The sequence below is a fragment of the Sciurus vulgaris genome (assembly GCF_902686455.1).
Source record: "Sciurus vulgaris genome assembly, chromosome: 3".
Lineage (NCBI taxonomy): Eukaryota > Metazoa > Chordata > Mammalia > Rodentia > Sciuridae > Sciurus > Sciurus vulgaris.
This window is the reverse complement of record NC_136463.1, coordinates 151,696,782-151,768,870: the sequence shown is the minus strand read 5'-3', so window position 1 is coordinate 151,768,870 and position 72,089 is coordinate 151,696,782.

Genomic DNA, 72,089 nt, shown 5'->3' with positions numbered 1-72,089 from the left:
CCTCTAGTTTTTATTATTTCTTTTCTCCTGTTTGCTTTAGGGTTAGCTTGTTCTTTGTTTCATGGTGTTTCATGTCAAAGATTAGGTTATTAATTTGAGACAATTTTCATTGATAATATAGGTATGTAAAGTAATAAATTTCTCTTTAAGAAATGCTTTAGCTGCATTCCATATATTTAGGTATGCTGTATTTTCACTCCCATGTGTTTCAAAATAGGTTTTGATTTCTTTGATTCATTAATTAGAAGGATGTTGTTTAATTTCCATATATTTATGAGCTCCCCAAAATTCCAATTTAATTGCATTGTAGTTGAAGAACAACTCTATTACTTTAATGCTTTTAAATATATTGAGGTTTGTTTTATGCTTTACCTAGTTCTGTGTGCACTTGAGTAGAATGTATATTCATTGATGGAGGGTAGACGGAATGTTAGGGCTAATTGCTTTATAGTGTTGTCCAAGTCTTTAATTTCCATGTTGAATTTCTGCCTAGCAGCTCTATCCATTATTGAGAGGTATTATAGTCTTCAAATAATTGTTTTTGCATTATATATTTCTCTCTTGATTTGCCAGCTTTTTATTCATTTATTTTGATACTGTGCTATTAGGCAAGTATATGTTTATGGCTATTATATATTCCTAATTAATATGCCCTTTGTCATTAGAAGATATCTATAATAAAACATTTTGTTTTATGTTATCTTTTATGACTAATCTGTAAAGCTAGTCAGGTTTCTTTTGGTTCTTGCTTGTATAGTATGTATTTTTCATAGGCTTACTTTCAATTTATTTGTATCATTGTTTCTAAATTGTGCTTCCCATATAATTAGATATGGTGTTAATTAGTCTGAAACTGTCTGCTCCTTGATTGGATTGTTTAATCTATTTTATTTAATGTACCATAGTTAATCTTTTTAATATTTATATCATGATATCTATGTAATTTATATCTTCCTTTTTTTTGTTTTTGTGTGCCTCATGTCTTTCTTGTTCCCTGTTCTTCCTTTGCAGTCTTCTTTTACATTAAGCGAATATTTGCTAATGTGGCATTTTAACGTGTTTAATAATTTTAACTATATGTTTGTTATATCTTTAGTGGTCACTATAAAGTTTTGCTATAAATATCCTAAATTATTAGAATTAACTTAATATTTGTGTTAATTCCAGAACTATAGAATAATTACTACTTCCTACCACTACTCCCTCTCCCCTCTCTTTTTGGTATTATTGTTATACATATTGCATCTATTAATGTTATAAACCCAGTAATACATTGTTATGATTATTTTAAATTTATTTTTAACTGACATAAAATTATTAATTTACATGATATGTCTTAAAGAAATGGAGAAAAAAGAGCAACTATATATTTAAAAGTTTTGCTATATTAACCTTCTTAACATTTATAGTTCTTTTCATTTGTTCTTGTGAATTAGAATTGCCATTTCAAGTCATTTCTTTAGGCAAATATAGCTTCACTTCCATTCTCCTCCTTTGTACTTTTATTGACAAATATAGTACGTTTCTATGTTTTACATACCCAATAAAACATAATGTACATATTTTTTATATAATTGCTTGTCAATCAGTTAACAGCAGAAGGGAAAATGTTATAAATGTTATGTAGGTATGTTCTCTTTTGTAATTGCATAATTATTTTCATCTGTGCTCTGTGTGTGTGTGTGTGTGTGTGTGTGTGTGTGTATTTGAATTATTTCTGAGTTTTCAGGCTAAAGAACTTCCTTGAGGATTTCTTATAAGGAAGGTCATCTAGCAAAAAATTCTCACTGTTCTTGTTTATCTGGGAATGTCACTTATAAAGATAGCTTTGCTTGGATATAGCATTGTAGTTGACGTTCAGTATGTTAGAGCATTGTATTCTAGACTCCATTGTTTCAGCTGAGAATTCAGCTATTAATTTTATTTGACTTCTCTTGTAGTAATTAATACGTAATTTATTCTTTCTTTCGGATTTCAAAATGTTTCTCCATGTCTTTGTCCTTTAATTTCCTATGATCTGTTTGTTGGTGAATCCTGCATTTATCCTACTTCAAGTTCATTGAGCTTCCTGGGTACAAATTATTGACTATGAATACATTTTGGGAAGTTTTCAGTTATTAATTTTGGGTTTTTTTTCTGTTTCTTTTCCTTTTAAGATTTATATTATGTGTATGCTTTTGTGCTTTATGGTATATCTCATTTCTCTTAGACTGTTTAATCTACATTTATTTTCACTTTGTTCTTCATTTTGTGTTTTCCCTACTGACAGATTTTCAAGTTTATTAAGTTTTTCTTCTGCCTGTTCAAATCTATTATTGGGACCCTCTAATGAATTTTTCATTTCAATTGTTATACTTTTCAATTCTAGACTTTCCATTGGTCCTTTTAAATTTCTATTTCCTTATTGATATTCTTAATTTTACATGACACTTTTGTCATATCTTTTTAAAAGAAATTTATTTAGTCATGTTTCCTTTAGTTCTTGAATAAGATTTAAAAAATTTGTGTTAAATTTGTTCTCTGGTTGATCTCACAAACAATTTCTTTTCCCAGTATATAGATAGTACTTCCTCTTTCTTTGCGTGTCTCATAATTTTTCATTGGAAAATAGACATTTTACATTAGATATTGTAACAGTTCTGAGTAGTGGTTTTTCTCCCCATCTTAAGCTTTTTGTTATTTGCTTATTTATTTGTTTGGTGAGTGGTTGGATCACTATAGTGCAATTTACTTCCCCAGTGTTAAGTCTCTGATGTTCCTTCGGAAGGTACAACCACATACATCTGGAATGATGATGATTTTAGCAGGGCTTTCTTCCCTGACTACATGTAACCATTAAGCTGTCAACTTCATTAATTGCCACCTTATTGCTATATTGGTTTTAACAATACTCTGGGTCCTAAATTACTCCATAGACTAGGTATTCTCAGTGGAATCAGATATAAGATAGAGGCCCTGCACCATCAGTGGAGACTGGGCAGAAAAGGGTAGCCCTCCTCTTTCAGAGGTATTTTCCTGGAGCTTAGACTCAGCAACAAATAACTCAGCAGGATGAGAAATGCTGGTATTCTGCCCCTTCTACGAGGATAGGATACTGACCGGTAGCAAAGGGCAAAGATAGTTCTAGACTGGGCCTCCCTCAGTTTGCAGTTTCCATTTCACCAAGTTGAGAATCTCTAGTTTTGAACCTCTACACATTCTGTTTCAAATGAATTCAGTTTCTCTGGGAAGTCATTAGGAGCTATCTACTTTAAAGCCTGCTTCTACCCTGATATGCTTTGAATATGGTTGAATTTGGGTGCTAAAGTTTCAAGTGCTAGAAGCTTTGTGTCTACAGTGTGGTAGTGTTGGGGTGGTGGAATATTTAGGAGGTGAAGCCTAGGGGAAGGTAATTAGATCATGGGCTCTATCTTTAGTATGGATCAAGAATGAGTTGATCTGGTAGGAGTCTATTAGTTCCCATGACAGCAAGTTGTTATAAAAGAGTAAATATGGCTCTTACTTCCAGCCTCATCATATGACCTCTGTCTCTTCCACACATGCCCATTGTGATATCTGCCATAAGACCCTCAGCAGAGCTAAGCAGAGGTCAATATTATACTCTTGAATATCCAGAACTTGAGCTAAAGAAACTCTTCTATTTTTGAAGTACCTAACTTCAGTTATTTACTATAGCAACACAAAATGGACTCACCACCAGGCAAAATATCTCAGCCAGGGCTCTGGAGTTGGGGGTAGGCAAAACAGCACCATTCTTTCCAAGAGATATCCTTTCTTTAAAAGCCAAACACTCAATGGAATGTGGGGTAGTAATCTCAAGTTTTTTGACTTGCCTATTCTGGTACAGAACCATCTTATAAGTTACTGGGGTCCCAGTATTTTCAGTGGGGCTGTGCTCTCCCTTCCAACATTGAAGATAAGGCAGGTGAAGAACCTCAATAACTTAGCTCCATTTACCTTGAACTTAGCCTTAGCTATAGGTACACTGAGAAGATAACCCTCTGTTACCAGAGCTGTGGGGAGAAGGAGCTGGTATTCTTATCCAGAGTCGATTTTCTGTATGGTTAAGTTGGGAAAAAATAAGGAGGGAGTGAGTCCTTATTCAAAGACCACAGATTTTTACCTTTCTTAAAGAGTTCCAGTAGAGTATCTTGAGTAAATGTTTAGTTTTTTTTTTTAATTGCTACATGACTTAGCACCATTTCCAGTGACTTTAAGTTGTTCCCTTTTATAATTTTCACCAGTTTTGCTGGGCAGTGTTTCCATATTGCTCCTTACAGATGTCTTTATGTTGTCATGCCAGAAATGGAACTCTGCACCATGGGGATGTTTTGTTTTGTTTTGTTTCATAATACAATTCTTTTTTGTTTTATACAAGTAATACAAAAATTTTAAAGTTTTTTTGTAGTAGAAACAAATGATGTCAGTTACTAATTGTGGAAGGCAGAACAATGACCTCTTCAATATCCATGTTCTGATCCCCAGAAGTTGTGAATATGTCACTTAAGATGGCAAGAGGGACTATGCAGATGTGAATAAGGGCAAAGACCTTGAGATTGGGAGATTATCCTAGATTATCTAGGTGAGCATAGTTGAATCATACAAGAACATCAAACTAGGGGATCTTCTTGGCTGGGTTAGAGAGAGATGTGATGACAAAAGAAGGGCTGGAGAGATCTGATTTTAATGGTTCAATGATGGAGAGGAGTGGTACAAGCCAAGAAAAGTGGGTGACCTCAAGAAATTGGACAAAGCAAGAAAATAAATTTTCTCCTAGAACCTCCAACTAGGAATGCAACCCTGCTTACCCCTTAATTATCGCCCAATGAGATCCATATAAAGTATCTGACTTACAGTATCATGATGTAATAAATTTGTGTGTTTTAAGTCATTGTTGTGATAATTTCTTAAAGCAGGAAGAGAAACTAATACAACATGTTTTTTAAATTACCATGCTGTAGTGCTATAATAAGAACAAAATAAATTATCTCCTATTTTTGCAAACAGTAAATAAAATGCATCTAATGTGCTGTCCTAAGATTTCAAGTGGTCTGGTGGGGTGACCAATGTGTAATCAGAATCCAATGCTCCTTAGCCCCTCTGAGATATTTCCTGCAAGGAATAAGTATGTTCTGAGTTAGTGCAATGATCCTGATGACAGTACTCCCTGTCTTCCACTTTCCCATTTATTATCCTGACTCCTTGCATCCTTATTTAAGCTCTGGTTCAGTATATGACATCAATTTATGGCTCCCAAGATTTTGACTGTTCACATGACCTAATCTCTTAGATTAATGCTTTTCAAAATGTGATCCCCATAGTACTAGTAGCAGTAACAACATCACCTGGGAACTTGTTAAAAGATAAAAACTTGAAAAAGTGGGATAGGTCCCAGCAATATGTTTTAAGAAGTCCTCTAGTTGATTCTCATGCATGTTGAAGTTGTATCATAAGTGAAACTTGAGACATCTTTTTTTCCTGAATACTTTTTTTTAACCCTTAATTTTAAGGCTTTCTAGTCCAGTGTCTCCCTGGACACCATTGAAAAATGAACACTGAACAAAAATATTTCAAATGTTAAATAATCTCAATAAGCAATAAGATATGACCACTGAAATATTTAAATCTAAATTAGGATTATTAAAAAAGTTACTTTGTATCCTGGGGCTAATGCCAGTGTTTCTCTATTAATGAGTATAGTTATTGTATTTTTTTCTTTTTTCTTTTTTTTACCTAGACTTCTTTGTGTTTAATAGTGTGTGTGTGTATGTGTGTGTGTGTGTGTGTGTGTGTGTGTGTGTGTGTGTGTACATGAAATTTTCTCCAAGTAAGAGAGAAATTGAGGGGGAAAAATTCATAAGAATTAGGAACCACATGTAGATCTTAAAGTTTATAGACTTAGGTACTAATTTCTATTCAGGAAGAGTGGTATAGGGCATACCTTGTCTACCAATATAAAGCCAGAATTAGGATTTTCTATCATTGAATGAGGGATTAGAAAATTCTATACTGTAACCCTAGTCTTTGGAAACTGAAATCCTAAACCAATTTTCAACAAAATCACAGTTCTGAGACAGAGGAACTACTCAAGATTTGATGAACATTTAAGCATTTTACAAAGGGGCATTCCTCCCCTTCATTCCCAAAGACACCTGTGAACAAACATTTGCAATGAAGCAACACATATGTCACTTGTGACATGTACCAGAGAGGCATCAAGGCATCTGCTCCCAAGTAAAGCCACACTCAGCTTTTATTTTGCCACAAGTGTCTGGGCTCTGTGAGTCATTTCAAAGAGCACAAGGCTGCTGAGTGGCATTCAGGAGGCTAAGACCTGGCAGTCGCTGGCAGATAGACCCTAGTGCTCCCTGGCTTGGCTGGCATCTCAGTGCATCTGATTTCCCAGCAGATGAGATGTCAGAATCTGTGGACACGCAGAGGGAGGAGCAGGTGTTGACCTCTGATCCACAGCCTTCTGGCACATTTCCTGTTTTTCTTCAATTGAAAAATCATTTATAGTAAATTGTTAACATTATTCTGGTTCCATTCTGTCCCTAATGCCACCTGCCATTAGCCAAGGCCTCACATGGTGCTGCAAAGACAGTTCTCTCCCAAGAGAAAAGCAGAAATGTTACCTTTGAAGTTTGTCGTATTTTCTCTCCTTGTATCTTAAGTTACAGCATGAAAACTTCCAGGCACATTTTTATACAAGAGAGAGCGCACGCACACACACAAACGCACTGCATGCCTTAATGTAGCCAAAAAACCCAGAATTCCAAACAGAAGAAACAAGTTTCCAATTAGGCTTGGAAACTGATAGACCTGAACTTGATCTGTAGTTGTGTGACTTCAGGCAAATTGCTAAACAGCCTTGGGCCTCACATGTTCTCTTATTTGTAAAGAGAAATAATAATATCTTCCTAATGTGTTTGGCTATTATTATATAATATATATCATACATAATATGTAAATGTAACAAACGTATTAAGTAATGCTTATTATCATGTTTTACGTAATTGTTTTTTAATTGTCTTCCTCCTTTCTCCTTTTCTTCATTTAAATGATCTTCACTGGTTCTGCAGCTGAATTTGGCATGCCCCTTCTTTTAAGTATTTTGTGTGATAGGCGTCTAGTGATCTTGAGATGGGGATGTGGGGATCTAGACCTCATTGTTTCTTCGTCTGTGTAGTTGAATCTGGGTTGAATTTCCTCCCAGTCCTTAGGAGAACTGAACATTCAATTACCTGTTGTAGCTATTGTCATCTTTTCCTGAGACAATTAATTTCTACTGTACCCAAACAAGGGTTGTTCCAGTTACTATATATAACAAACGACTCATACTTTGGTGTCTTAAAATAATGGCAACAGTTGTTTTGTTCATAAATCTGTAATTTGAGTAGATCTTGGTGGGAACAGCCCCTTCCTATACCATCTTGGGTCTGTCAGGGTGGCTTGAGAATAAGGGCTGGGATGATCTGCCGTCTTACACCTGGAAGGAAGCACTGAGAAAACAGCAACAGTTGAAATATGGAGCAGGCAGGGATCCTTATGCCACTCTACTTTTAATGGTCTCTCCACATAGTATCTTCAGCATGACAGTTTGTGAGTAGCTGGACATCTTATCTATGTTCTCTCATCTCCCGAGGCACAGGTTGAGGGAGCCAGAGAACGCCAGTTGTATACTATACTGCTTTTTTTTTTTTTTTTTTTCCTCTTTTTCATTTTTTTATTATGGAAGTATTCAAACATAATGACAGTAGACAATAACATAACCAACTCTATGTATCCCTCACCCGGCATCAGTCATTGTCAGTCGCATTTTCTACTGACCTCCAGAGCATTTTGAAGCAAAGTACAGACATTGGATTATTTATTTTGCAAAAGTTTCATTCTGTATCTTCAAAATAGAGAAATTCTTTAAAACTTAACCACAAATCATTATTACACCTAAAATAAGTGAATTTCAAATATCAAATTTTCCCAATATGGAAAACCTCTCCACAAAGGTAGAGAAAGAAAACACTTTGTTACTATACTGCTTTTTTAAGCTCAGAAAACATGAACCATCACCTCCACTACTTTCCCTAACTGGAAGTAAGCCACTAAGACTGACTCAAATTAGATGAGATGTCACTTAGTGGGATGAGTGTCAAAATTCTGGGAGAATTTTCTGGGACAAATATTACTGATGTGACCATTTTTGAAAAATGCAATCTGACACAGGATTTGTGCAGCTTTTCAATGGAAATAATTGGGTAATTGCTCCAAAGATTACTTACTTTATTCAATTTCCTTACTTCCTCATACTGAATGAAGTGGGAAGCAAATTGTCTAGATAAGCAGTTCTCAAATATTTGGCATTAAGTCCTCTTAAAATGCTTAAGAATTATTTAAAGATCCTTAAGATATTTGATTTATGTGGATAATACCTATAAATATTTACTACAGCAGATTAAGACTGAGATACTTAAAATATTTATTTTAAAATAATGTTCCTATTACATATTAACATTAATAACATTTTTAAATGAAACAGCTATTTTTTTTTCCAAACAAAATAAGCTCACTGTGTACATGTATGATTACATGAATGATGTGAATCTACATCGTGTACAACCACAGAAATGAAAAGTTGTATTACATTTGTGTACAATTAATCAAAATGCAATGTGTAAAAATAATAAAATAAAAAAATAAAAATAATAATAGTGGCACTGTTTTGCATTTTTGTAAATCTCTTTAATGTATGGCTTAAGAGAAGACAATTGTATTTTCATATCTGCTTTTGTCTTCAATTTATTGAAATTTTGTTTTGATTGAAGTATAGGGAGAAACTCTAGACTCACCCAGTTGGAAAAGTGTTTTCAGTAACTGCTATAGAATAAATGTTATTGTCTTCTTCCCCACAAATTCACATGTTGAAATCCTGACCCCAACCTAATTATATTAGAAGGTGGAGTCTTTGGGAAATGACTTGGTCAAGATAGCAGAACCTTAATGAATGGGATTAGTTTCTTGTCAAAGAGACCACAGAGAGCTCCTTCATCCCCTTCTACCATGTGAGGACACAGCAAAAAGTCCTTCATGAAGTTCAGGGACTGGGCCTTCACCATACCAAAAATGCTGGTTACTTGATCTTAGACTTCTCAGCCTCCAGAAATGTGAGAAGTAAATTCCATAATTTATAAGCTGCCCAGTCTATGAAATTCTGTTATGAAAGCCTGAACACACTAAAATAGAAGTCTTTTCAGATAACTGTGAATATTTAGCTTTGCTAATACACCATAACTCTACAAGCTTCCTAAAAGTTAGTTGCAATGTAGAATCTGAAAGTTTATCAATTGCAGAGAGCCCTAGATGGCAGCTGATGTTGGGCCAAGAGGTGGCACATAGTTAATGTTAACACGGCGTGATCTACTTTTGCCTGATTAGTTAATGTCTCCTCTGCACTAGTGGTCAACAGATGTTCCCCATTCTTTCTTGATTGGTACCGTGGCACATGCTCCAACCGTGCTACTTAATCCTAAGCTGATTGGCTGCCTTAGGGTACATAAGACATTCTCTTCGCCTGGGAGCAGATCGCAGAATGCAGATTGCAGTTCGCAGAACGCGGGGGTCGCAGGTTGCAGATCACAGAACGCAGGACTAAGAAGACACCTCTAGGTCGTAGGTTGTAGGATGCAGGCCGCATGCCGCATGCCGCATGCCGCACACCGCACACCGCAGGCAGCACCTCCAAGAAGCGACCCACCTTTAAGAAGCGTAGACCTTTGATAAGCGTAGATCTCTGAAAGAGTAGTACCTCTAAAATTAAGCAAAGTCTTTCTTCCTCTAAGCAAAGTCTCTCTTCCTCTAAGCAAAGTCTTTCTTCCTCTCAAAGCCTCTCTTCCTCTAAAATTAAAATAAGCAAAGCCTCTTTTCCTCTATAAACTAACGAGCAAGCAAACAAGCAAGGAAGTAGCCCAGATAAAGAAAATAGAAGTAGTTCAGTTCCAGTCCACCTCCGATAAATTACCGCGAGATTGTTGCTGTGGACAGCAAAAATGGTGGCCCGTTCAGCGAAGGGGAAATCGGCACGGTGGGGAAACTGAGGAGCCTCACAGGAATAGGGCAAGGGAAAATTCCCAGTCCACCTTTGGGAATCAGCACAGCGGGTAAACTGAGGAACCTCACAGGAATAGGGCAAGGGAAAATAGGAACCTCACAGGAGTCTCTGGATAGAATGGTTTAAGGGTGAGGGATAGTAGGAAGAACGGGTCGGTCAAAGACCCAAATAACTAAAGGTCAAAAAAGACACGACAGTGAAGGAAATCACTGCATGATCATATATTCAAACTCTAGCAGAAATAAGCCCAAGGTTTATAGAGGAAAGACTGCTCAATTTGCCACAAGGGGATCTTCATAAACAGGATCTAATAGCAACAGAAAAGAACTGTTAAAGAGAACAAAGTGAGGAAGAATTGAGTGGTAGTGAATTAGAAAACAATTACTCAGAAAACTTAAGAACAAGGGAAAAAGGTAGGAGAGAGCTGAATCTAATACAAAGAACTTCAAAATTCGTGGAACCTGCCCGTATGTGAGGACCAAAATAGAGATACCATCAACCATTAGAAAAACTTTAAAGAGGCAGTTAGGACTGATTGGGAACAGCTATGCAGAGCAGTGTTATCTAGAGGACAATATCTGAATTGGAGAGCTCAGTGGCAGGAAATAGCTGTTGAAACTGCTTGCAGAAACCCAGTAGCAAGGTTTCCTGGCAGAAATGTTGATATGCTAATAGGAGAAGGCCAATACGCTTCAATAGATACTCAAAATCAATATGATCCTGGAGTGTATGCACAGATATATACAGCAGCAAAGAGACAATGCCCTAATGAAAGATAAGTGATGACTACAGTAAAATCTGTTACACCTCATGCCCCAGGTCTTTGCCCAAAGTGCAGAAAAAGAAAACATTGGGCCAACGAGTGCAGATTAGTTACTGATGTTGAGGGCGAGATGTTACAAAATCATCTAAAAAATGGAGCACAGGGCCTGCAAATGTACGGAACTTTAGAGGAGAACAATGTCAAATCACGAATTCAGATGGTTCCTCGTCATCATCCTTTCTACTGGTAAAAAACAACTTATTCCTAAGGCCCTGAATGTTTCTAATGGTACTGCTGCAATAGTTACTCACCAAGATACAATCATTCAGATTACATCTCAAAAATCAGCTCAATTGGTAGAAACTGAAACAGCTGTCATAGCCCTTGTAGAGTTTAAGGAGCAACAAATGAATCACTTTGCTGATAATGATTGCATTACTCTGGCGATTCCCAGGTTGGAGTAGGCCGGACCTATGGCCCCTCATACTTCAGTATTCAAATTGTTTTTGTAGGTGCAGGGGCTTTTGTGGGAACGTAAAGAGCCCTTGTTCATTGGACATATTAGAGCTCACACCAACTTACCTGGTCCTTTACATGAGGGTAATCATAAAGCTGATTTGGCCACTCAGACGGTTTTCATCTTTTCCTCAGTAAAGTAAAGCAAGCTGCTTGTTTTCATCCTGTGTAACTCATTCTCTAGTCCCTCATGTTGGTAAAAGGCTTTTTGCCTAGTCACTTATGACAAATGGATGCTACACATGACCCCAGTTTTGGGAAACTTAGATTTATTCATGTGTCTGTTTATGTTAGCATTTTACTGCACATGCAAGATGCGCCTACGCCCACAAAGGGATAAGATTATTGTAAAAAACGCACTTGCTGCCTTAGAAGCCAGAACTGCTTGGTTGTCTCAAATGGGTGGCTGGTAGTCAAAGAAGGGAAAGTCTCATGTGGCTGACATATCAACCTAAGACAGGAGCCAAGACGATAATATCAAGCTTCTTGGTTATCTGATGGTGGGTAAGAATGTCAGTAGGACATGTGGACGCCTAAGACAGGCACAGTCGATCCAGATGTAGTGATAGCCATCACACATCCATTACTTTTCTTCACCTTTTTAAAACTAAAAAGGGGGATATGCAGAGAGCCCTAGGATGCTGGCTGGTGTTGGGCCAAGAGGTGGCGCATAGTTAGTGTGATCTACTTTTGCCTGATTAGTTAATGTCTCCTCTGCGCTAGTGGTCAACAGATGTTCCCCATTCTTTCTTGATTGGTACTGTGGCTCATGCTCCAACCGTGCTACTTAATCCTAAGCTGATTGGCTGCCTTAGGGTATATAAGACATTCTCTTCGCCTGGGAGCAGATCGCAGAACGCAGGACTAAGATGACACCTCCAGATCACAGGTCACAGGACGCACCACTAAGATGCACCTCTGATAGAAAGCACCTCTGATAGCACGCACCTCTAGCATGCACCTTTAGGACGCAGGATGCAGGACACACCTCTAAGAAGAAGCAGCAGATAATAATAGCCTCTCTGAAAGAGTAGCACCTCTAAAATTAAGCAAAGTCTCTCTTTCTCTAAGCAAATTCTCTCTTCCTCTAAGCAAAGTCTTTTTTCCTCTCAAAGCCTCTCTTCCTCTAAAACTAAAAGTAAGCAAAGCCTCTTTTCCTCTATAAACCAGCGAGCAAGCAAACAAGCAAGGAAGTAGCCCAGATAAAGAAAATAGAAGTAGTTTAGTTTCAGTCCACCTCTGATAAATTACTGCAAGATTGTTGCTGCAGGTGGCATCAATCAATGAGTCTGTATGCTTATGAGAGAGAGGGAAAAAACAAATAATATCTCAGTGTTATTATGAAAAAATTTTTGACTTTACAGTTTTCCCAAAAGGGCCCTTTCAGGTAGCCTGAATCACACTGAAGAGTCATAGGTGTTCTCCAACAGTTCTCCCCGAGGCCTCTAACAGATGTCCCACAGTAGTCCCCCTCCTTTTTTTGTCTGTTTTAATGACTCTCTTGAACAATTTTTGCATCGACCTGTTTTAGTTGTCTTCACACTGCTGTAACAGAATACCACAGACAAGGTAATTTATAGAGAAAAGAAAATTATTTCTAACATTTCTGGAGACTAGGAAGTTAGGTGTTAGCACATGGCAATGACCTTCTTGCTGTCACTCCAAGGTGGAAGGTGAAAAGTGAAAGGGTTACAGGAAGAAAGAGTGAGACAAGAATAGGAGACCAAACTCAGAACTCATCCTTTTATCAGAATGATTAGGACAACTAAGGTACTCTTTGATGACAGCATTACTCCATTCATGAAACCAGAGCCCTGTTAAAAGTCCCGTCTCGCAACACTGTTGTGCTGGGGATTGAATTCCCAGCATGTGAATTTTGAGGACATATTCAAAGTGGGAACCCAATCACACTACCCCTGTTTTTCTCCCCTGGCTTCCTGTCATTTCCTCACTGAATTCTTAGCTCCATCAGTGCATACGGGAGCCTTATCAATTTCATGACCCCAGCTGCCTCTTTCTACCCACTGCTGCTTCTGCATCAACAGAAGGGTTGGGTGGGCTAGAGCTGGGTACTTCATGTATGCTGGCTCAGCTGGGGAGAGCCTTGAATTCTGGCTCCCTAGGTAGGAAAGGATACGGTGGAAATGATGGGAATCTCTCATTGTAGACCATGGCCAATTTTCCTTTCCCAGTATTCATACTCAAACACATCTCTTTTCCCATTCTAGCATACTATGCCTATTTACTTTCTAACCTCTGAAGCTGTTTTATTATTTCTTTGAAATTATTTTGTTGACTTCAAGTAGCCCCCCCTCCTACATTTTCCACTATGTCTAATTAATGTCTAAATTATGAATCTATCTGTGGACTACTTCACTGATGAGGTCAGAGCCCTCATGGTTCAGACAATTCCCAAGAGCCCCACCTCTGCACATTGCTGCTTTGAAGACCAAGCCCTCCATACATGAGCTTTTCAGGGCATTGATGATCTAAGCCACGACACTCTGAGAAGATACAGGTCCTGGAGGATGTAAAACTATTAAGCCAAGTTATGTAACCATGGGTGTATGAAGCAGTGGAAAGAGAACCTGTGCACACTGATGCTTTTCAGATGAAAAGATAAGAACCAATACTAATGAGTGAAGTCCTAAGCGACTTAGTGAGATTCTTTCACTATATAAATAAATAAATAAATAAATAAATAAATAATAGGGGCTGGAGATATGGCTAGTGGTTAAAGACTCCTGGGTTCAATACCTGGCATAAAAATAAAACATAATACTAAAAGTTATCTTGATGTCAGTTACATTTTGTGTGATTTACACTATTTTAGACAAAAACTGAATTATAATTAATCCTCACTTTATTTGAAGTGTCTCATTTAATTATTATAAGAAGCCTATGAGGTAGGAATAACTAATATCTAGTTTTTTTTTTTTTTAATGATGGTGTCACTAAGATATACAAAGTAAAATATTTCATGAAAGGCTACATAGGCCAGAATGAAAATTCAGGTTGTTTCCCCCCCACACACATATCTATATTCTAAACTATTTTGGCATTTAAAAGTTTCTGAATTGTTTCCATTCTGTGCAGGTAAGTGGACTGATATCTATAAAGATTGGCATAGGTCCAGGAGAAAGAGGATATGAACAGGGGCCTACTTTCTCAGATGCAAATTCTATCACGTATGTGGGCCATAAATCCGAGGCGTATTATCCATGATTCTTCTTTCCTTTTCTTGGCCTGTTAGAAGAGACACATTCTTCACTTACCTTGAGGAGAGAACAGAATTAACATGTGGTATGCATTTCAGCAAATGTACATGGTTTCTTACCACAGCAAAATGTTTGAGAAATTGTGATGCTGTCATGAAACCTACAAAGTCACTTTGGGATTGAAAATGAAGGTGCATCTAATTATGAACACGATTGCTACTGTTAAGAACAAGGAAGAAGAGAATCAACTCAGGAATGGAAAGAAGCATCCTATGATAATGAAATGGTCACTTGTCAGCCATTAAGTCTAAGAAAAATGTGTTAACAAAGGGCATAAAGAAACAATCAATTTCTCCAAAGGTGCTGGCTAGGGAATGACTCTTCTTTACAGATAATTACAACTTGAATATTATTTTATTCCTTTCAATGCATGTGAAATGATTTTGCCGTTGGGATTTTTTTTTTTTTTTAATTGAAGGAAATACATTAACTCCATTCACTGCAGGTTTAGTTCTATTTTCACCTGGTTTTCAAAGGAGATTCTAGGTTATTTTATAAAAAGCAGTTGTTTTTCTCCAGAGAGACTATTGATACTTGTGGTCTTAGGTAAAACCTTATTGCTGTGGAAGCATGAATCTTTGTGCATCCTATGGTACAATGAAGTATTCTGGAAGGATCATTAATGTAAAGACCAGCAAATTCTTCTAAATGCAACTAATTTATTTCCAAATAACTGTGTGATTTGGTTAGTTTCTTGGTCTTAAGTTTCACTTTACATAGACTAATAGGAATATTCTGTAAGTAGTAAGTAAATTCCTAAATCTTAGATTTTATGGGTTCTTTTTATCAGTAACCACATTTATTACTCATCTATGTTTAAGCTTGGTGAGCTACAGGGACATGTATATTATTTTTGAACTCAGAGATGGATCAATTTTACTCAAGGAAAAAATTGTTCCACATAATAATGGAGTTGGTTCTTCTTCCAAGGGCTTCGGTTTCTTAACCAGTAAGCCAAGATTCTAGATAGCTACTCTGTTTGTGTCACAGAATGAAAGAGTAAAGAAAGTACTTTTAATCATACCTCCTTTACCTATTCACCTTAGATTTATGAGAACAGAGACCTATCTTTTTCCGTTCACTCTACTTCCTTGGCACCCAAGCAATCCATTATTAATATTTTCAAATGAAAGAATGAAAACCCTTTTTCTAGGCACAATTTCATAGAATCTTCTGTGACTTTCAGAAACAACCTTGGGATTACACATATGTAATAGAATATTTGAACATGTGTGGAGGTTAGATTTGTGCTATGGTACTCATGAACAGGCGATTCCTATTTAACCCTCAACACCCTCCTGATAACAAATACCTACTTGCTTTATAACTCATCAGTTTGTGAACTCTGGATTATTGGATTTTATATCATGAATCAGATGATGTAAGTAGCATAGATAAAATTGTTTTGCTGTGAATTTTAAAAAAATTTCTCCTAATTGAGTAAAGTTTCAGGAAAACAAATTTTAAATGCTAATGGTCAAATTTTGGGGTGTAGAATTGCTCATCCTTATTCGTGACTCCCATTTTATAACTCATCAGTTTGTGAACTCTGGATTATTGGATTTTATATCATGAATCAGATGATGTAAGTAGCATAGATAAAATTGTTTTGCTGTGAATTTTAAAAAAATTTCTCCTAATTGAGTAAAGTTTCAGGAAAACAAATTTTAAATGCTAATGGTCAAATTTTGGGGTGTAGAATTGCTCATCCTTATTCGTGACTCCCATTTTCACCTGTTGATGACTGTTGGAAAGTTTACTCTGCTTGCCAAAGTTTAGCCTATTTATATGGATGTATAATTATCAGAAGGACTTAATTTGTGCGGAATTAATAATGATGTGGAATTTGTTGACTAGGACAAATTGAGAATATTGCCTCAGTCTGTTTTTTTTTATTTATGTTTTAATTTTTTACAGACTGCTTTTTGATTCATTGTACACAAATGGGGTACAACTTGTTTCTCTGGTTGTACATGAAGCAGAGTCATACCATTTGTGTAATCATACATGCACATAGGGTAATGATGTTAGTCTCATTCTGTTATTTTTTCTTCCTCCCACCCCTCTTTTTCCTCTATACAATCCATCCTTCCTCCATTCTTGCCTCCCTCCCATCCCCTTCGTTATGTAGCATCATCCGCTTATCAGAGAGCATTTGTCCTTTGGTTTTTTGGGTTGGCTTATCTCACTTAGCATGATATCCTCCAACTTCATCCATTTGCCTGCAAATGCCATGAAAGAATGAAATATTCTTTATGGCTGAGTAATATTCCATTGTGTATATATACCACAGTTTCTTTATCCATTCATCTATTGAAGGGCATCGAGGTTGGTCACAATCTAGCTATTGTGAATTGAGCAGCTACAAGCATTGTAGTATGGATGCATCACTGTAGTATGCTGATTTTAAGTCCTTTGGGTATAGGCCAAGGAGTGGGATAACTGGGTCAAATGGTGGTTCCACAATTAGACAGACCAAAGAAATTAAAGGGATATGAATAGGAAAAGAAGAACTCAAACTATCCCTATTTGCTGATGACATGATTCCATATTTGGAGAAGCTGGAAAAATCTACCAGAAAACTTCTAGAACTCATAAATGAATTCAGTAAAGTAGCAGGATATAAAATTAATGCTCATAAATCGAATGCATTTTTATTCATAAGTGATGAATCCTCTGAAAGAGATTTTAGGAAAACTACCCCATTCACAATAACCTCAAAAAAAATAAAATACTTGGGAATCAATCTCACAAAAGAGGTGAAAGACCTCTACAATGAGAACTACAGAACACTAAAGAAAGAAATTAAAGAAAACCTTAGAAGATGGAAAGATCTCCCATGTTGTTGAATAGACAGAATTAATATTGTCAAAAATGGTCATACTACCAAAAATGCTATGCAAATTCAATGCAATTCCAGTTAAAATCCCAATGATGTACCTCACAGAAATAGAGCAAGCAATCATGAAATACATTTGGAAAAATAAGAGACCCAGAATAGCTAAAGTCTGGTTTGTGAACTCTTTAAAATTAACCATCTTTTTTAGGAAAGTTGAAATAGCTATCTGTAATCATAGCAATATGACAGCAAATATACTAGATTGAGAAATAAAAGGTCTGATAAAAGTTAAATAAAAAAATTTAAACATATATGATTTTCATTGAAAGAATTTGGTGATTATTTATGGCCAGGTCCTACACTTTGAAGGTTTGGATAGAGTTAAAAAACTTTAAGTTGAAGAAATAAATACACTGTGAAACCAGAGTTCAGCTAGTAAATGATTTATTTAATCAATTCATTTGAATACACCATCCATCCTCAACATTTCTGAGGGCTGTACATTATAACTACGTGGCAGAATATAATGCCTAATAATTTGCAAATTTCTTTGTTGGTCCTGACATATCTCTCCATTTATAATGAAGAGTCTCTTGTGAATAAGCATCGTAACCTTCACAAGCTCTTGAGAAGGCCAAGTTGTAGTAATGAACAAAGCCCTATAAACCACCCCACTATAAATTGGTTTTAATCTGAATGCTGTTACCTTAGAATATAAGAAATATTTTTTTTTTTTTTCTTGTCTGGGACCTCATGGAGCATTCCTCTTAGATCTGTAATGAAAGATTTTATTGGACTCTATTATTTGTTTAAGTGTTTTTATGGTCAAATAGTAAGGACTCGAAGGGGTTAGAGAGATTAATAATGCAAAGAATACATGTTGCTAACAGAATAGCAGCATTTTTTAATATTTCAAAGTTAATTAATAAAAGACGACATCATAATTTTAAAAGCGGTGGTGATGCCCATGACACAAGGACAAGGCGTCAGTTGGGTTTTGTGCATGTCTTCCACACAGTTCTCAGTGTCACTCTTCACGACAGTGCCCACAATTTACCCTGCTCAAGGTTACTTGATTTTGCATGTAGAAGTGTCTCTAATTGACCTTGGATAAGAGAATACAGAGGCAAAATTATAGTCTCTTTGTAGACAGTAAACTTGAAAAACTCCTTTCCTTTTAAAAGTGTGTTTTCAACGTTTTATGACATCAATATATATATGTATATATATATATATATATATATATCTTTTTTTTTTTTTTTTTTTTTTTTTTTTTTTTTTTTTTTTTGCGGTGCTGGGGATTGAACCTAGGGCCTTGTGCTTGTAAGGCAAGTACTCTATCAACTGAGCTATCTCCCCAGCCCCTATGACATCAGTATTTCTAAAACTGAAATATATGAACAACAATATTAGTATCTTTCCTAAACGTTTCTCTGAAAGTAAACAAGAGACTAGAATGTGGTTGTATTTAGTCACAGACCGCTTTGGGTAAAAGTTGGGAAACTTGGATTTTAGTCACTTTATATTAAGCATGAATATAGGTGTAGCTTAGTGGTAAAGTTCTTGCCTGGCACATGCGAGGTACTGGGTTCAATCCTCAGCACCACATAAAAGATCAGTTAAAAAGGGTATTGTGTTCATCTATGACTAAAAAAAAAAAATTTAAATGTGAACATAATCTTCACTGCCTCAGTTTCTTCACAGGGAAAATTTACATCACAAAAATGTTCAATTGTGAAGACAGCTATTGAAAAATTTATGTAAGGTGTTCGAGAGTAAAAATAGTTTAATTTACTTTATAAAAGTAGATGATTTGTGAAGGAAAGATTTCTATTGCCTTTATCATACAGTCCAAATTCATGTATAGGGCTCACAAGGTCTGCTATAATATCTGACCCTTCCTGCTTCTGTAGCCTCATGAATCATCATTGTCTCCTTGCTCCTTCATATTCAAACTGTTCTAAATTTTAGTTCAGTGCTCTCCAGTAGAACTTATTGCAATTATAGAAATATTTTGTATCTGTGCTCTCCAATATAGTAATCACTAGCCACATATGACTGTTAAGGACTCCAAATGTGACAGTTGTGACTAAGGAGTTGAATTTTTAAGCTTACTTAATTATAATTCATACATACCAAACTTGGTTACATGTAGTTAGAAGCTACTGTATTGGACAGCACAGCTTAGTTCCTCAAATGAGTTGCATTCTTTCTTCCTTTCAGTCCTTCAAACTTGTAAATGTGTTGTTCTTTCTGCCTAAAACACCCCTTCCTACTTAGTCAGCTAATTCTACTCCATAGTGTCCCTTCCTTGGGGAGGTTTTCCAATAGTCTTAAAACCAATATGAATATGCCTGTAACCATAATAAGAATAGGTAAAGCTAATATTTATTAAAAAAATCTTAAAATCCCACTGAATTTACCTCATTTAATCGATAAAGAAACTAAAAAAAGAAAACGATGATTACTATCCTCACTCTAAAGAGGGAGAAACTGAGTTTTGGATAGATGAAGCAGTTTATGAAAAGTGAGTTCCAGGATAACATCATGCTTAGTATTATGTTATATAATACCTTTATCTCCTTTTAGACTTTAAAGTTCATACTTTGCATCTCATTCAGGGATATATGCCTTGCCAGTTTCTTCAGCATATTGTGGATATCCAATTGCTGTTCTTGAAATGAATGAAAGTTATGAAATATGCTATTTATATATCAAAATATACAATTATAAAATTCAGCTCCTGTTCTCAGCTTAAATAGTTCTTCATTGAAAACATTTTGAAATTTCAAAGTATATACTGTTTCTCAATATACTATCCCACTTAACCATGTTTATATATTTAACATTATTTATAAATATTTATTAGTCTATGTGCCATATGTCCAGACAATTTTATATTGTTAAAGTTTGATATTTTATGAATATCAGATACAGAGTAATATCCTGGATTAGAAATAACGAGATACATGATTTGTCTTTTTTCCTTTTAAGTTAAGTGACCTTAGATAAGTGATTCCTCACTTCTAGAATTCAGTTACCTTTATCATAACTAGTGGGTGAGATTAGGTGATCTTTAAGATTATTTTGACTCATGTATTTCATGATCCTATGTAAAATAATATTAACTGCAGTATGTTGAAATCAAAATGTAGACATGGCATAATATAATAACATTAATAAATACCTTTATGAAATAATGTTATTAAAGAGCCAAGCACATGAATTTTTAAGACATTAATAGTAAAAGTAACAGATTTTTAATAGCAGAAGACTTTCAATAGTAACATTTCCATTAAATCTTACTCTATTTTTAAATTTTTTATAGCATAGTCATATTATTGACAAGCTTCCTAACTGCCTCATTCTTTTTCCTGCCTGGTATAGAGATGGCAAAGTGAGGCCTCTTCTGTCTATTGCGAGGATGTTCTATGGTCTAGACCAGTAGTGTAGGCAGTGAAAGGCTATCTTGGGAAGTAACCACTGCATTGCCATCCAAATGTTAAAAGGCACCATGAATTCAAGAATGGAAGCCATTCTCTAGTTTTGGCATTGTGATTTCCACCTGTGTGTTTGGGTTAATTTTCTGACAAAGAAGTCACTCATTTATTTATGCACTTATTGTACACTTATTGGTCACTGTGTTAATGCTGAAGATAGAGATAAACAGAGCCATGATCTCATGTTTGCTTTGAATATTTCTGCTGTTGAGTTTCAAATTTAAGCTAGTGGATTTGGGGTTTTGCCACAAAAGGCCATTCTAATACACAAATCACATTCACACTTTATGCCACATGTTTGTTTTTAAGTTACCACTCTGATTTACCAACCAAACGGTCCAAACATTTCAGTATGATCACCTTCACTTTTGTGTTATTAGTAACTTGTTTACTTAAGAATAGATCTATGAGGTGCAAGCAGAAATAAGTGCAAAATTCTTGCTTTATTGCTTCTCACCAATGACTTTCAAACCTGTAGAGAGAGACAGGAATTTCTGCTTCAACTCTTTACAACTTCTCAAGCAGACTGCAGAGTTTTTAGTGCTTTTTCTCAATGAACAGTTTCTAGTATGATAAAATACAATGCATCTGTTATCAAAGCTTAGTATCTCTTCCAATTAAAGCTTCATCTATACCACTTGGATTTTGTAGTTCTGTTTACTATTCTTATGTAAAAAAACACTTCCAATATTAGTGACTTTAAAACACAACAATAATTTATTTTTTCCTCAGTCTGAAATCTGGGCAAGGCTGGATGGGGTTAGCTCATTTCTGTTCCATATGTGTTAGTTGGGTTGAGTCAAATGCAAAGTCTACTTTCAAGAAAGGTCTTCTACGTGACTGGAAAGTAGGTTGGGGATTTAGCCAGGGCATGATTCTTGTCTGAATAGGACATTCTCCAGCTTCTTGGGTTTCCTCATAAAGTAGTAAATCTGTTCCAAAAACAAGTACACCAAGAGCACAAGGGTACAAGTATATCACACTCACTATGTTGCTTCTGGCACTGTGGGATTGAGTAAGGGGAGGGAAAAAGGGAGTTAGAAGTGAGAATATAGTTGGTAGGCTAGTATTGGTGTTCTCTGTTCTGGAAAGATGACCTCAAACTTGTTTATTCTCTTCTGAGGCAATTCTGTGGGTTTTTAGGACACCCATTTTTACTGGAGACTTGCTTTGTTCCTTGAAGCAGAAGATACCTCCTCATCTAGTCCCTTATATGTTCTTCCTTCAGCTCATTTTCTGGTTGTACAACTCACATGAATGATTGGGGGTAACCTAGTTCTAGCATTGAGAATTAATGTCTCAATGTGGATTGAGCCCAATCCAAGATGTGTCCACTGATAGAGGTGAAATTTTCTTACACTGTATCTGCTTTTTTCTTATGATGTTTTCAGAAATAACCTCGATGTTTTATTCTTTTCTAAGGAGAAATTAATTACCAGTATCCAAATCATGGAAGACTCATCTTAAACTTTCCCAGAGGTCCATAAAGCCCCACTTTCCCCCACAGAAGTCTAAGGTTGATGGCAAACAGGTTTTTAGAAAATCTTTAGGACAAGACAGGCAACAAAAATTATCCCAACAATTTGCACCTTAAGGATCCTCTCCACTAATTGAATCATCTTCAAATATCATATATTTTTTCTTTTACATAATCTAGAGGTAGGTGATATGCTAAGAGTGACAGACCCAATGTTTTTCTACCATAACAATAAGTTCTGCATAAATATTCTGGCACCACATAGAAGACGACCTTTATCAACCTAACATTTTTGTTTTCATTGTTAGGACCTCAATATCAGCTGAGATAATGTTGTTCCATTTTTACATCTTGTAACATATGTGTTTTAATTCTTCAAAATTTCTTGACCTTAGGTCACATATTTTGGAGACATACAGAGAAATGGTATGCCAACAGAAAATCAAAGACTTGAAGGACTGAAAAGACTTTTTTCTTTCCAACAATAATCTCAAACCAATTCACATCACTGAAGGTGTGTTCCCAGTTGGCAAAGTCTTGCACTGAAGTATTCAAGTTCTTATAATATCATTATGGTAGATACAGTTTTGTGGCACTGTGTGGAGTCTGGAATAAAATTAGCCATTGTTTCAATGCAGTCAATAAAATAATTTGGGCTCATTGTGTTCACAAAGCAGGCATGTGTAACTAGCACATCTGGCAGAGTCTGAAATGTAGGTGAATCCCCAAAGACAGAAATTCAATTTCCTTCTTACTTGAAAAGAGGTAAACTGTACCCATTACATTCCATAGACCAGAAAGAAACTTCAGAATTTTTAATTGAAAAAGGACCGTGATGGCTTGAGTCTTATAAGGTTTCAAACCAGAAATAACATGTAGTTTAAGCCTGATATTTGATATACAAAGTATTTATTGAGAAAATACTGTTTGGGCTCTCTGGTAGACAATGAAAAAAAGAATGGTTCCCCTGCTACCCTGATGGCTGCTCTCAATGAACTTACATTTTTGGTGGAAAGTTTACTCAGTGAGTTTGTTCTGAATATCAAATCAATGTTAAACAACATCTAGTACAGTGCATGGTCACTCAATGGGCATTCAATGGGTATTTGATAATTAAGTAACTAAGTGGTAAAGAGATTGAACTGAACTATCCCAGGCCCTAGAAAAGACCTCATGGGTTAATAGGATGGTTCTCTGTGTTTTATTTTACCTGTTAACTCCCCATCAATGTGACTACAATATGATGAATGAAATTGTTTTGCTTGGATAAGATAGATTTCACTCTTTCAATGACTTCAATAGGAGAGAGATTGAGCCATTGCCTTGGGACTGAAATAGATGGAGGAAAGGAAGGAATAAATCAGGTGAAGATGAAAACCCTCAGCTCGGGGCTGTCTTTATATTCAGTGTCAGAATCACTGCAGGATCTTTCCCACACTCTAATTTTCAGGTTAATCTACCAGCCACAGTTCATAAGTGGGAATGAAGGTAGAGTTTTGCTTTGTTTATTTTTAATGTTGGTTTTTTTTTAATCTATCAATTCACAGGTGGTAGATTTGGCCAGAAGCTGCAATTGAAACTGTTCTTTCTTTTAAGGTTTGAAAAGGAGCAGAATTGGCCTGACTTAAATTTATTGTGAGAAGTTTTTCCTAAATGAAATTCAGGCTCTGGCAAAGGTAATTGGAGCAAAAGAAAAGTGGGAAATAGAAAAGTAGAGGATGCTTGATTTAACCAGGACAGAGATCCACTTCTTTACTGGATGGATAGCTTGGATAGTCCAGAAATGAGACACAGTGTCTTATTTAAAATGAAAAATACTATGAAGAAGCACTTATTTTAGCTACATCATATAGTAAAAGTTATTTAAATTTTGACTAATTGATTTCCTTATGCACTGAACCTTATTTCTTATTTTCTTTCCTGAATGTCTATCCAAGTTTTTATATATACCAAATGGGTACAGGGTTTTTAAATGTCAAAACCTGAGAGAAAATCCTTGAATTGTTATGTGTGTATTTATGTGTGTGTGTGTGTGTGTGTGTGTGTGTGTGTGTGTGCATGTATGTGTGTGCACCTGTATGTATAGAGAGATAGATAAACGCACAGATCTTGTCTGGTGAAAATTCAATTGGAAGTTGTTTTTTTTTTTAAATTTTTGTATTATCTTAAAAGAAATATCTTCACTTTTAACAGAACCATTTTGCTGAATAATTAGATTGTGCAAACAGACCTTTGCCCCTGGCCTCTGAGAGCTTGTTTTCTTGGCATTGTGTATCTGTTAGAGAAATCTTGGTGTGTAAACTTGATTGGCAGGATCCCTTCTTCTTTCAGCAAAACTCTCCATACTTTCCACTCAGAAAGGTTCTGATTTGGGTTTAAATATTACTTTAATTTGTGTGTGTATGTTAAAAGCAGGTCTGTTCAACACAGGACTGAAAGTTTGCACTGTTCTTCTTATTCATGTGTTGATGTTTGTTTGCATTTGTGTATTTGAGTCCACATCTCTGTGGTATATTTTATGTTATAAGTTCTTAAAGAACAGGAATTGTTACTCTCTGATTAACTTTGTATATCTTCCAGCGTGGGCCCATGTATATACAAAAGCTTAATGCATTCAATCTGTTGAAAAATTACCGGGCCTGGGATTTTTCAAGGGTAAAATTGTATTCTGTGATATTTTCATTTAAACATGGAATTCATCCAGACTGATTCACCAAAGTGTCCTAATGTAAGGTTATATATGGAAGAGAATGAAAGCAAAATGCTCTCATTTCAAACACATGTAAGAGCTGAGGAGAGATAATTCACCTATAATGTGCATCTACTGTGTGACAAGTAATCTACCTGCACAGGTTACCTCAGTTACTGTTCATGAAACAAGCAGTACAAGACAACATGTGTCTGAAGGGCCATAGCACTTAGAATAGACTTACTTGGGTTTGAATTCCTATTCTGCTACATGGTGACTTATGTAATTGTGATGATTTAACTTCTCTGAAACTCTGTTTATCTGCAAAGCACCAATTATAATACCTGCCTCACAATATTATTCCAAGAATTGTACATAGATGTCATTTATCAAATTGATAAATGAAAAAAACTGAGGGTAGAAGCATTGCATGACTGACCAGGGGTCACTCTGCAAGTGCCTAGCAGGTTTCCTGATACCCAGTCCTATAAAAATTTAAAAGTCAAATAGTATTGGAGAGAATATAGTTAACTTGAGTTGCAGTTGTGGTGGACCTGCAGGGTGCCTCTCAACACTGAGTGAAAAGTCATCGTGGTATCTGTGAGTGGAAGCACAAGGGAGACACTAGACGCTCGCCTGGGACATATGCCATTTTGATTAGTGGTAGCAACATTTGGTTGAATAAAAGAAGACCCCAAACGACAATGGATTTAAAAAACTAGAAGTATGATTCTCCTTCATGTAGATGCAAGCAGTCTAGAGTTTCTGTGTTAGCTTCAAAATTATTGAGGATTTTGCCTAGTTCTGTCTTGAATTCTATCCCTTCACATGTAGCTTCTGCATCATGGTTCAAGGTAGCTACTCCCTACTCAGCCAGGCTACCTACTTTCTAAAAAGTAAAAGGGAAAAAGACAAAAGAAGCAAGTTTCCATCCCTTAAGAGGAATGTTTTTAGAAAGACCAGGTCACCATTTCTGCTTCCATGCCTTTGGCCAGATGTGGTACATGACCATGCTAGCTGAAGGAGTTGGGCAGCCCAGAGCTAAGTTGTGATTGAGGAAAAGAAGACCATGGGAACTGAAGGACAACCAGATGTCTCTGCCACCCATTTTGTTTGCAGTTTTTGCATCTGAAAAAGGAGTCTGAATACAATGCTTCCTTTGCTTTCAACCTGATATAAAAAAACGTTTATATTAAGGAGGGATTTAAATAGTTTCATTGTTGGAGTATGTGGGGTTTTTTAAAATTTATTTATTTTATTGTAAACAAATAGGATACATGTTGTTTCTCTGTTTGTACATGGCGTAAAGGCATACCATTTGTGTAATCATAAATTTACATAGAGTAATGTTGTTTGATTCATTGTTATTTTTCCCTTCCCCCCACCCCTCCCACCCCTGTTTTCCCTCTATACAGTCCTTCCTTCCTCCATACTTGCCCCGCTCCCTAACCCTAACTCTAACCCTAACACTAATCCTTCCCTCCCCCCATTATGTGTCATCATCCACTTATTAGCGATATCATTCGTCTTTTGGCTTTTTGAGATTGGCTTATCTCACTTAGCATGATATTCTCCAATTTCATCCATTTGCCTGCAAATGCCATAATTTTATCATTCTTTATGGCTGAGTAATATTCCATTGTATATATATATATACCACAGTTTCTTTATCCATTCATCAATTGAAGGACATCTAGGTTGGTTCCACAGTCTGGCTATTGTGAATTGAGCAGTTATGAACATTGATGTGGCTGTATCTCTGTAATATGCTGAATTTAAGTCCTTTGGGTATAGACCAAGGAGTGGGATAGCTGGGTCAAATGGTGGTTCCATTCCAAGTTTTCTAAGGAATCTCCACACTGCTTTCCAGAGTGACTGCACTAATTTGCAGCCCCACCAGCAATGTATGAGTGTACCTTTCTCTCTATCCCTGATTGAAATTTGTAGAAAATCAGAAATAGAAGAATATTTCTTCTATTCTTCTATTTCTGATTTTCTACAAATTTCAATCAGGGATAAATACTGAATTTTATTTATACTTCCCCTATTTATCAGTGCATTTCCTTTCACTCTTTATCCTTTCTAACACTTTTTAAAAATTTTTATTTATTTTTTAGCACATATCTTCTTTACTGTCTTTTTAACATCTTTTATTGCTTATTTTTATTAATTCATTTTTATTTGTTCACTTAATTTGAAATATATATTTTATGTCTCATTTTCTCAAAGAATCAGTCTTGAAATTTATTGATTACTTTTCCTGTTTTCGGATTATTAAATTTGATACCAGTACCTGTGTATTCTTTCTGAATCCATTAGTACTATTTTGTTTCTGATAAAAATAAAATGAGTTGTAAATATTAAAAATTTACTTACTTTTTACCCTTTATAGCTCAAGTATGAAAGCATTTAAAGCTAATTTATGTTCTTATAAATCCAACATCATAAAATTTAACATGTGGCATTTTATTTTGTTATAAAGTTTTAATTAGTATTTAATTATTATTTGGACTTAGAATGTAATAAAAGATTATATAGTAAAATGTTCACAAATTTTCATTGCTAATAAATGACAATTGTTGCTGTGACATATTTCAATGATTAGAAAAGGGAATACAATTAAAGGCAGTGCATGAGGTCTAAGATTAAGTAGACACATTTAGTGAGGAATAATAATAGCATAGTATATTAGTTATTAGAATGATGGTGTTTATAACAGGAGATAAACTGCTAGTCAGAAAAGATGGGAAATCCATAAAGGATTTTTTTTATTAGTCAGGGTTTGATCAAGAGACAGAATCACAGAGAACACTGATCAAGGAAAACTCAATACAAAGAATTATTGGTTGTCACTGGGATTAAAGACAGGTTTAATATGATCTAAATTGAATTCCAAAGTATATAGAAATATCACATCTAAGGAGCAATCACTAGTTCAATGATAAAGCACCTGATAAAGAAACTCACACAGGATCTCTGTCCCACATGAGCCTGAGAGCTAGACCTTGTTGGAGAGGGCTTTGTGATAGGCTCCCTGAATGGTAGAGAAGCAACCATGTTGCTACACTGGTGGAACGTTCTGGAAATCTTCCCCCTAAATTGGTAAAGGAAGTTCACTGAGTGATGCCTTGCTGGAAGCTTGTCAGTATGAAACTACCCAAGCAGAACACTAAAGGAAGTGGCTAGTCACTAATTTCTGACTTCTGTGCAAGATAAGAATTAGGTGCTAAACAAGCTACCCAGAGTGCAAAAGCAGGGAAAAGCAAGTACACTAGGAGAGAAAACTCCTCCATCCTACAATGTCTCTCCAGTGCCCTCTACTGACAAAGTTTAACATCATGCAGGATGGCAAAGGAAAACAAAGGGCCCAGTCCCATTTTCTCAGAGCAGACAATGAAGGCACTTTTGGAACTGAGTCAACAAACTGATAGAGGTTGTATTAGAACACAAATTTTCAAAAAACTTATAAATTTAGAACTAAATTTGGAAAACTGAGATGAGTCATAATCCTTTAAGCTCTTGTCTTTTTAGCATTTTTACTTAAGTGTTCACAAAGCAGTATCACCTACTACTTGGCCTCATGTATAAAATATAATCTGCATGTCTAAGATCCATATTTTGATTTCTGAAGCTATTTTGTCAGTTAGAGGAACTGGGACTCTGGAGAGAATAGCTCTGTGTGTTCTGTTAGAAGAAGTTTATAGTATCTAATATCACCAGAAAAAAAAATATTTTTGAAATGTTTGGAAAGACAGAGGAGCCAGTTAACTTGTTGTTCTCCAGCCAACTCAGCATAATTTCAGCCTTTAAAGTTTTCTGAATCTGTGTTATTCAAGTAACACATATAATGTGATTTATGCATAGAGAGATTGCTTTATTTATTTATTTTTTTATCTATTAGAACCCATGTGAACATTATACCTATTTCTGGTTAATAAAACCCAGACAATATAGGTTTAGTTGAAGTCCATACATGGGTATGGAATCCTATCAGTTGTAACTAGGTACTTATATAAAAGAAGTCATGATATAAGCTGTGAAAGAAGAGTAAAATTAAAAAGTTTAGGAGTATTTATGCCTTCAAGTATCAGGCTGCATGAAGATGGGTAGGTTTACAGGGGGGTTTCTGCCTAATAGGAGCAGCTCAGATATGATCAGTTCTAATTGTCAGTCTTGATGGGTTATTGAAATCTGTAACCTCTGCATTAGGAAAACTTCACTCTTTTAGCATTTTGTTATCATTTGGAATATACATTTTTAATTATACTAAATTTTCTTTTAAAATAAACACAAATGTTCAATAAATACTATCAGTAAAATACCAAGTAATATCTAATAACTTCTGCACTAATGTGATATTCCATCCCCTCTACCCAACTCCTTTCTAAGTTTTCTTTTGTTAATCTGTAAATTTTAGGTTACTTTCCTCTTAAATTACCTAAATAATCAGATTAAATGATAACTGAAAATCTTTTCACAATACGTTTTCCTCATTGTTTGGTTAACCATTTCAATAATCACTTTTAAAATACATTTTTTAAAGCAAATTATTCAGAAATGGTATAGCATGGTTTACTTATTTGAACTCTTGCACATACCATAATGCCTCTTTGTTATATTTAGGTATGCATCACAAAAGCATACCCAAGGATCTGAAGGCTTCATGCTGTTGTGTTGTAGGAGAAATTCCTCTTGAATTATATTAAAAACTGGCTCTAAAACCACAGTAGAGAAATACAAAATTTCAAAAGTGATATAATGTCAAGATTACAGTAATTATGAATGGATCAAATTCAACTTTTAGTATATATTTAGTTTGGGTAAAAAGAGAATACACACACACACACACACACACACACACACACACACACATCCAATTTGGAAGAGATACACCAAAAAAAATTACATTATATATCAACATATAATTTACTTAAAAGTAAAAAATTTTCAAATGATATATAAAGTTTGAAAACAAATGGAGGAATGCTAATGAAATAAAGTAGATGTAACCATGTAAATAAGACCATATATGATACAATCCACCAAGATGAGAGATGAAATAATTATTTTTATGCAGAAAATGATATAGTATTTGATTATATAGAAAGAAAAATATCAGAAATGCAGGGTTTCAAAAAGTAGGAGACTCTACCATAGTTCTCTGAGTATTCAAAAAGTCAAGTTCACAATTATAAGCAAGGATTTATAATTTTAAAAACTATAAGTAAGTAAACATGAATAAATCATGTGTACATATTTTTTTCAAATTGTATACAAAATACAAAAAAAATTATCTTCGAGTCCATGACATTTACAATGCGCCAGGTACCATTCTTAGCATAAGCTTGTCCTCTCAACCATTATGCTAAGCCACATAGAAATGTTAAATAAATTCTCCAAAGCAGAAGTAACACTGAGCATGGGTTCTGACCACAGTGCAATAAAATCAAGGATTAGGAACAAAGAGAAGTAAAAAATATCAATCAACTTAAATGTTTTAAAACACCCAATAAATAGTTATTGGGTTAGAAGAACATAAAAATTCAAATAAAGTATTTTGAAATGAATCATAATGAGAGTATTACAAATAAAAATCCCTGTGATCGGGCCAAAACTGTTGCTGAGGGAAGAAATTTATGACCTTTAATTCATTTATTAGGGAACAACAACAACAGAAAAGAGAAGCTGAATGAATCATGTATTCATCTTAAGGAGTTGGAAAAAGAATAAAAAGTAAACAAAATGAAAACAGGAGGAAGTTAATAAAGATAAAAGCAGAAATTAATAAAATAGAACACAAACTACTAGACTTAAAATAAAAGTAGAATTGATCAATAAGACTGAAAGCTGGTTCTCTGTAAAGAATAAAATAGACCAATCTTTGGGAAATTCAATTATGAAAAATAGACTTTGAAAACAATGTTATAATAAAGAAATAGAACAGGGCTACAAATACAGAATCAATTTTTAAATGAAATTTATTTCCCAAGAAAATAAAAATTACCAAAACATTCCAAAACACACAGAAATCTAGGTTAGATTAATAATCATAAAAGAAATTAAAAAGCTGTTGAGTTCTGTACCAGACAAGCACCATAGGAAAACTAACCAAGCCTTGCCTATCGTGTAAACCTAGTAGCTTTGGATACAAATGGAAAGTTTCTCAGTTCATTCTAAAAGCCAATATTATCATGATACTAAAATTAAATAAGGAATATGGGAAAATAGACCCATCTCACTTATGAATAGGGACAAGGTCTTAAGGAATAAAACTGAGCTACCTAGTAAGTAGGATTTCGAGTAGAGATGGTTTAAGTTCAGGAAATCAAAAGGTAATTGACCAATTTAATAGATTATAAGAGAAAAAAATTGTTCAACTTGAAAGACCCTGAATAGGTTATTCTTGAGATCAGACTATGAACAGAAAAAAAAAAAAAAAAAAAAAACCTTCTTAACTTGATAGAGAATATCTATTAGAAAGGAAGATTTCAATAATCTAATGAGAATTTGAAGTGTTCTAGTTACATAAAAACAAAAATAATAGTGACTTTGATGCTCACAGATGCACATGTTATTATTCTAAGAATTTTCTCTCATGTTGTCTAACTTTTCTTAATATTACTGTGGTAGGTATTATTATCAATATTATTGAAATGTTAATGTTTCAATACCAATATTATTGAAATGACAATATTAAAAATGAAACAAAAGCTAGTGAAGGCCTTTTACTTATTTGAATGTTAATAATGTACTCTGAACTAATGAACCAGAAAAATGTAATGGGAAAAATAAATTGAAAAACGTAACAAATTCTATAAAGCATAAAACACCTAAGGATAAGTAGAAAAAGAATTGTATAAAACTTAAATGATATAAGCTACAAAACTCCATAGAAGGGTACAGAAGTAGACATGATCAAGAGGCAGGGCACACCATGATTAGGCACGGGATTGCTCAATACTGAAGTGATCTCTCCAGATTAATTTATTAATTAGGTTCTGATTTTATCCAATGTCTATTAAAGTCTCAATGAGGAAAATTAGCTTAATCAGTATTAAAAAACCATAAAACTACAATGGTAGAAATAGTTAGACTACATGTTCATATATAGGCATAAACTAAATGCTTTAACTACAATGTGGAAAATTGTATTTGAGGAGTAGTATTGTGTAGTTTCAAGAACACTGGCTTTAGAGTCTGCACTGGTTGAAACTTCCTACTTCATCCATCACTAGATGAATAATACCCTTTGACATAATTTGTCATCATTTATAAAATAAAAATAAAAATCTTATTTTATGGTATTGTTTGGGGAATTACATAAATTTTTATATAAATTAGTTCTTGTAAAAGTATTGTGTAGCACATATTGGGCATGAAAAAGAGGCCTGATGAATTTTAACTATTATTATTCATTCATTGAATAAGTATTTATTGATACCACTCTATGCACTAGACTTGGAAACACGACTTTAAAAATAATTTTGCCTGGCATTTGGTAGAACATCAACTACAGACTTGGGAAAACATTTCTACTTCAATTTAAGTGAGACTTCTATTGCATTTGCACTGAACTCCTCAGGATTACCAGTTTACCCAGCTTAGGTTTCTCCCTCTGTTGCCCTCTCTCACTCCTTCCTTCATCTCTTTGCCATCATCTCCTTCGTTCTTGATGAACTACTCACCTTTTACTTCCAAATTCTGATTGAGTTCTCTGCAACATCAATTTTACTCTTTCTTATATTACAGATGTTAGTTGTACTATTTCACTTTTAATTGTCTTGAATTATTTGTTACACTTAGATAATTTTTCAAAGTTAGTATCGTTTGATCATAGCATTATTATAGAGGATCATGTCTTCTCGAAAGTTGTCAGGAACACAGATACTTTTGGAAATTTAGCTTTGTGTCTGTAGCTAAACTTTTCCTGAACATGCTTCTCTTCTGATTAATCACTGTTCTCCACCTTGTGTTTTAGGCTTGCTTCATGGGGTGTGTGGAGTCTTGGTGGTATTTTTTGTTGTTCTTTTGCTATTTCTTCACCCTTGAATGAAAAGAAAATGACTCTTGGCGTACTTCAGAGTCTCCTGGTTGGTAATGGACTCTCTGATTTGGAACCAGAGGAGAGTGTTCCATGCACATCCCCAGTCTGGTGCTTAGCCCTTATTTATCTGGCATGACTCTCCTTCCCTGCTGAGAAGACAAGATTCTCAGGATGATTCATTCCCAGGCGCTAGGGCACCCCGAAGCCTTCTCTGTCCAGTGCGTATGAGGGACTGTAGAACTAGAGTTCCACAGTGCTCTACTTTTCCCATCTTCTGTGTTTGCCCTTTTGGATGAAATGCTCCTTTACATGCTAGCTTTTCTCTTCAAAATGTGTATGGAAAGAAGTACTGAGGATGCAAGCTGAAACAGCTCTGAAACCTCAGCTAGTAAGAGGCGAGTTATGTTCTCTCTCCTTCTTTGGAGGCCCATGTTTGTGTGAAACCACACAGTTCTGCCTCAACACCTTCAGCTACCTGAAAGCAGGGCGAGTAGGAAGGGGATGCAGAGAGCTGAGCACTACTCACCACTTATCAGGCTGTGAAACTCTTCTACCTTTCCAGGCTTTCCAGTACTTCAATGGGAAGAAGAGAGTCGCCGAAGCAGAAGAGTAGTCCTCAAATTCAGTTATGTTTTGGGTTATGCCATCTTCCAAATGTAAAAGCAATTTGTGTTCATTATATATCACTTGAAAAATATAGAAAAGTACAATGATATCAGGAAGACACTTAAAATCCAGCCACTCAAAGAAAACTATAATGAATGTCTCCATTCATCTCCAATTTTTTCTATACCTAATTTTTCCTAGTGCTAATCATATCATATTAACATTTTTTATATTATATAACTTTTTTTTTTACTCACCCTTAACATGTTTTGCCTTGGTACAAATGATTCATCAACGTCATTGTGAATAAATTTTTTTTCCCCCTGCAGTCCTGGGGATCCAACCAGAACCTCACAGGTGCCAAGCAAGTGCTTTACCACTGAGCTACACCCCAGACTACATGAATGAAGAAAGTTTTATGGGTTAGATATGTTTGTAGCTGTATCTGAGACCAACATGATATCTGGCACATATAAGAGAATAAATATTTGTTGGGAAAAAATAATTCTTTTTTTTCTTAATAATTTAATCATCTACCAGATATTGAACATTTATATTATTTTATTTTTCCCTAGTATTAATTATTTTCTATTGAACTAGTTTGGGTCAATGAGTTTAGGAATGGTGCAAACATTGTTATGTCCCCTGATATAAGGGAAAAAAAAATTAAAACCTTTCATTTGGTACCATTAAGTTTTTCTTTTTCTCATTTTCTTCTTCATGATAAATCATTGTGACTTTTTATTAATATTGTGAATTATGATATTATCAAATATGTATAATTATTGCAAATGTTAAAGAAGTATAAACCTCATCTTAAAAAGTTTTCTGGTTTAGGACTGGGGTTGTGGCTCAGTGGTAGAGCGCTTGCCTAGCATGTGTGAGGCACTGGGTTCAATTATCAGCATCACATATAAATAAATGAATAAAACAAAGGTCATCAACAACTAAAAAAGTTAAAAAAAATGTTTTCTAGTTTATCTAAGCTTCTTTACTCATCCATTACAGTATTCAGAATTTGGTTCTCAAAACTGAAAGTATATAAATGGTAGATTCTTGGTTAAAAGAAGATAATGTTCAAAGATCCTTTCTTTAACACCACAAAATGTTTATTTCCACCACAACACTTTCTGACTGTAGCATAGAGGTCTGATAAAGTCTAACTGGGAATGTAGTTAATATCATTTTTAATATTCTTAACATAATAGATGAAACTAAAGGAAATACCTATAAAATATTATGGAAATAAATAAAAATTATTTTTTTACATTCTGAAATTATATTTTACTGTATGCTAGTGAATGCATAACTATGCAATTTGTATAAAGCTATGGTATTATTTTTCATCTGTGTGGACCAGAATTTCTGGACTTTCGGGGAAAGGAGGTTTGTTAGCATGAGGTCAAAATAATCATTTAAATCTGCAAGTCAATCAGTTCCATGAAAAAATAAAACCAAACCAGTCAATAGATCTGGGGAGAGATTTTCATGTTGCATTTGAAGATGATATTTATGTACTATCATTGGTATATCAGACATTTGGATTGTTTTTCTAGTATTAAGTGATAGATTTGTGGTCTTGCTCATTCACAAAACATCTGGGTAGAGTTAGGGGTTCAGTTTGTGACCACAGAACAGAAGGAATCTATGAGCCCTCAGATGTATTAAATCCAGCATTTTGCTGTCAATTAATGCAGTGTTCTGGCCAACAGAATACTTTAAAAAATCAATGACTTTTACATTTTTCAGACAGAAGCTTTGGTGTATTTACATTTTCAGACAGAGCTTTAAATTATAGTAGATATATTCCTTTGAAGTTTCTCTGTTAATGTATTTGCTGGGAGAGGACTACTTCCCATGACTTGATTCAGATTTTGGAATATGCTTCCACTTGCTAGGACATTAGATGCTATACAGTTTTCAAAAGATATAGTAAAATATCTCAGGGATTTCCCTCCCCCACTCCCATAGAGTACAAGTCCAGACAAGTTTCAAAGATTTATTTCCAAAGCCTAATAACTAAGTGAGGGCTGCTCTGGCTGAGCCAGGTTCTGAACTAGACAGGGCTGGGAGCCCCCCAAGAGTGATGAATTTCCTGTCTGAGATGTGGACTCTGAAGCCCTCCTAGGCAAGATGGACTCTTCTCAGGCCTTGTGGTTTGCAAAGCAGGAAGGTTTTGGCAGTACAGTTGCATCAGTCCTAGGAGCAGAGAGAAATACCAGTGCAATCCAGTCAAAGAAAAGGGCTTGGCAGTTTTGATTGGACAATCTGATTGGTTTTAGTTTTTTGCTGTGTGAATTAGTAAAACTCCATATAGGGGAAAGAGGTCATGAAAAATCTCTTAAAATAGTTTTTAACAGTTTTAGCTTTCTGACAAGTTGAAAGTTTTCAAAAATAATTTCAGCATTAGATTTATTTGTCTTTTATGAGATTTTCTAACTATATAACAAAGATGAGTTTTTCACTAAGTATTTCTGTTTGTCTTGATGGCTGCTTATGCTGTTGGACTCAATTGTATCATAGCTATGGCTGATGATACAGGGGCTGTATGGGGTTTGAATGATTATCACAGCATGACTTAGGTTTGTTGGCTCCCCATTTTTCATTTATAGAGACATTTAGGAAATACCAGATTATCTAAGTTCTGTGGAAACAAAAAAAATTATTAAAGTGAAGCCTCGAAAAAGAGTGGAAGAAAGGTTCTAAAATAACTGTGCTCTGAATAATTACATGGAAATGGCATGATGTATATATGATTTATATTTGAAAACATAAATGTTCTCTTCTGCGGTTTTAATTTATAATTCCATCATAATTTTAGTCATCTGCCTTTCTCATCTGTATTATTTATCTAATGCTACATAAGAAAATAAACACAAATTCAGTGCCTTCAAACAAACCCCTGTATTATCTGATAGTTCCTCTGGGCCAGGAGCCCAGGTGCATCTAGCTGGTTCCTTTGGCTCAAAAGGCTGTACTGAGGTGTGGCTTATAATCCACTAGCTTGCTTAGTCAGAGCAGCAAGTGAGGAAAACCAGAAAGATTGCTACTGAGAGTAAGTTAGTGACACCATCTGATGAATTCTTGATGCTCTAAACTGGATTTCATTCATCTTTCTAAAGAAGGCTCTCAGGGTCAGCTATAATATGGCATTGGGTCTTCTCATGTGTCCATAGCTTCAATTTAGATTTTAACTGTAGCATGCATGCTAAAATCTCAGGGGCAACGTATAAAACACTTGAAATATTAAACTTCAACCCTGGAAGACAGATACTGACTGACAGAATCGGGGTTTGAACTCATGTTTACTTGACACCATATCCTATTCTTATACCCTAGAGCCAGGTACAGAAAGCCCCAAACCAATCCGGTAATGTATATTGAAGATCTCTCAGGAAAATGAATGGCATAGCTAAATGACTAGTCATGATTGTCTTCAGAAAACTTATTGTAGGTGCATATAATAGTATTTTTAATTCATCCTATGGTTTATGTTTCAAGAGTACCACGAGTGGACTGCAGTGATCAAGTTAACATGTCTTACATACTGTGTCAGGCACGGGTATCTTGTACCGTCTTCACATGTATCTTATGAGGTAGATATTGTTTTATTTCATAAGTGAGGAAACTAAAGCTGTAGGTAGTTAAGAACTTGGCTAAGATTAAGAGCTCAAAAGTGTTGAAGATACAATTCAAAGTATAATTAAGCCACAACCAAGTCCCTGCCCCTTCTGCTATAATAAGCTCCTCTCCTGAAAGGTAAAAGAGAGGGAGGGACAAGAATCAATACTTTCTGAACACCTATCATATACCAGGTATTGTTCCAAGATCCTTATTCAGTGAATTTATCTCCAAAAGTCCTCATGAGGGACCTACATTATTCATACTTTAGAGAACAGATAACTATATCAATTTAGACCTTGTTTAGTATATCTAAATATTCTGGTAACACAAAATTTTAATAATATATCTACACTCAGTATACATTCCCATATATGTAATCAATGGATACATGGACAATAGTACACATTTTAAAAACTCAGAATTACCCATCATTTATTTATTTGTTTATTTATTTATTTGTACCAGGGATTGAACCAAGGGTCACTTAACCATTGAGCCGCATCCTCAGCCCTGTTGTATATTTTATTTAGACAGGGTCTCACTGAGTTGCTTAATGCCTTGCTTTTGCTGAGGGTGGCTTTGGATTCAGGATCCTTCTGCCTCAGCCTCCCAAGCGGTTGGGAGTACAGGCATGCACCACTGCACCCAGCTTATTTTTTTGAGGCAGGGTCTTGCTCTTGAGAGTGACAATCCTTCTGCCTCAAACTCTAGAGTCACTGGGATTATAGACATGTGCTACCATGCCAGGCTATTATCCTGCATTTTAAACTACTTAAGTGCCTTTTGAGTCATTAAGAAAATGTTCCTTTATTTAAATATTATTCAGATATTCTTTAAAAATGGATAATCCATGAATACTATATATGGTGACTTCTTGTTAAGTTAGAGTGCAGAATTGGAACAAACCCTTGTGGTTACTATGTTTGGCCTACAGTAAATGCTGAATAATCTGAACACCCCAAGCCTCAAAATAGTTGCAAAAAAATGAATCAGCCCGAGGCAAAATTATAAGTTAAACAAAAGTAAGGGACTTTTGTCTATATTTTTTTAGAAGATTCTCCTCTAACTCACATGAGGAAGCCAAGAAAATATATATTCTACATTACTATCCCTCAGACAATGCATACATACATTCTGAGAATGCGCTTTTATGCTATGAGTACCCATGTGTTATGTGCATCAGACAGAACTTCATATTTTCACACAACCGTGAACTGATTTCCTCAGCAGTCTAAATATGTAAAATCAACTATTTTTTTCACAGTCAAGTTATGGTCTCTATGACTCATTCTTTTTATAATCACAAGTAAGTTTGATGATTTGTTTATAATGGGTTTTTAATTAAAAGATACAATTTTATGATTCTGTTATATTGACATACTAAATATATTAGTATGTAAGTAAAGCATGGAATATTTCTCAAGATAGTAAGTTAACTATTATATATCAGATGTGAAAAAATGATCACAACATTATTTTTTAGAGGTTTCATGTTATTTTTGTTATTTATTTGGTTGGTTGATTATTTTTAGCATGAGAAAAAATTGACTATTTCCTTTCCTTAAAATATTAAACTGTGTTTTTTTTTTTTTTTTTTTTTTTCCAAAGTAGCTTTTGTCTTTGTTAGGGTTTCATGAATTTTCCTGAGGGGTGTGTTTTCTTTTCAGAATTAATTCACTATTATTTTCCCCTTCCTGCTCCAGTTAACTGAGTCATTTATAATTTTGTCAGATTTATTTATCTATCCAAGGCACCAAATTTATCCTCAAGTCATTCTTTTAAACAGCAAAAGAGACCAAAAAAGAAAACATTAAAGGACTCCAGTGCTCGTACAAAGAAACTGCCAGTTCAGTCAACAAAATTTAAACTTCCAATAAAAACAGAAAATTCTCTGAGGTGTAGACCCCAATGGCTTAGAAAAGCCACAAGTTCAAGTTGACCTCGCCAAAAGCATTTATACTTTTAGCCAAACTTATTAAAAACAAAATTCATTTGAAAAGGAGAAAAAACATGCTACTGGCTTTCATAACATGAAGATGACAGGCTACAAAAGGATTTTATTTTTAATAATCTTGCCTACTAAACATGACTCTAAATCTGTTTTTCTTTCAAGTTCCTCTGCTTCCCACTTTTCCAGCCACTCCTAGAATAGGCAGTCCACCCTTAGGACTAGAAAATAAAATACTGAATTCAACAGGATTTCATTTTCATGAAGCATTTCTTGTTCATATTATAAAAGACTTGCCCACCCTGTCCTGGGATGAAAGATAACCTAACATTAGATCAAATGCTTTAAAAGGACAATAGCTGACCAAAGTTCTTTGTCTTTATGAAAATCTAAAATAGTTCAAGGGTAGAGTCCAAACTAAGGTTTCTCTCAGAAATGGGTTTCTGTTGTTCAGTGTCTGGGAAGAAAGGCTATTATAAAGTAGTTTGCAATTAAGAGGCTATGGTTGGCAGCTGGAGGAAGCTACGTTTCTATTGGTGAAAAGGAAAAGTATTTGACAGGACCCATGATGTTGGCAGTCAGCACTGATGGCTTTGAGGTAGAATCTTCTAAAAGCAAAGCTGAGATACTCATTACTACTTCAGTGGTCCTGTAGATGGAGATGTACCTGGTGTTGACTTCCTTTTTTCTGACCTGTACTTTCCAATCAGTAGCCAGTCTTTAGATGACAATGCCAAATAAAAGGAATGGGTGGAAGTTGGGTTTTAATGGCGCTGGATGGTGATTCAGAAGATATCCTCAGATCTTGAGACTTGATTTGAGCAGGAGGCTCCAACTAGATTAAGAAGAGTCTTTACTGTCAGGCTAAGATGTCATCTTATTATATAGAAAATTGAATGACACATCCACTTGTATGTCTCAGAGAATAAACAGCTGAGACCCACCTTCTGGGAAACACAGTTAAAGAATGATATGCCAGGCAATGGGTGGCCTTCTCCTACCAGAAGGCAACTTTAGATCTTCTGTCTTAGCAACACAGAAACAGGAGAAATCATTAAGAACATGATTCTGCCCATGTGCTGGAGTTGAGGGAAGGGACCTGGAAAGGTGAATTACTGGTAACAAGAAGGTCTTAAGCATGAGAGCAGTTAAACAGTGGAATTGCTGAGGAATACTGGAGAACTTTATTATTAAAAATGAAGAAGATAATGAGACTAGCAAATGTTAAGGAATCACCTATGTAAAGGCCTGGGGTAGTTGTTGATAAAGATTTGTGTTTATATGTAAATATTTCTATTTCTACAATTTTAGAGATCATGCCTTCTCTCAAGATATTGAAACCATAACATTTGCATCTTGGATTCCTCTACGGTCAATGAGAAAGCGGTTTTGAATTTGTAGGGGCGGTTGTCACAATCCACATTCGCTATATTGAGATTTTCTGAATATATATCTTTAAAATTAAATGTGGAAGATAAATTTAATGTGACCATGGTGGTTCCAAGAAACACTATATGATCTAAGCATAAATTAGAACCGTTCTTTTGATTGGCATAGAGTTACAGAAATGATTTTTAAATGGCTTAGAAAAGAAACTTGAGCTTGTAAACTATTACTATGTGGTAGAAAGATACATATATTAACATTTATTTAAAGGAAGTATATTAGTTAAACATTATTCAAAAATCCACTCTGCATTTCCCTCTTTCTTTCTCTCCCTTATTTACACCAAATTATCCTTGCATCTTATGGGGCAGTAGATGCTAAAAGAGGAACGTTCTATGGCTTGCTTTTTTATGGTGTGGCTGTTAGGTGTGAATTATTTCAACGGCAGGATTCATAGGATCTTGGATCGCATATAATACCTCTCTAATTCTATTTAGAGATGCAGGAAAAAGTTGGGGGAAAATATATCTAAGAGTGAGAAAGAAAAATGTATATACCTGATCATGGTTCCAGAATCTCAGCACACTTCTGAAGGCACCTGCTGCTATTGTAGCCAACTCAATAAATTGTGGACTCTGCAATAGATCTCTTCTTCATTGATTGTTCTCTTCTAAATTGATTATTGATTATTGATTATTTATGAATGTTAATATCTGACCTCTGTAAAAATGAGCATATTTTAAGAATACAACAATAGTTATTATTCCCTGGTGTATATCAAGCACCTGAGTACAGCTATTGACACATGAGATAGTCAATGTTTGTTGAAAAAGAGCAAAAATAAACAAAAGAGGATCTGTAATGTATCCCATGAAATTTTCTAACTCAAATAATGGTTTTTACTTTTAAAAAAAATTTTAGGTTTTTCATAGTCTGATTTACTTAAAAGAGGTTATAATTATGATAAAAGCATTGGGTGTTTTTTCCTCCTTATTTTCTGGTTTTGATAAAAATCTCCTCAAAATTAGGAAGTAAGCAATTGGAAAGAATTTTTGAAGGTTGTGTGTGTCAATATTAATCTGCTTATCTCCAACGTCACCTTCTCTGCTGTTTTGACTCCAGGTCAGGGACCCTGCAAATAACAGACAGGTTTTACCTGCTGATTCTCTTAGGCTCAGCCCATGGGAGATACTGGGTGGAGAGTAGAAGGCTTACATCCTGATGCTGTCAATGAGCCTGGCCTTAGGGACTCTGGTCTGCTCGCTATTCCTCTGTCACCACGGTAGCACTTCTCCCACCCCACAGTGCCTTCCAATGGTCACATGTGAATCCACTTCTCAATTTCTCCAGCACACAGAGGACCAGCCTTATCGGACACCCAGAGACACCAGGACCAATCAAGCAGGGTTCCTCCTCAGAGTTCAAAGTTACTTCAAGGTTTAAACATTGTCAACCTTTTGACTTTATTCCTTCAGCCCAACATATGATAACTTCTTTGTGTGATTGCTGCTACTACTACAACTCAGTGGTCCCTTTTTTACCCTTTCACTTGTTTAGTTAACAACTTCATAACTAGTTAACCATTCTTTATGTCAAATTCTCTGTCTAAATGACTGGTGTGATTTGTCTCCTAACCAGACCCTGACTTACACAAGATGATTTTATTACATCTCTTTCCTCTTTTCTTTTGCTTTCAATATATTTTTTAGTTGTACGTGGGCATAATACCTTTATTTTATCTATTTTTATGTGGTGCTGAGGATGGAACCCAGGGCCTCACACATGCTAGGCAGGAGCTCTACCACTGAGCTACAACCCCAGCCCCTCTTTCCTGTTTTCTTTAGTTCGCACATGCTACCTGATTAAATGAAAACCTAAGAGCCTTTTTTTTTTTTTTTTTCCCAAGGTCAAAAGAGTTGATATAAGCAAAATGCTAAATAGGAGTCATCTCTTCAGTACTCCGTCATCTTCCCGGGTCCTTGGTTCTTTGCCTCGTCCTCTTTTTTCCTTTCCCCTCCTCCTTTCTTCATGCTCTTCTGTCTGTTGTTTCCCTCCAACCTTCCTCCTTATATTTTGAAAATTCTTTTGCCTGCTCCTCACTAATCCAGTCCTTTCCTCATCTTTTCTACTCTTCAAGAGATACTGAGCTCAGTTCTTTTACTTTTCAAGCACACTAAATACAAGGGATAGAGAGAGGCCACAATTTCTAAACATCGAAACAAGAGGAAAGAGAAATTGAAGTCTGTCTCCAGGAGAGGAGAGGTTTAATTTCATCAGAGTGCTGTGAGGTGTCTTTCCAGGAAACATTGTCAGGGGCTGCCTGATTGCTTACACCTAGGGACCTACCCACCTCGTCCCCAAGGAGCTGCTCCCTTCCTATTTTCTCCTATATTTGGTGGCAGATAGTACAAGAAAATAACATCCCACCCTGCCAAAGAGCTGAATAAACTGGAGAGATGAGCCCCTAACTAGGAAACACAGCTCACGAATACTAGATTCATGTTTGCTCAGTTTTACTGCCAGAATCGCACTCTGATCTTAGGTTTTTGGTTCCCATCAAGCCTTCATATTGCTTGGTGAGCACCTGGGTTCCCATTCCTCATCACCACCCCTGAATGGAAAATTTCTTCCATATTCCAGCTCTTCAGGGTTTTACTCACAGCCAGGTTTCACATAGGAAGACACCTACATGTTGGTGTCTGAGGGATTGTTTTCTGTACCTCTGCCAATACCAAAATCCGTGGATGCCCAGTCCTTCGTCTAAAGTAGAAAATAATTGCATATGACCTATACACATTCTCAATATACATTTAATCATCTCTAGATTATTTATAATAAAAAATAAAATAAAAATTACATGTGAATAGTTGTTGCATTGCTTTGCTTAGGGAATTACGACAAGGAAAAAAGTTTGTAATATGTTCAATATAGATGCAATTTGGGGTAGGAGATACTTTTGATCCTCAGTTGAAAGAATCAATGGATGTGGAACCTACAAATACAGATTTGTTTTTATAATCTGTTCTAAGTTGTTATCAGTTTTATATGCTAACTTTTGCAAGGGTTTTCGTATTCTAACAGTATGTCCAGAAACATTCTGTGTTAACCCAAAGGTTAAGGAGTCGTAAGAGGCGAATGTTGGCCATAAACAGGGGCTGGCTGGGGACAGTCTTCAGAGAAGATATTTCTTAATTCTCTAATCAGTCAACCTAAGAGGGAGGCCAGTCTAGACTAGACTTGTGCTTCTGGAATGCAGAGTTATGAGTTAGAAAGTTTAAACATCCTATAACTATATAAATAAAGATAAAATAATGTGTTTTGCCTCTTACTGAGGAGATATATTTTTAAAGAGAATGCAATATAAGAAAAATAATCTGTTGCCCTATTATGGTAGAGTGTAAATCACTGTAAGGTGAATTTATTTTTATTATGCTAATTGCCAAGAATTCATTGTCTCAGCCAAGAAGTGGTTTGTTTTTCATTTGCTTTCTGACAAAATTTGACAAATAAAGGTTTGGTTGTGGATCAAAAAAGGCTGGAAATAAAACAGCAATGACTATTATAAAATGCTTTTAGGGAAGATTTTACCATGACTATTACTTACTAATATGTGCTATTTTTTAATTTTGAAAAAATAACATCAAATTTCTGGACATTCAAAGATCAGATTGCAAATTTATTATGAAAATTGTCCTTACATATATTTTCTAATCAGTCATGTAGACTCACAAGAGTGTCTCAATGGTGTGTCGCTCCCCACTACTAGAATTTTTATTTGAACTGTGCTTTGGTTTCATTTCTGAGAAACATTCTCTTTCTCCTGATGTTTGTGGTATCAGATAAACTTAAGTCCTTTTAGAGAACTTACACTTGAAAAATCACAAAAGGAAAAGATATGGATTGACCTATTCTAAGCAATTTTAGCCCAGCACCACAGAACATGTCTGTAATTCCAGCTACTCGGCAGATTAAGGAAGAAGGATCACAAGTCAGGGCAAACCTCAGCAACTCAGTGAGACCCTGTCTCAAAATTAAAAAAAAAAAAAAATTAAAAAGCTGAGGATGCAGCCTAGTGCTATTACTCCCCTGAGTTCAACCCCCAGTACTGTTAAAAAAAACAAAACTAAAGATGATTTTGTGTGTGTGCGTGTGTGTCTCTGTGTGTGTATGCATGTGTGTGTGTTCTACTAGGAACCCAGAGGTGCTTTACCACTTGGAGCTACACTCCAAGTTCTTTTTTTATTTTCTATTTTTAGACAGGGTCTCACTATGTTCCTTAGGGCCTCACAAAGTTGCTTAGGCTGCTCTTGAACTTGCAATCCTCCTGCCTCAGCCTCCCAAACTGCTGGGATTACAGTGTCCCCATGCTCAGCTGTCACCAATTTCTAATTTTTATCTAGTTGTCAAAGTCCTTTGACTTCTCCAGTACAAATGTGGAAAAATTAGTTACCTTAAAACTTCTTTGAGTTTTCATAGATAGTTGCCCCGAAGTTTTACTTAGTATTTTCTAGGAACTCTTTCTAAACTCTAGTGGGAGAAAGCCAGTTCCTTTTCTTTCAGAAAGACTTCTGAAATCCATATAAAAGAAGATATAAAATGCAAAGTGTTGAAATGTAGGCACTGTGGATAATAAATGAAGGTCGATGACAGCATAAGAAGGCACACACTTTCTGATGAGAAATCTCTGCTCTTCAGGGGAATGGCTTTGGCGTATAAATACACACACATACATTCGAAATTCCAGAAAGGAAGCTGAACATCTGGTCACTTCATTCTAGTATTTGTTAATTTATAAGGATATGAAAATTTGAACATCTCATATCAGAAAGTTGTCAATTCATGAGAAGCTTCTCATTTCTTTGAACAGTTTTCTTGTGAACCTGGCATGGGATTCTTGTACTATAGCAGTTGCATTTGTGACTCATTAGAAAAACATGTCTCTGAACTGAAAATGTAGTTCAATAATGGCATTAAGTCTAGCTTTCAGGTCACAAAATCCATTGCTGTTGCTGTATCTTAATTAAAGATTCTATGACATATGTATTTTATATGGCCTAAAAAGTTTTCCCAAAAGTAGAAAATGCAAATTTTGAAGAGTTTTCAGGATCTTTGCTAACTTTTGTGATTTCAGCATTCTAAACACATCTTCCTTGAGTTAACTTTGGTTCTTTCTTTTTTTAATAGAAAGAAGTTGATACGCATGGTAGATAAACTGTGTAGGAAGTACAATATAAGTGAATACACCTCTCCATCAACTCACAAGCATCTAAATTAGCTCTTTCCTTGTGTATATTTTACTCATGTTCAGGCAGTGTGGTAGCAGAGTCCTGAGAGTAAGAAGACTGATTCATTGAGCCTAACCAAGACATTTCATTTCTCTGGCCCTGAAGTTCATTTCCTTCTAGTTTTAAGTATTAAGATTATATCTGAAGCATTTAAAGAGAATAAATATCCAAAAAAATATGTTGAAGTATTAAAAGCAACACTTTAAATTACACTTTTATAAGAAAGCACAACTTACATGTCCCAGATTTCTCCTCTGTAGAATTGAATTCATAACTTTCTATACATAGGAGTATACTACTTAATATATACTCTCAAGTCTTCTTTTTTACTATTTATATACATATATATATTTATATATTTAAGGTGTAAAACATTTTGATATAATGAAATGTTTCAAACTTTTGTAGACCTAAAATGTATCAAAAACTTTTCATATAAATTCATATATATGTATATCATGCTTTTAAAGGAATACAGATAATTTCATGATATAGAAATTCTAAATTATAATTCTTTTTGGTAGATAATATTGGCTTTTCTCAGTTTTCCTTACTATAGACCTCACTATAATGACTTGTATTGTGCTTATATTTTTCTGTATATGTGAGCATGATTGATTACTCTTTTAGAATAAATACCTAAAGAAGAAATCTCTGGGTCAAAGGATATAAACAATTTTGACATATATTACCAAATTACCTATCCTAGAGCTTAATAAATCAAAATTCCTACCAGCATTGTATTAGCATGTTTTCTTCATCCATACTAGTGATCAGTATTTTGCTGATATTTAAGAACAAAAGTGTTAATTCATTGAGCTGGGTGCAGTGGTGCACATCTGTAACCCCAGCAACAGAAGACTGAGTCAGGAGGATCACCAGCCTCAGTAATTTAGCCAGACCCTGTCTCAAAATAGAAAATAAAAAAGTATAAAGCAACCCTGGGTTCAATTCCCAGTAAGCCCCACTCAAAAGGTGATAATTCATTGTTCTGTACTTGTGTTTGTTGCTAGTAAAGGTGAAAAATCTCGTATGTTTTGATCCCTCATTTCTTTATCACTTGTGCATTTGCTTAGCCCTTTGTGTTCTCCTGTGGGTATGTTGATCTTTATTCATAGTGATCTGTAAGAGTCCTTGTAGTAGTTGATATTTGTTTTTGATAAATCTATTACCTGTATGTCCCCAAGATTTTCACTAATCTTTTAAAAGTGTCTTTTATTCTTGGATTTTATTTTGTTGTTTGGATGCAAGTACTTAGTTTTTATTCCATATAAATCATCCATTGTAAATAGAATTCGTGCCCCGAGTCAAGACAATAATGAAGCGTGATTTGCTCTAAGCATCTTCCTTACAACCTATACTCCTTTGGATGATGGCAGTGATATGTAAAAAGTCCACCAGGACTTAAGAATTTGGGAATCAAATTGGGTTCCTGGCCATTTGAGATGCCCAGTGAGGAGAAAAGAATTCCCCAAAATAATCATGACTCGCTTCACCCACTTGCCTGGACACTATTCACTGTTCAATTTTTCTCATGTATGATTTAGTTCTCAACTGAAAAGTTCAGATTGAATAGCATTCAGTGGTTTAAAAAAATGAACATATGTCTCAAAGGATGAGGGGTTAGTAGATCTTTATTGTTTACAATTGCAAATAACCATCTGGTAAGAATTTTGATTCTTGAAAACAAATTATTTATTCCCTAAAACAAAATAGACTAGTCAACCTTATATAAACTAGATATTAGAGATGCTCCTGACCACATTTTTAAAATATAATATAGCTTTACAAAATAGTTCTTTGTTTTAATATATACATAAATACCTATGTTATCTGAGAGGCAGTGGAGTGTAGCAGAAATAGAATTGAATTGAGATCTGGCTCATACTTCCAATTTTGCCAATGACATGCTGTAATTTTGGAAAAGGGCCAAATTTTCTATATTGGTCAATCTGTCCACTTTTTTTCTTCTCTTTTCTTCATTTTTTTTTCCTTCTCTCTCTGAAGACCTTGTCATTTCATGCCATCCAGATTGTCCTAAAGTCCCTTGGGAATTTATAAGAGCCAAATAATCAGTATGGTATTAGATCAGGAAGATAACCTCATAAGCAGTTAGGTTTATGCAGATGATCCATGGAAGGAGGATTTTCATCCTTTGCGTTTCAGCTGCAACAGACTTTGTTTCTCCTCCAGCCTTCAACACTTCCCTCCCTACTCCTTTCCTCAGCTGGTGAGCTCACCTTGTTCTTAAAATAAAAAGATCAAGGATATCCTTCATTAATTCGTATCTTCACTGCACCCTCTTTTCTTCTGCAGACATCTCTTCACATGTTCCTGGTTTCAGAAGAGCCTGGGAAGTGCTAATCCCTCCTCTGATACACGGGGTTGCAGTATTTGTCTCCCACTTGTTTCTTTTATCTCCATTTCGTTTCCTACTCCCCTAGCTTCAATTGTAAGCATCTCCCCATCTCGAGGAGAGCCATTGCTTGACTTGAATTTCCTTCTAGTCCACTTCTACCTACTTTATGTTTATGACAAACCTCTACCTAGGTCGCACCTCCTCAGCACTTTTGTCCCTACCTCTGAAGCATACTTTTCATCCCCCTTCCTTCCCCCTCTGAAAAACCCACCATCTTTGTGTTGTCCTACACAAAGGCAAATCCAGTCTCCTTTACCTTTTTGCAGTTTTTGACATGTTACTGTATTTCCTTCCTGAAACTCTCCACTTCTTATCTTTAGTGAAATGGCTAATTCTTTTCATATGCCTACTTCTGCCCTTTCCTTTATTCTATTATTATTATTATTTTTTATTGTAAACAAATGGGATACATGTTGTTTCTCTGTTTGTACATGGCGTAAAGGCATACCATTTGTGTAATCATAAATTTACATAGGGTGACGTTGTTTGATTCATTCTGTTATTTTTTTCCCTTCCCCCCACCCCTCCCACCCCTCTTTTCCCTCTATAGAGTCCTTCCTTCCTCCATTCGTGCCCCCCTCCCTAACCCTAACTCTAACCCTAACACTAACCCACCCCTCTGACCCCCCAATATGTGTCATCATCCACTTATTAGTGATATCATTCGTCCTTTGTTTTTTTGAGATTGGCTTATCTCACTTAGCATGATATTCTCCAATTTCATCCATTTGCCTGCAAATGCCATGATTTTATCATTCTTTATGGCTCAGTAATATTCAATTATATATATATATATACCACAGTTTCTTTATCCATTCATCAATTGAAGGACATCTAGGTTGGTTCCACAGTCTGGCTATTGTGAATTGAGCAGCTATGAACATTGATGTGGCTGTATCTCTGTAGTATGCTGATTTTAAGTCCTTTGGGTATAGGCCAAGGAGTGGGATACCTGGGTCAAAAGGTGGTTCCATTCTAAGTTTTCTGAGGAATCTGCACACTGCTTTCCAGAGTGGCTGCACTAATTTGCAACCCCACCAGCAATGTATGAGTGTACCTTTCTCCCCACATCCTTGCCAACACCTGTTGTTGCTTGTATTCTTGATAATCGCCATTCTAATTGGGATGAGATGGAATCTTAGGGTGGTTTTGATTTGCATTTCTCTTATTACTAGAGATGTTGAACATTTTTCCATATGTTTGTTGATTGCTTGTACATCTTCTTCTTTGAAGTGTCTATTCATTTCCTTAGCCCATTGTCGATTGGATTATTTGCATTCTTGGTGTAGAGTTTTTTAGTTCTTTATAGATTCTGGAGATTAGTGCTTTATCTGAAGTATGATTGGCAAAGATTTTCTCCCACTCTGTAGGCTCTTTCTTCGCATTACTGATAGTTTCCTTTGCTGAGAGAAAGCTTTTTAGTTTGAATCTATCCCAGTTATTGATTCTTGCTTTTATTTCTTGTGCTATGGGAGTCCTGTTGAGGAAGTCTGGTCCTAAGTCAATATGTTGAAGATCGGGACCTACTTTTTCTTCTATAAGATGCAGGGTCTCTGGTCTGATTCCAAGGTCCTTAATCCATTTTGAGTTTAGTTTCGTGCATGGTGAGAGATATGGGTTTAGTTTCATTCTGTTGCATATGGATTTCCAATTCTCCCAGCACCATTTGTTGAAGAGGCTATCTTTTCTCCATTGCATATTTTTGGCACCTTTGTCTAGTATGAGAAAATTGTATTTATTTGGGTTTGTGTCCATGTCCTCTATTCTGTACCATTGATCTACCTTTCTATTTTGGTACCAATACCATGCCACTTTTGTTACTATGGCTTTGTAGTAGAGTTGAAGATCTGGTATTGCCATACCCCTGCTTTACTCTTTCTGCTAAGGATTGCTTTAGCTATTCTGGGTTTCTTATTCTTCCAGATGAATTTCATAATTGCTTGCTCTATTTCTGTAAGGTACGTCATTGGGATTTTAATTGGAATTGCATTGAATCTGTATAGCACTTTAGGTAGTATGGCCATTTTGACAATATTAATTCTGCCTATCCAAGAACATGGGAGATCTTTCCATCTTCTAAGGTTTTCTTTAATTTCTTTTTTTAGTGTTCTGTAGTTCTCATTGTAGAGGTCTCTCACCTCTTTTGTGAGATTGATTCCCAAGTATTTTTTTTTTTTTTGAGGCTATTGTGAATGGGGTAGTTTTCCTAATTATTCTTTCCAAAGATTCATCACTTATGTATAAAAATGCATTAGATTTATGTGCATTGATCTCATATCCCGCTACTTTACTGAACTCACTTATGAGTTCTAAAAGTTTTCTGGTGGATTTTCCTGGTTCCTCTAAGTATATAATCATGTCATCAGGAAATAGGGATAGTTTGAGTTCTTCTTTTCCTATTCGTATCCCTTTTATTTCTTTGGTCTGTCTAATTGCTCTGGCTAGAGTTTCAAGGACGATATTGAATAGAATTGGTGAAAGAGGGCATCCCTGCCTTGTTTCAGTTTTTAGGGAGAATGCTTTCAGTTTTTCACCATTTAGAATGATATTAGCCATGGGCTTAGCATAGATGGCCTTCACAATGTTAAGGAATGTTCCCACTATCCCTATTTTTTCTAGTGTTTTGAGCATGAAGGGGTGCTGTATTTTATCAAATGCTTTTTCTGCATCTATTGAAGTAATCATGTGATTCTTGACTTTAAGTCTATTGATATGGTGAATTACATTTATTGATTTCCTGATGTTGAACCAACCTTGCTGGTAGAGTGCTTGCCTCACAAGTACAAGGCCCTGAGTTCCATCCCCAGTACCACCAGAAAAAAAAAAGTTCCTTTCCTTTATTGGATCATTTTTAATTCATTTCTTTTTTTTTTTTTTTTTTCTTTTCTACAACAGTTACCACAAAGTATTGTGATGGAAACAGGTTTCAAAACCATTCATACCATTGGTCAGTGGCCTCATTTTGGGAACATATTTTATTTGTGTGTATTTTTTCTTTCATATGGGAAGGTAAAATGTCTAACTTGAGAAGACACAATGGGGATTAAATGAGAATCTATATGAGGGCATCTACCATGGTGCCTGCACAGAGCTAATGCTCACCTATGTAAGTCATCCTTTTTTTTAAAATCTCCCTGACATCTTCCTTGCTAATTCTGACCCTAAAACTCTTATTGTCTGGAAGAGAAGTTTAGGAAAGCATATACCCACAGTTTAGTATTTAGTCATATACTATCTTCTTTTATTAGTATTTAATATTTCATGTTAGCTGTATGTTTCTAATTACAAAGCAGGCCTTATTCCCAGCCATTCCATTGTAAGCCTCTTGGCACTTAACAGCTTTCAATAGATGACTGATATATGTAAATTAAATGACAGTAGACCACCACCCCCCTTGCCCTGCCATACTTATAAGTGGTTCAGAAAACTGTGAACATGAATGAACTTTAATATCAACTTCTTAGTCATCTCTCTGGTTTCCCTGGGCTTCCATAAATGTGATTACATTTTAAAATAAAGATAATAAGCATTGATGCTGGTTTGTTAAAATGTTACCCTCATTCTTTTAATTCCTGGGGTCAGATAATACTCAATTTCTTCCATTATTTCAACAAATTCCTTTGGAATGCAATAAGGTCCCGACACTGACATAATGGGAAATAAAAGGAAGATGCTTTCCTTAAAGACCTCATGGTATAGTAGAGGAGACAAATAGGCAAACAATTCCACCAGATGTGATAAATAATAGCACATAGGAAGAACTGGGCATTGTACAAGTACACAAAAAGAGCACTTAAATCTCTCTTTGGCAGGAGTGGTTGCCTGAAAAGGCTTATGGAGGAAATAACTTCTAAGATGAAATCTGATAATTCATTTCACACAATAAGTATAGGATTAATATTGTTTATGTAATTGCTTTTAAAAAATTATACATGGTTTGTTTTATATAAAAATTTTTAAATGTCTTCACTTTTCCATTCCCCACCCTTTAATTTTTGAAACTATTGCCAGGTTCTGGATTTGTAAAGCCCTAAAGTAGGTTTCTAGTTAAGAGATTTTGAAAATAATAATTTAATTTTAGCAACCAAATGCAAGAAAATATGAAAAAAATTGAGCAATTAAAATTTACTTTTCCTTTCTAACTTAGAAGATTGGAAAGTTTCAAACTTACTATTTGATTTAGAAGCTAAGCAACTCAATTTTAAAAGTGGCATATAATGTACAGAAAAATACCAAGATGAAAATTCAAATGATACAATATCAAAATTAATATTCAAAGATAGTTAAGGATCTGAAGTTACAAATTGTGTACTCATGATTAGTGTAATTGGGAAAGATCACACCAAAGAGGTCACATCCTACCTTGGTTGTGTGTAGAAAAGATTTACAGTTATTTTCTTTTTTTCACAAATGACTTTATTCAAAATGAAGATAACATTCTACCTCTGAAAGAATGGAATAGGAAACAAAGACATCTTGAAAAAATGTCATTTTATATTATTAATAACAAAGTGACTTTAAAAAGGTAAATATCTAAATCAGTGAACTTTGGGTTGTGCCTGATTTTCTGTTTAGAGGAAGGGAGAATATTTCTTTTCCATGTCCCTTGTTATTCCATGATAAAATTAAGACAAATAAAAAAGAGAATTTGGTTTATACAGATTCACCATTGGAGAACCAATGACTTCCATTTTACACACTCTTTGTAATTAGCTTTAGGGTCTCTTCTCTCACCTATTTTTTCCTTTTGAATTAATTCAAGTCTGTTTGAATGTGACAAACATTTCCAAATCCCCTGTAATCCAGCAGGAAGAGCTTTCTTCCCCCTTTTTTCATTCCTTTTTTTCTTCTCCTTCATACCTACAGAAGCTCCAAGCTCTGAAGATATTACCACAATGCTGCAAGGTTGTTTACCTTCGCTCCTTCACAAAAGATAATCCAACAAATTACATTAATTATAAACCAATATGTTCTATTCAATTCCCATATGAGCCAAACCTGGGGATGAGCATCTGCTCTTATTTTCTGAGCTTGGTTTTGAGGACAAGATTCACAACAATGCTCAATCCATAATTAACAGAAAAATTAAAGATGCAACATCCCGACATGCTGCTTTTTGAGGCAGTGTGCTTAAAAATACACATGCCTACTCCTGGCAGGCTCTTTCTCTCCCCAATTCAGAAATAGTTTATTGTTATCCCTGGCATATTTTTGTTTGTTTAAAATATTTACATTTATGTTGGGTTTAGCATAAACACACAAATATTTTTTACAAAAACAATGAATAATAATTCCCCATTGTGACAATTTGAGAATTTGGGGTTCTTTCTTTCTCTAGAAAATGTCCTCTCCTTCTCCTTTAAAAATGATATTTATTGTGTGTTGAGCATATTGTTTCATGCTACAGGAAATAGAAATGGACAAAATTTAGTTAAGAATTTTTTTTCTGTTTGGTACATAAAAAGAAATAATAGTAAATTGAACCAAATACTGATATACAACTATATATATATTTAGCATATACATCTTTTATTCTATTCATGGAAATCCTAGTTAAACATTTGGTGGTAAACAAATATTTAAAATATCTGTATTATAGATACCTAATTCATATATAGCGTCCATATGTGATTGAATATAAATAGGCATACTGTTTGAGTACACCCACACACCACACACAAAGTGAGTGGAGAGCCTTCAGTGAATGAGCTTCTCCTTATCTCGTTCACATATGTAATACCTAAGCATAATGCAAACATCAGCATTATTTACATCATTGTCCTGGGGTCCTGAGAAGAAAGAAGTCACAAAATGAGTGGAATTCTATACACTTCTGAAGTGATTTACCAGTTATCTTTATTGCATATTCAATCATGAAGAAGTTACTCTGCTTCCATTGAACTTCTTCTGCTTATCTTTAAATTATTCTCAACACCACCTTGGTGCACTTAGAGATTCTTGCCATAATGGGATTGACTTTTGTCATTGAATTCTTGCTGTTGTTGAAGAGAGGCAGATGTGGTATAAGAGTCCTGGTTCTTTAAGTGACAGGTAGGTCAGATGCTCCTTGTGGTGGTTTCTTGGAGCACTATTTAACAGAACACTAGCCTGGAGTCCAGATCCTGAGGACTCCAGGCCTGGTCAGTATGGAAAAGAAACCTTATTGGCAGTGGGGGAAAGGAGAGGGAAGGTTCAGGTTTCATATTCACAAAGACCTACAGTTAACATGTTGCTCTCTCTGAAGACAAAAACAGGAAAGAGTAGGCAAGATGCTTCTAACTAAAAGAATGAAATACTTAAGTTATGCTTCCTAAAGCTTTAGAAAAAGTTACTTTTTAAATAATAGTTGCAAGCTGATACTTTCTGTGGGTTAATCGAGTTGTTACGGACAGACCTAGGCTTTCCCATCTTTTTCTGTGCCATCACTAATGTCTGTGTTATTCTCAGTTTTGTCACTTCATTATTTCAATAGGTGGCCTCACCTCCAGACATCCCCACATGGTATGATCTAAACCTTTCCCTCCTAGGAGCCCTCCATATTTAGGAAGTAAAGTATTACCCGAAAGCCCTTTTTCATTTCCCTTAAGGTCTCTTTGGCCAGAATTGTGTCACATGACAAGGGAGTGTACAATTGTTAGAAGAAAAAAAATCATTTCTATTATTTTCCAGGACTGGAAACATTAGGGCTGCTGGAGAAAATACTGTCACACAGTAAATAAGAATTAACTCTCCACCAGATGTCTATCACAGAACTTCATATATGTGACCATTACCAGTACATACCATCTAGAGAACACCATAATACACACACTCACTGCACGTGCACAAGCACATTCTTATATTTTATAATGCCACAAATTATTTTCACATTGAATGTCTTGTATTAATAATGCTTTTTCATTAAATAAAAAATATTTTAAAACTATTACATGATATTTGCTATTCTGTTTTGGCATTTCTTCTTACACTTCTTTAAAAAGTGTGGAGTATCCTGGGCATGGAGACACATACCTGTAATCCCAGAGGCTCAGGAGAGGATCAAAAGTTCAAAGCCACCCTCAGCAATTTATCAAGCCCCTTTTCCAAAATAAAAATAAGTAAAAAACAAACTGGGGATGTGACTCAGTGGTTAAGCATCCCTGAGTTCAATCCCTGGCACCTAAATAAATAAATAAATAATATGGAGAAGCATAATTCTCTCTCAATCTCTGAGAAATGCTGGTGGCAGAATTTACCAGCTGTGTGACCTAAAAATATGGTATGTAATTTTTCTGTAGTTCAATTTTTACATGGATGAAATTGGGATAGAATTCCTGGGCTGCCTAATTGGATCCTGCTCCATGGATAGGATTCATTGCATAAATTACATAAAACTGCCTTGGGACCAACAACACTTAGTAGTCTGTATTTCATCCTCTTAGTATTTCATACTGAGCCAAAGGGCAAAAATGGGTGGGGATGCTTGCAGTGAATCCCAGGCCCCAGCGCTGATCCCCACACACAGTTTTCAGTGAAGGAGCAGGAGGCCCACTGATTGCTCTTACCCTCTGTGCCTGCCTACCCAACCACAAGAGACCTCAAAAGGCAAAACATCCAACCCTGGTCCCATTGTCTTCTCAGGGTATCCCGACCCTGTCACAACACACTTTCCAAACATCACATTATTCAATGTATTATTGTATGATGTTTTTAAGGATTGAGTTGACCCTGTAGAGTCTGAAATTAAAGCTTTGTAAATCCCAGGTCCCTGAGGTTTTATCTACTCTGCCAACTCTCCAGTGAGGCTTACTGACCATGAATTTTGAACTGACCACACTCAATTCCACAGATGCTAGGAAAACTCCATTTGGAATTTTCATTTTCATTTCAGTAAATGAGCTTCTTGCACATCTTTTGGTCCTGATATGTTCACACGCAAGATGTGCCCAGGCTTAAACTTCTAATGTGATATTTAAAAGAACAGACATATATAACCACACATTTAAGAAGTTCAAAATCAAGGTAAGACAAAACACACAGATGTAAGGTATACTTAGATATTATTTATATAGCACTTAAGCACTTATTGTACTGTTACAATTATTTTGTCCCCTGCCCCAAGTACCTATAAGTTTTTTTTAAGGAGAGAGATATGTGTTTTGTTTCTCTGTGAATCCCTAGTCCATTAAGGATGCACTGCCATATGCAGCAGCTGCTCAATACAGATTTACTACATAAGTGAAATTGCCATGGACAGAGAGTTAAGTCAAATATGTAAAACAATGGGCAAGTTCAGGTGAAAAGATTATAAGGGATTCCCAGAAGGATGAGGAGGTGGCCAGGAGGGAAGTTGAAATCCAATTTGGACACGTGGATAAAAATAAGAGTGGGCTAGAAATGAGGGGATGAAAAGAGGAATGGGGCAGTATTTTAAGAAGCAGAAATGACACTTAGATGCAGAAGTAAGAAGCAGTATATTAGAAACACTACAGAGACTCTATTGAAGGGAATTTTTTTTTTCAAAAACATAAGCTCGTGCATGTGTGTGTTACTTGGAACTGAACCCAGAGCCTCACACATGCTAGGCAGGTGCTCTACCATGGAGCTACACCCCAACCCTGTTTATTTGCTTTTACTGTGTCAAATGAGAGGCAAGCAAACATGCAGATCTTACAAGCTTAGATCATGTACAGAGCTTTCCCTCCAATCTTTATAAAGGGATGTGCAAAGGTATAGAGACTCAGAAATCAGAAGCCTCAAGAAGATTTCCTTCCTCTGTTGGACATTGTGAAGTTCTGATGTGGAGAGGAGATTGTAAGAGGTCTTTAAAGTTAAAGAATTTTTTTTTTCTTCTCTAAAATGACTTCCTAGGGAAAAAAAAATGTATTTCCTCTGTGCCTCATAGGTTTCCTGGCATGTATTTAGGAATCCCAGTTATCCAAGTCATATTTTCAGACATGACAACTTTTGGAGTTTTCTGCTTAGAGAATTGCATTCTCCTAGAGCTCTATTGTACTCTTTTAAAAATACTCCTGGGGTCCAGGAGGTAATAGTGAGTCAACAGCTCTTGGCATTCCAGGCCCTTTTCCAATTCACCAGATCTTAGGGCTCTCAGCAAAAACACTGCCCGGTGATAAGTATCTCCTGGGAAGGGCAAGCCCACGTGACTATAAGAGGGGAGCATTCTAAAAAGCACTTCTGATCAGCTCTTATTATTAGTAAGTCTTACTACTCACATGGTAGTGAGGAACACCCCATCCTAACATCTTCCCTTTCCTTCCCTTCCTTCCCTTTTTTCTTTACTTTTTCCTTTCAATTCTTTTCTTCCTTGAACACCTCCCCTAAGCTCATCTAAACAATAAAATAACAGAAAAACATTGTAGCCAAACATTTTTATTTGGTTCTGTAAAGTTTTCACTGAGTCTTAGATACACCAAATTGAATAGTTCTATAGACCCCATGCTGATTACATGAAAGTCTCCTTAAAATTGTTGTCTACATGCCCTTCAGTTCTTGTTCTACTTAATAAATAATACTTTCATAAAATGAAGGACTAGTTGTCAAAAAAAAAAGAATAATTTTCAAGTTGGGGTAGGGGAATGTGAAGATGATATTGCATGAGAACATTCACTCAAAAACTAAGCATGTGTTTACAAAGAGTACTTCATCTATCATCAAAATAACAATTCAATTTTTTTTAAAAAGCCTGACTTTCACCTACATCTTTAGACATGCTGGGGAAAACATAAATAAGGAGGCATTTATTTTTGTAACTTTAAATAATTCTTGCTTGTTTGTTTTTTAGTCACCTACTTTCATGAGATGAAGAAGTTTCCTCCCACATAAAGATTCGACTGAAAGGAAGAACCAGGACTGGCATGTCCAAAGTCTATATTTAACTTGACAAAGTTGTGAGCTTTTTATTAGAGCTGGGACTCTTTTTAAAAAATAATTATTTTTTTGTCACATATTAAAAAGTTTATTGGTATCATAATTATACATAAGTGGGATTCATTGTGACATATTTGTACATTCACTAAACACAATTTGGTCAATTTCATTTCCCAGTACTTTCCCTCCTCCCTTACCCTAGCCCCCTTCCACTACTCTACTGGTTTCCCTTCTATTTTCATGAGATTCCTCCTCACCTTTTTTTTTTTGTTTTCTTTCTCTCTATCTGCCACATATGAGAGAGAATATATGATCCAGACTGATTCTTGCTTATTTCACTTAATCTGATGCTTTCTAGTTTCATCTCTTTTCCTGCAATTGGTATAATTTCATTCTTCTTTATGCTGAATAGAAATATATTATGTATATATACCACATTTTCTTTATCCATTCATCTATTGATGAACACCTAGTCCAGTTCCATAACTTGGCTATTGTGAATTGCACTGCTATATACACAGGTATGCATGTACTGCTATAGTATGCTGACTTAAATTCTTTTGGATAAAACCAAGGCATGCTACAGTTAGTGGCTTCATTCCTAGTATTTTGATGAACAGCCATGCTGATTTCCATAGTAGTTATACTAATTTATAATTCCACCAACAATGTATGTAAGTGTTCCTCTCTTCCCACATCCTCTCCAGCATTTATTATTATGTGTATTCTTGATGATTACCATTCTGACTGGCATGAGATAGTCTCATTTGCATTTCCCTAACTGCTAAAGATGTCAAATATTTTTTCATATATTTGTTGGTCACTTGTATTTCTTTTTTTGAGAAGTGTCTGTTTATTGATTGGATTATTTGGTTTTTTTATGGTGGTAAGATTTTTTTAGTTCTTTTCTATTCTGAATATTAATCCTGTCAGTACAGTAGCTTGCCAAGATTTTCTCTCATTCCGTAGGTTCTTTCTTCACATTCTTAATTGTTTCCTTTGCCATACAGAAGCTTTTTCATTTGATGCCATCCCATTTATTAATTCTTGGTATTATTTCCTGAACTTTAAGAGTCCTAGGAGGAAGTTGTTCCCTGTGTCTATATGTTAGATATTTTCACTGTGTTTTCTTCTGCAGTAGCAAAGTTTCTGGTCAAATTTCTACTCTGATCCATTTCAAGTTGATTTTTGTGCAAGGTGAGAGGTAGGCATCTAGTTTTATTCTTTTGCAAATAAGGACATCCAGTTTCTCAGCACCCTTTGTTAAACTGGCTATCATTATTTGTTAAATAGACAATTTTTTTCTACTGTCCTTTTCAAGGATCAGATGATGGTATTCCTGTGGGTTTGTCTCTGTGAAAAGTAGGGGTTCTTAACATAAGAACTACAAAGCTTCTGAAGAAATGGGTCTCAGACTTTTTGATCTCAAGACCACCAAACACCCTTTAAGAGGGAACTTGTTAGAGTCTTATCTAAAATTAGATGAGACTAAGCTATAAATACAGTTATTTCTTGTATTTGAAATTAAAATGCAGAAAAAATTAAATGTTTATTCATTTAAAAGTAAAATAATAAACTTATTACAAATTTATACAAATGGCATTTTCTTGAAAAGAGCTCTATTTTCCAAAACATAAAAAAATAGTGAAAAGACATTGTTTCACAATTTTTTCCAATCTCTTTATTATCCAGCTTAATAGAAGTCAACTGGCTTCTCATTTTTGCTTCTGCATTCAAACTGTCACAATACATGGTTTTAGTTGAAGAAAATGTGACATGAAACAGTTATATAACTGTAAAAGGGAGTAGTATATTAATGACCTCAGTTATGAATATTTTAGTGGAATACCATATTAAAACTGAATAAATGGTAGTTTATGAAGGATAGTCGCAATGTGTGATTTAAACCACTATCAATGAACTTTCAAATTTTGTTAAAATAAAATCCATTTGTTTATCTCATTTGGTGTGAATATATCTTTTGCCCATGTACAATTTTATACAAGCATGTATTGATCATTGGAAAAGTGTTGGCTTACTGAGTTATGCAGCTTTCCAAATGTTGACACACAACATAAAACAATATATTTTAAAAATTATACTTTTTAGCATTACCTTGATCTCATCAGAAATGTCTAGGGAAGATGTCAGGCTCACAGTGGCATATTTGCTTTATAAAATTCTCATTTTTGTCTGAAAGTTTGAGTTTTGCCTTTGGAAAGAGATGTTTTTAGTGTTTGATTTGTTTTTGTTTTTTCTTGAGGTGATTGTCTCACTTTGTTCATTTGTGAAGAAATCTCTGTCAAATCCAAACTATGGTCTGAACAATATTAGTTTGTTGGTCTGCCATTCTTTCAAGGAAAAATTGTGTTCTAATAAAAGAAAAGTGATTCATTCAGCTCCCAGCTCAAACACAAGTACTTTTTCCCTCAAGACAGCCATTGTGCTTCAAAATTCAGCAGAAGTGCTATATGTGTACTTATGACTTCATACACAGCATGTGACTCAAGGTTTGAGACACAATAAAATTCATAGTGTTTTAGTTTTTATTATTTCATCAAGAATTTTAGGTGAAACTGACTTTTTTTTTTTTTTTTTCTTAACACTGTCAGTGTACTGCATAGAGAATACAACTAATAATGAACACAATGAATTCAGTGTTGGCTTGCTTTTCCAGATGTCATTCATGCCAGTGACAATGTTTATCCATTATCACTTTTGTATCATCATTGCAAATGTCAACACAGAAATAAATGTAAATATTGTCTGAATATAACCACTGAAATAGATTTGACCTCCTGTGCTTCCTGAAAATGTCTCATGGACCTGTAAGAGTAGAGAGACCACAATTTGAAATCCTCTGCTCTTAAAACCCAATGGAGAGAGGCAAGGTTTGTAATAGTGTATACATAGTCATAGATTTCTCATAGGGTTATGTCTAGATCCTCTATTAGAATGATAAGTGATGACATTCGTCATGATATGGTTTAAGAAATATTGAATGCCAGGGGTCATTCAGTACGTTGAAGTATACGCAAGAAGATTTGGTACCTAGCTATTTTTCAAATGAAGAAATGTGGTTTTACATAATTTGGTCATTTGACCAAGGTCATGCAGTCTGTACATGGCAGAGTCAGTATACCATTACATTTCTTTGACTCTAAAGTCCATGTTCTCATTCCCCACACTAAACTTTTACTTAAGGCATTATGAGTATGATACTAGAATTTGCAATATAGAAAGGAGGATGAGGTAGATTAATAACCTTAAAATGCAAAGATCATAAAAATTACATTCAAATAAAGTATTTATGGGGTTTATGAATGAAGAAGTACCATTGAATTTTAGACTTAGAAAGACTTGGTGATGTTGAAAGGAAGATGGCCTTTGGGATAAATTTGATGGATGAAAGGGTTTTACAGAGTAGGGGAGGTTGTTACAGATAGAAGCAAAGTCATAAACAAGGCAGGGAGCTAGGAAATTGAGGGTAGTGTGTGGGAAACCATGAGTAATGTAGTTCAGCTGAAGTATCTGGGAACCATATAAGAATGAACTTAGTAATATATGTAGGAATCAGAGGGCCATATGCCAGGCTAAGTATTATATAAGAGTTTAGGGTTCTATGAAGGCCATTGAAAGATTTTGCATAGGATTTCAGATCATTGGACTCTTTTGCTTTCATGCATTCTTGGGACACTATTATTCATTGATTAGGGTTTATTTAATGCTGGGGCATTTTAAGTAGAAAGAGTTTATGAAGGACTGTTTAGTATTTTTGTTAAGAAAGAAGGATCAAAACATAATTTCCTTTCTCTGGTAAAAAGACAAAGTAACAGTATTTGGAGTGTGGATTTCTATTGATGCTTGAAAAAACATTCAATTGCATAGCCATTTATTGCTTATTACTGGATCAATAAAATGGGAAAATGCTAGTATTTCTAAAAATGATTTTTCTTCTTACTGCCTTGTCAACACCTAGGATGTGACCTGACAAAACTGGAAATAAAGACCATAATCTAACTGTTCTCATAGTCCAATTTAAACTTTTAAAACGTGCAGATTTCCTCGGGAATAAGAGATGAAGTCTCAGTGTCAACCATAATTCAGAGAAAAATGATTTAATAAAAACAGGATTCACATTCCCATTCTGAAGAAAGATCTTCTACAACTATAGGACTTCTAGGGCTTCTGCTGCTAGATGGAGTCTCAGAGCTGCAGTTATCACCATGCTTGCACTTGGGAGGTACAGTCTCCAAATCTGGAATCTATATTCTGAGGGTTGTTACCCATTTCCAAGCCTTGCACAGAGCAATTACTTGTTCAGATGGCTTCTATTTCAAATGAAGCAGGCATAGATATGCATTTCTCCCATAACTCCCAGGCTGTACAGATCCACATCAATCCAGCCTTCCTCCTGTAAATCCGTATTTCATACTTCTGCCACCACTGCCAGTACCATCCCTGCTATCACTACCATTACTAGTGGCTCCACACTGAGTATTAAGTTCTGGTCCTGCAATAAACAGTGTGCAATTCTCTGAGGATAGTTTATTTCTTCATTTTATACAAATGAAAATTGAGGCTTAAAAGAGTTAAACATTTTCCCAAAAGGTACACAGCTAATAAAGAGGTAGTCTGTCTGTCTATAGTGACCTATCCCCTGGCTTTCTTCCCTCACCTAGCTAATTCCCATGTATTCATAAGCCTCAATTTAAAAGTCATTGCCACAGAAGCTTTGGCTGACTCAGTAGACTTGGTTAAATTATCCTGCTCTAAATTCCCATAGCTCCTTTATTTACCCTTTTTAATGCTAATCTCATATTGTACTTACTATTTAATAGTCTGTCTTTGCTGCCAGACTCAAAGCTCCATTAGGGCAAGCACAGTATCTAGCTAGCTCACTTCAGTATCCCTTAGATTGAAATGATGAAGTGGCTTAGCCTCAATAATTTACAGTATTCATGCTTCTTGGATAGTCCATCAAAATGATCATACTATCTGGTAGGATACCATAGTCAGAAATTACCATTAATTTCTCATCAAAAACTCTTATCTCATTTCTGAGACCAAGAAAGGAGACAGGGTAGATACATACCAATGAGGCAGAAGAAGTCACTGCTCAAGAGTCCTGGACTTAGTTGGATACTAGATTTGGGAATGCCTAATAGTGGAGATTCATGAAAGTACTGGGCATCCATGGTCAGAGATCCCCAAACAGAACAATAAGAGTTGTGATAAGACAGCAGCCTATGTGTTTTTCCACTTATGTCTGCCTTTCCTTGAAACTTTGCTTCTTATTCTCCCTCAATTGTAGTGCTAGGTATGATTCTTAGGTAAGGCTAAGGATTGGCATAATCAGTGAGCAGAGAAGACATTGAAAGATTTTGAACTTAGAATTTTTCAGGAAAAGGGACCTATCTTCTTTCCCTCTGGTTAGCAAAGCCTGGAACATGGGCTTTATTCATACATATTTGAAGACTGAATGATTGAAAATTCCTGGGGTTCACTGGTTGGCAAAACTTATTACATTGCCTTCTATAAATATTGTTATTTAATTTGGTTTCTTCAGATTTAGCAAACTTTTGAAAGATTACACATTTTAGAAATTAGTGTATGCAACTGAGAGCACAAAGTAATACTTATCTTTAACATGTAAAATAAAAACCAATATTTTCTTTTCTATTCTTTTTAAATACTTGTCAACACATACAAAATCAATTTCATGACCTGGTAATACATTGCAAAACTCTTCCTTGTGAATGTAGTTTCAAGCATACACACACACACACACACACACACACACACACACATACACACACACACACACGCACACACACATACCTACACACATTGCTATATATATGGGGTCAGTATGAAAAATTTCTTATGATACTAAGAAAACAAGATTGAAAGGCACTGTTCTAAATCAACACTGAATTTTCTTCCCTAGTTCTTTCTTGGAAACATCTGGCACAGCTTGTGCTGCAAACCATTTTAGCCAGGTCCCCAAGCCCATCTGTAGCCTGGAGGCAGATCTTCCTTTTGCAGAAATTACAGGGTTTCTGCACATATTATTGATGGGGAGGTCTGTCTTGCTCAAAGGCATCCAGAACATCAGCATATATTTCCTTTTCTGGAAAAATACTCAAGGGTGGGGAGAGGCAGAAGACTATGTAACTGATTTAGATGACAAGTTTTAAAAAAAATTTTTTTGAGCATGGCTTATAAATGTCATTGCCTCAGTATTTCTCAAGGATCATAGGGAAGAAGTTAATCAAGTTCCATTATATTAGTCAATTTCCCTTGTTCTTTTTAAAAAAAAAAATCATACATGCATTGGCTTTTAAAATAAGTATGTGTAAGAACATCTTTTCCAGTTAGACTGAAAGGGAGAAAAGATTATTTCATCATTTAGCACAGCACTATCAGGATTCTCTAGGATTAGTTAACAGAGAAGAAGATCCAAAGTGTGGGGGATTATGCAAGTTGTTAGAGAAACATAATTTAGGCAATGCTGGGACTAGAAGTTTAGTGGGGCTTGTTCACAGGAGAATGGGCTACAGTAATATCCTGCAAACAACTTCTCCCAAATCCTAAGAACTGTTTATTTTTCTAAGGCCGCATTTCAAGTCCCAGACTGTGAACAAACATTTTTCTTAGTATTTTTGGTCTTTTTTGTTTTGTTTTGTTTTGCTTTGGGGGTTTTTTAAAGCTCATTTTTTTCCCCTGAAATTTGACATTAATTTTGTTCCTCAGGAACACAGCTTAAATTTATCTTGATTATTGTTCTGGATATGACATGCAATGGAATTTTATAACTATTCATTCATAAGTTCTTGTATGCTACGTCCAAACTATGAAGAAATATAGTGGGAAATTTGAAGATGACCCTGACCTTAAGGAACACCCAAAGAAAGCAAATATTTGCTTATTTAAAACAATTGTTGGGGCTGGGGTTGTGACTCAGTGGTAGAGTGCTTGCCTAGCACATGTAAGGCACTGGGTTGGATCCTCAGCACCACATAAATAAATAAATGATAAATAAATAAATAAAAGTTATTTTAAAAAATTCTGAATGGGTAATATTTTTTAAAAATATTTTAAAATTGTTGATGGACTTTTATTTTATCCATTCATTTATATATGGTGCTGAGAATTGAACCTAGTGCTGCCTCACATGTGAGGCAAGCACTTTACCACTGAGCTACAACCTCAGCCCTGTGAATGGGCATTATAATCCTCTAAAAAACTTTTACAAAATACAGGAAGTCAGAACTTCTCCCTGATCAATTGAATGTGAATTTCTGTTGGTCGAGCTCAGTCATCATTATTTTTTAAAAACTTCCCAGATGACTATAATATCCAGTCCCAGACTATTAAAATAGATTAAAAATTGTTATGTAAAAAAAGAAGAAGGGGAAAGAGCAGAGTTTGAGATCACATTGTCAGCCATCAAAACCTACTTCTAGCCCTTACTAGCTTAGTGATCCTGAGTAGTTTTTGTGAAATTGCTTACCTGTAGCATTCTCATCTGGAAAATACATGTGAATGCATATTTCACAGAGTATAATGAAGATTACAATAATGAATACAAAATACATTTTAAAACCTAGTGACACCTCTCTCTCTCTCACACTCTCTATATATAATCATTGCAATAACAAACTTGTTTATGATGATGATGATGATGATGATGATGGTGATGCAGCCAAAGGACAAGAGAACTGAGGGAAGGTAGATACATGCCAAAATACAGGTTTTGCCATTTTATCTCTACTTTCCATGTTCTATTTTGCGGTCTTCCTTAAGAATCCAAGTTAATTCATCAAGAATCCCCATGGATAAGGGATTTGGAGTCAGTCAGCTTGAGTTCTGAACTGGTCAGCCTTCTGTTGCTATAACAAAATGCCAGAAATAACCTAAAAAGAAGAAAGGTTTGTTTTGGGATTTCAATCCATGTTGGTTCTATTGCTTTGGGTCAGGAGTGAGGCAGGAAATCATGGAAAGGAGCATGTGGTATTGCAGAAAAAACTGTTCATATCATGTCTGGAATGTGAAGGAGAAAATAGAAGACCTAGTCCTACAAATCCCTTTGGTGACATGCCCCCAATGACCTAAGGCCTCCCACTAGGCCTCACCTCTTAAAATTGCTACCACCTTCGGGGACTAAACCTTTGGCAAATGAGTCTTTGGTGGATACTCCCAATCCAAACTATAGCAGGTTCAATTTTGAAGGCAATGAGAACTCATGTAAATGAATGTAAGATAATTATATAGTCAGAAGTGCGTATCAGAAATATTCTGAGGGCATCAGGCTAAGTGCTGTATGAATGCATAAGACAGGAGGATAGGAAGTTGGAGAGTAATCCAGGCAAGCTTGGATTGATAAACTATTGGTGATCTATTGATAACCTATTGATGATCAGATGCTTGGGTGACTTTATAGCTGGTTGTGCCATTCACTCAGAATACAAGGAAGATGAGGACAAGGAAAAAGAACGTATTTGGTTTGGTGGTGATAAAGGATAGATGGAATGAAAAATAAAATTTTTATGAGGTTATGTTGGAGATGCTGAGTGGTAATTAATTACCAAGGAGCAAGAGAATTGATGATTGTCATACACAGAGGAAAGATCTGAGCTGAATTATATACTTAGGTGTCATTAGCAAAAAAGATGAACTTTAAAGCTGTGAAAGTGAATGCAATTGACTAGAGTGAGCATGAAAAGAAGAGAAAAGAGAACATAACCATTTGGAAAGAGATATAAAAGGGAAACTTCAAGCAAGACTAAGCAGAAATGGTCAGAGGTATAGAAGGAGAGCCCTGATAGACCAGTATCTCATAATACAAGGAAGGGAGGGTTCCATAAGGACAGAGTAGTAAACAATATTAAAAGCTTCAAAGATGTCAATTGAAATAAGGACTGAAAATTTCCCATTGGCTGTAGCAACCATAAAGTTTTTAGCAACTATGTTGATTGTACTTTGAGTGTAGTAATAGGGGTAGAGACCATATTACAATAAGACCTACTTTTCTCAGAATATTGACTTGTTAGAAAAAGGGAAGCTAATGTATGGCTTGAGGGACCTGAGGTCAGGAAAGGTCATGATTTAAAAGAGAATGATGCACTTGATTAAAAGATGGAGAGAAGATGAAATAAGAATAGAGTGAAAGGTTGAAGATACAGGACAGATGGTGCACAGCAAGGTGATAGGGAAACTGGAAGATAAGATATGAGGAGTAAAATGGAGTGATAGATGTTCCACAGGAAAATATCACTGCTTTTATTGAAATTATAGGGAAAGAATAGACAACAAGTAAGAATGGGAATACATTCCTGTGAGGGGATAGAGAGGATCCAAAAGTCCCTGTCCAATGCCTTTATCTTCTTTTTTGTTGTTGTTGTTATACATTTAAAATTTTTTTTAATTTTTACAGACTGCATTTTGATTCATAAATAGGGTACAACTTTTCATTTCTATGGTTGTACACAATGTAGATTCATACCATTCATGTAACCATACATTTACATAGGATAAAAATGTCTGTCTCAGTCCTCTATCTTTCCTTCCCCTTCCCCTTCTTGCCCCATTTCCCACTACACAATTCAAATTCCTCCATTCTTCTCTAACCCCCGGTGTCCCCCCATTATGAATCATCATCCACTTATCAGAGAAAACATTCGGTCTTTGGTATTTTGGGATTGGCTTATTTCACTTAGTATGGTATTCTCCAACTCCATCCATTTACCTTCAAATGCGATAATTTTATTCTTCTTTATAGCTGAGTAGTATTCCATTGAGTATATAAACCACAGTTTCTTTACCCATTCATCAACTGAAGGGTATAAACCAAGGACTGGGATAGCTGGGTCAAATGGTGGATCCATTCCAAATTTTCTGAGGAATCTCCATATTGCTTTCCAGAGCGGACACACCAATTTGCACTACCACCAGTAATGTATGAGTGTGCTTTTTCCCCACATCCACGCCAACACTTATTATCGCTTGTATTCTTGATAATAACCATTTTGGAGTTAGATGAAATCTTAGGGTGGTTTGCATTTTTCTAATTACTAGATAATATGAGCACTTTTTCATATATTTGTTGATCACCTTTATATCTTCTTCAGTGAAGTATCTGCCCAGTTCCTTAGTCCATTTATTGATTGGTTTCCTTGTATTTTGGGCTTAAAGTTTTTTTAAGTTCTTTATAAATTTTGGAGATTAGTGGTCTATCTGAAATGTGTGTGGAAAAGATTTTCTCCCACTCTATAGGTTCTCCTTTCATATTATTGATTGTTTCATTTGCTGAGAAAAAGCTTTTTAGTTTGAATCTATCCCATTTATTGATTCTTGCATTCATTTCTTGTGCTCCAGGAGTCTTGTTAAGCAAGTCTGCTTCTAAAAGAATATGATGAAGATTCAGGCCTACTTGCACTCCTATTTGGTGAAAGGTGTCAGGTCTAATTCCTAGATCTTTGATCCATTTTGAGTTGAGTTTTGTGCAGGGAGAGAGATAGAGGTTTAATTTCATTTTACTGCATATGGATTTCCAGTTTTGCCAGTACCATTTGTTGAAGAGGCTATCTTTTCTCCATTGTAAGTTTTTGGTGCCTTTGTCTAGTATGAGATAACTGTACTTATCTGTTGTACTTATGTGTTGTTACTGTTGCTCTGTAGTAGAGTTTAACTTCTGGTACTGTGATACCTTCTGCATCACTCTTCCCAGGATTGCTTTGGCTATTCTGGGTCTTTTGTTCCTCCAGATGAATTTCATGATTGCTTTCTCTATTTCTATGAGAAATGTCATTGGGATTTTAATTGGAATAGTGTAAATCTGGATAGTGCCTTTGGATGTATGGCCATTTGAAATGGGAGATCTTTCCACCTTCTAAGGTTTTCTTTAATTTCTGTCTTTAGTGTTCTGTAGTTTTCATTATAGAGGTCTTTCACCTCTTTGTTAGATTGATTCCCAAGTTTTTTTTTGTTTTTTTTTTTTTTTGAGGTTGTGAATGGAGTTTTCCAAATTTCTCTTTCAGAGGATTCATCACTTATGAATAGAAATGCATTCTATTTATGTGTATTGATTTTATATCCTGCTACTTTGCTGAATTTATTTTTTAATTCTAGAAGTTTTCTGATTGAGGTTTTTGGATCTTCTAAACAGAATCATATTGTCAGCAAATAATGATAGTTTGAGTTCTTCTTTTCCTATTCGTATCCCTTTAATTTCTTTGGTCTGTCTGCTCTGGTTAGTGCTTCAAGGACGATATTGAATAGAAGTGGTGAAAGAGGGCCTCCCTGCCTTGTTCTAGGTTTTAGAGGGAATGCTTTCAACTTTTCTCCATTTAGAATGATGTTGACTGTGGGCTTAGCATAGATAGCCTTTACAATGTTGAGGTATGTTCCTACTATCCCTATTTTTTTCTAGTGTTTTGAGCATGAATGGGTGTTATATTTTATCAAACACTTTTTCTGCATCTATTGAAATGAACCAACTTCTTGCTTTGTCAATCTTTTAAATTATTTCTTTTGTTTCAATTTCATTGATTTCAGCTCTGATTTTAATTATTTCCTGTCTTCTACTACTTTCAGTGTTGACTTTTTCTTCTTTTTCTAGGGCTTTGAGTTGTACTATTAAGTCATTCATTTGTTGACTTTTTATTCTTTTATTGAATGCGCTCAATGCAATGAACTTTCCTCTTAGTACAGCTTTTATAGGGTCCCAGAGATTTTGGTATGTTGTATTGGTGTTCTTGTTTATCTCCAAGAATTTTTTTTATCTCCTCCCTGATGTCTTCTGCTATCCATGAATCATTCAATGGCATATTATTTAGTCTCCATGTGCTGGAGTAGTTTCTATTTTTTATTTTATCATTGATTTCTAGTTTCCTTACATTATGATCTGATAGAACGCAAAGTAGTATCTCTTTTTTTTATATTTGCTAAGAGTTGCTTTGTGGCATAAGATATGGCCTATTTTAGAGAAGGATCCATGTGCTGCTGAGAAGAAAGTGTATTTGCTCTTTCATGTATAGAATATTCTATATATGTCTATTAAGTCTAAATTATTTTTGTTATTGATTCTCTGGTTTCTTTGTTCAGTTTTTGGAAGATCTATCTAGTGGCGACAGCAGTGTGTTAAAGTCACCCAGAATTATTGTACTGTGGTGCTGGAATTGAGAAGAACTTGTTTGACATACATGGATGCACCATTGTTTGGGGCATAAATACTTATGATCTTTATGTCTTGCTGATTTATGGTCCCTTAAGCAGTATGAAATGTCCTTCTTTATCCCTTCTGACTAACTTTGGCTGAAGTCCACTTTATCTGATATAAGGATGGAAACCCTCACTTTTTTACTGAGTCCATGTGCCTGGTATATTTTTTCCCATCCTTTCACCTTTAGTCTATAGATGTCTTTTTCTATGAGATGAGTCTCTTGAAAGCAGCGTATTGTTGGGTCTTTCTTTTTAATCCAATCTACCAATCTTTGTCTTCTGATTAATGAATTTAGGCCATTAACATTCAGAGTTCTTATTGAGATATGATTTGTATTCCTGGTCATTTGACTTATTTTTGGTTTTTAACTTGCTTGGTTTCTCCTTTGATTGGCTTTACCTTTAGAGTAGTTCCTCCCTTTGCTGACTTACATAGTTGTTTTTCATTTCCTCTTTGTGGAATATTTTGCTGAGAATGTTCTGTAGGGTAGGCTATTTGTAAGTTCTTTCAACTTTTGTTTATCATGGAAGGATTTTATTTTGTCTTCATATCTGAAGGTTAGTTTTGCTGGATATAAGATTCTTTTTGGGGAATGATGTTTTTTCAGAGCTTGAAATATGTTGTTTCAGGCCCTTTTAGCTTTTAGGGTCTGGGCTGGTTTGTACTGGTTTCCCCATATGTAATCTGATGCTTTTCTCTCAGAGTCTTTAAAATTCTATCTTTATTTTGAATGTTAGGCATTTTCATTATAATGTGCTTTGATGTGGATCTGTTGTAATTTTGTACATTTGATGTCCTGTAATCCTCTTGTATTTAATTTTCCATTTCATTCTTCAGTTTTGAGAAATTTTCTGCTATTATTTCATTGAATAAGTTGTTCATTCCTTTGGTTTGTATCTGTGCTTTCCTCAATCCCGACAATTCTTAAATTTGGTCTTTTCATGATAACCCGTAGTTCTTCGAAGTTCTGTTCATGATTTCTTACCATCTTCTCTGTTTGGTCAACTTTATTTTCAAGATTAAATATTTTTTCTTCACTGTCTAAGATTCTGTTTCCCAGTGATCTAGTCTCTTGGTGATGTTCTCTATTGAGATTTTTATTTGGTTTATTGTTTCCTTCATTTCAAGGATTTCTGTTTGTTTGTTACTTCAGAATCTCTATCTCTTTATTGAAATGATCTTTTGCTTCCTGCAGTTGCTCTTTTAACTATTTATTGAAGTGATTGTTCATTGCCTGCATTTGCTCTCTTATCTCATCCTTTGCTTCATGGATCATTTCATTATGTACATTCTGAACTCCTTTTCTGACATTTCTTCTACCATACTGTCTTTGGACTCTATTAATATAGAATCTTGGTTTGTTTGGAATATTTTCTCCCCTTGTTTTTTCATGTTGTTCATGTATTTTCCCCTCTAGCAGTGGGAACCTGGAGTATTGCAGCCCCTCCCCCACAGGCTTATAGTGACCCTGCAGGTCTCTAAAACCTCACCTTTTGGAGGGAGATCAATATTAG